The sequence below is a fragment of the Mustelus asterias genome, chromosome 10, assembly GCF_964213995.1.
Source record: "Mustelus asterias chromosome 10, sMusAst1.hap1.1, whole genome shotgun sequence".
Lineage (NCBI taxonomy): Eukaryota > Metazoa > Chordata > Chondrichthyes > Carcharhiniformes > Triakidae > Mustelus > Mustelus asterias.
In genome coordinates, this window is record NC_135810.1 from 78,004,801 (window position 1) to 78,076,889 (window position 72,089).

Consider the following 72,089-nt stretch of genomic DNA (forward strand, 5'->3'; position numbering starts at 1 on the left):
CAATTTTAATTGTGGCCTGAGTGAATGAAACATTGAAATTTTGACATAAATCACGCAAGGAGAAATTAGGGTCTACCTAAAGCTGCTGCCATGACACCGCAGCCCAAAATTCAAATTGTCACCACTAGTTAGTCACTTGGGGACACCCAGTTGGTATCTGAAGGGATCTTCTTTGATGTTTAAGATATCTAGCGTCCAATATGGTTGTTGGGCTCTGTTCTGATACACGTCTCAATCTCTGTGCCCAGTTCCAGCTGGCAGCCGCATGAAACCAATTTATCTGTCATTGATTTTTTTAACAGTCCTGTGACCTATGAATATTGTAAACTGCTCTAGCTGGAATGCTATTCAGGAACTAAGATACTTCATTGCAATGTGTGAGCTTTGGAGAAGGTTGGGAATCAAAGGTTTGTCACCAACTTCATTCCCAGTTGTAGCAGCCTGTGTGAAATTTGAACAATGAGAATCCAAACTGAGAAACCAGGCTCAATAGTTTAAAAAAACAGGGGTTCATCCATTGATTACATTCACCCATCAGCTCACCACTTTCTCAAGGGCGATAAGGGATGGGGAATAACCACAACCCACGAACAAATAAAGAAAAATCTAAGCCGAGTCTGCCTTCCTCCAATGTTGCCTTCATCCCTGTATAGTTACTAATAGTTTTGAATCATGATCACATAACTTATGCTGCACCACAAAAAGTATACCCCATGCCCATGGGTGGCACGGTGGCACAGTGGTTAGCATTGCTGCCTCACAGCGCCAGAGACCCGGGTTCAATTCCAAGCTTGGGTCACTGTCTGTGTGGAGTCTGCATGTTCTCCCCGTGGGTTTCCTCTGGGTGCTCCGGTTTCTTCCCACAGTCCAGAGATGTGCAGGTTAGGTGGATTGGAATTGCTAAATTGACCCTTAGTGTCAGGGGGACTAGCTAGGGTAAATACATAGAGTTATGGGGATAAGGCCTGGGTGGGATTGTGGTGGGTGCAGACCCGATGGGCCAAATAGCCTCCTTCTGCACTGTATGATTCTATGAAACTGTCTGGGATACTACCCATTGATGGGATCAAGCAAGACAAATATATCATTATCATTGTATCTCTGACCTATCTTCATTGCCCACATCAGAATGAACATGCATCTGGCCGAAAGAAATGTGTTGAATGTGATGCTGGAAATTTGAATTTTATTCTGTCATTTTCCAATACAGCTATTACAAATATCACACCAAAAGCAGAAAGCATGCTTCACCTGTACATGAGACACATCACACTGACCTGCAGGACACTGCTTCTCATTTTCCATCCACATCTCTGGTGAGTGGCAATGCAAAAAGGACTGCAAGATTTGTCAGTCTCTCCCTGTCAGTTCATAGCCCCTCCATCAGAAAATCTTCAGCTGTGCCTCCTCATGGCGACAAAAATAAACTGGGTTCCTCCTGCCTCCAGACTAAAGCTTCAGAGGAACTCTGAGGACGTTTATTCCCCAGGCATGCAGTGTGCAGGCCCATTGCAATGTAGACACACCCTGGCACTATCAACCAAACTCCCAACTAAGGACAAGTAGCTCCACTGCCTTGCTCATACATCCGGAGAGTTGAAGGTTCAGGGAGTAAACACTGACCAAAAGTCTACAGTGGAGACCAAATTTGGAATTATGTCTACATATATCATCTTTCCAACAACACCTGCAACCAAGCCAATGCCAAACATTGTGTTTTGTTTTCCTTTAAACTCAACACCCATCCGGGGCCCCTGCCCACTGATCACACCCATACGGGGACCCTCCCACTTTTCACACTCTTCCGGGGACCCTGCCCACTGTTCACACCCATCCGGGGCCCCTGCCCACTGATCACACCCATCTCGGGCCCCTCCCGCTGTTCACACTCTCCCGGGGTCCCTGCCCACTGTTCACACCCATCTGGGGACCCTGCCCACTGTTCACACTCTTCCAGGAACCCTGCCCATTGTTCACACTCATCCATCAAGGACGGTCACCTCACCACTTCACTGTACCGCAAGCCCACGGATAACCTCACAATGCTCCACTTCTCCAGCTTCCACCTTAAACACGTTAAAGAAGACATCCCCTACGGACAAGCCCTCCGTATACACAGGATCTGCTCAGATGAGGAGGATCGCAACAGACACCTACAGACATTGAAAGAGGCCCTCATAAGAACAGGATATGGCGCTCGAATCATCGATCAACAGTTCCGATGTGCCACAGCAGAAAACCGCACCGACCTCCTCAGAAGACAAACACGGGACACGGCGGACAGATTAGCATCCGGAGGGATCTGGGCATGCAGATCCACAGTTCCCTGAAAGTGGCAACTCAGGTGGACAAGGTGGTCAAGAAGGCGTATGGCATGCTGGCCTTCATCGGTCAGGGTGTTGAATATGGGAATTGGAAAATCATGTTGCAGCTGTATAAGACTTTGGTTAGGCCGCATTTGGAGTATTGTGTATAGTTCTAGTCACCTCACTACCGGAAGGATGTTGATGCATTGAAAAGGGTGCAGAAGAGATTTACCAGGATGTTGCCTTTGGAGGATATAGACGATGAAGAAAGGTTGAACAAACTTGGATTGTTTTCATCGGAGCGTCGGAGGATGAGGGGGGACCTGATAGAGGTTTACAAGGTTATGACAGGCTTGAATAGAGTGGATAGTCAGAGTCTTTTTCCCAGGATCAAAGGGTTAATTACTCGGGGGCATAGGTTAAAAGTGAGATGGGGAAAGGGGCAAGTTTTTCACACAGAGGGTGTGGTGAATGATGGAACGTACTGCTGGAGGAGGTGGTGGAAGCAGATTCTAGAACAATGTTCAAGAGGCATCTGGATAGATACATGAATAGGCAGGGAATAGAGGAATATGGACCACGTAGAGGCAATAAATTATTAGATTAGATTAGAGAGGCATCTGTGTTGGCACAGACTTGGTGGGCTGGAGGGCCTGTTCCTGTGCTGTACTGTTTCTTGTTCTCTTAGTGTGTGCTCCATTCTGAAACATGATGCATCTACTCATAAAATATGCACACATCGGAGCGTTGTGCAGGTTCCCCAGGTAGTGCGGCCCAAGGGCAGAGTCCTGGGTGGGTGCGAGTCGAGTGGCAGGGTCAGGTCCCAGGGTTGGTGTGAAAGAGGACAGGGTCCTGGATGGGTGCAAGAGGAGGGCAGTGTTCCTGGGTGGGTATGAGCAGAGGGCAAGGTCCCTGGGTGGATGCAGGCAGAGTAGCTGGGTCAGGTCGAGAGTCGATACAAAAGAGGGCAGTGTCCTGGGTGGGTGTGGGCGGAATGGCAGGGTCAGGTCCCAGGGTCATTTCAAAAGAGGGCAGGGTGCTGGGTGTGTGCGAATGGAGGGCAGGGTCCCCATGTGGCGCACGGTGGCACAGTGGTTAGCACTGCTGCCTCACAGCGCCAGGGGTCCAAATTCAATTTCCGGCTTGGGTCACTGTCTGTGTGGAGCTTGCACGTTCTCCCTGTGTCTGCATGGGTTTCCTCCGGGTGCTCCGGTTTCCTCCCACACTCCAAAGATGTGTGGGTTGAGTTTATTGGCCATGCTAACTTAGTATCCCAGGTAAGAGGGATTAGCAGGGTAAATGCGTGGGGTTGTGGGGATAGGGCCTGGAGTGGGATTGTTGTTGGTGCAGACTCGATGGGCCGAATGGCCTCCTTCTGCACTGTTCGGATTCTATGATTCTATGATTCTATAAAGGTGTCCTGGAGACATCCAAGATCAAAGTATTAGCACCAGCTGGATCTGAGAATCACTAAATGTGACTCTCTAAATAGTATTCTCATCATAAGCAGCTACCATGGTGCTCTTGCTTCTTATTCATGTGTTCTTGTGTATGAGATGTAATTGCCTTAATGGGGCACTGTTTGTCCAGAATAAACATGCTCATTAGAGCTGGAATTCCCATTCTTGGAATTTTCATGTACAAGATTGTGCTTATTTTTTAATAACTCAGGTTATGAACCACCTTTTGTTGGAGTACAGTTCCACCAGGCACCCTTCCACACCTTGTCCAGGCATGATTTCTCAGTAGGCTTTGGCAGACTATTCCACAATAGGAGTTATCACAGGAATACCAATCCTGTTCTCATTCAATGTTTGTAGATGTCCATTTTCCAACTCAGGGTGCCAGGCAGCTATAGGAGGACCACCTGATTTTCTTCTTCCTGTAGTGCCAGCCCACCATTCCAGTTGAGATTACTTAATCCAGCTCAAAACAGGGGTACAGACCTGTGACTTTATAGTTCAACTGCTCCTGGGATAAATTTGCCGAACCTCTAATGAGCTTCAACTAGTTTCATTGAAACATTCTTCAGTGCCTTATTTACATTCTCAGTCCTCTGTTTAACATGTCAACATTTCATAGATTAGATTATTAAAGATTCCTTACAGTGCAGGAGGAGGCCATTTGGCCCATCGAGCCTGCACCGACAACAATCCCACCCAGGCCCTATCCCCATAACCCCATGTATTTATCCTGCTAATCCCCTGACACTAAGGGACAGCAGTGCTAACCACTGTGCCGCCCTTGGTGTGCCACCTTGCCACTCAAAGAACAAAGAATAAAGAACAGTACAGCACAGGAAACAGGCCCTTCAGCCCTCCAAGCCTGTGCTGCTCCTTGGTCCAACTAGACCAATCGTTTGTATCCCTCCATTCCCAGGTTGCTCATGTGACTATCCAGGTAAGTCATAAATGATGTCAGCGTGTCTGCCTCCACAACCCTACTTGGCAGCACATTCCAGGCCCCCATCACCCTCTGAGTAAAAAACATCCCACTAATATCTGAGTTATACTTCGCCCCTCTCACCTTGAGCCCATGACCCCTCGTGATCGTCACTTCTGATCTGGGAAAAAGCTTCCCACCGTTCACCCTATCTATCCCCTTCATAATCTTGTACACCTCTATTAGATCTCCCCTCATTCTCCGTCTTTCCAGGGAGAACAACCCCGGTTTACCCAATCTCTCCTCATAGCTAAGACCCTCCATACCAGGCAACATCCTGGTAAACCTTCTCTGCACTCTCGCTAACGCCTCCACGTCCTTCTGGTAGTGCGGCGACCAAAACAGGACGCAGTACTCCAAATGTGGGCTAACCAGCGTTCTATACAGATGCATCATCAGACTCCAGCTTTTATACTCTATACCCCATCCTATAAAGGCAAGCATACCATATGCCTTCTTCACCACCTTCTCCACCTGTGTTGCCACCTTCAAGGATTTGTGGACTTGCCCACCTAGATCCCTCTGTGTTTCTATACTCTTGATGGCTCTGCCATTTATTGTATAACTCCTCCCTACATTATTTCTTCCAAAATGCATCACTTTGCATTTATCTGGATTAAATTCCATCTGCCACCTCTCCGCCCAATTTTCCAGCCTATCTATATCCTGCTGTATTGCCCGACAATGCTCATTGCTATCCGCAAATCCAGCCATCTTCGTGTCATCCGCAAACTTGCTGATAACACCAGTTACACCTTCTTCCAAATCATTTATATATATCACAAATAGAAGAGGTCCCAGGTACAGAGCCCTGCGGAACACCACTGGTCACAGACCTCCAGCTGGAAGAAGACCCTTCGACCGCTACCCTCTGCCTCCTATGGCTAAGCACAGTAAGAAGTCTCACAACACCAGGTTAAAGTCCAACAGGTTTATTTGGTAGCAAATACCATAAGCTTTCGGAGCAATGCTCCTTCGTCAGATGGAGTGGTCTCTGTTCTCAAACAGGGCACAGACACAGAAATCAAATTACAGAATACTGATTAGAATGCAAATCTCAACAGCCAGCCAGGTCTTAAATGCACAGACAATGTGGGTGGAGGGAGCATTCAACACAGGTTAAAGAGATGTGTATTGTCTCCAGACAGTACAGCTAGTGAAATTCTGCAAGTCCAGGAGTCAAGCTGTGGGGGTTACTGATAATGTGACATAAATCCAACATCCCGGTTTAGACCGTCCTCATGTGTGCGAAACTTGGCTATCAGTTTCTGCTCAGTGACTCTGCGCTATCGTGTGTCGTGAAGGCCGCCTTGGAGAACGCTTACCTGAAGATCCAAGGCTGAATGCCCGTGACTGCTGACGTGCTCCCCCACAGGAAGAGAACAGTCTTGCCTGGTGATTGTCGAGCGGTGTTCATTCACCCGTTGTCGTAGCGTCTGCATGGTTTCCCCAATGTACCATGCCTCGGGACATCCTTTCTTGCAGCGTATCAGGTAGACAACGTTGGCCGAGTTGCAAGAGTAGGTACCATGTACCTGGTAGATGGTGTTCTCACGTGAGATGATGGCATCCGTGTTGATGATCCGGCACGTCTTGCAGAGGTTGCTGTGGCAGGGTTGTGTGGTGTCGTGGTCACTGTTCTCCTGAAGGCTGGGTAGTTTGCTGCGGACAATGGTCTGTTTGAGGTTGCGTGGTTGTTTGAAGGCAAGAAGTGGGGGTGTGGGGATGGCCTTGGCGAGATGTTCGTCTTCATCAATGACATGTTGAAGGCTCCGAAGGAGATGCCGTAGCTTCTCCGCTCCGGGGAAGTACTGGATGACGAAGGGTACTCTGTCCACCGTGTCCCGTGTTTGTCTTCTGAGGAGGTCGGTGCGGTTTTTCGCTGTGGCACGTCGGAACTGTTGATCGATGAGTCGAGCGCCATATCCTGTTCTTATGAGGGCATCTTTCAGTGTCTGGAGGTGTCTGTTGCGATCCTCCTCATCCGAGCAGATCCTGTGTATTCGGAGGGCTTGTCCGTAGGGGATGGCTTCTTTTAAGTGTTTAGGGTGGAAGCTGGAGAAGTGGAGCATCATGAGGTTATCCGTGGGCTTGCGGTACAGTGAGGTGCTGAGGTGACCATCCTATGGCTAAGCCAGTTCTCCACCCATCTAGCCACTTCTCCTTGTATCCCATGAGCCTTAACCTTCTTAACCAACCTGCCATGTGGGACTTTGTCAAATGCCTTACTGAAATCCATATAGACGACATCCACGGCCCTTCCTTCGTCAACTGTTTTTGTCACTTCCTCAAAAAAACTCCACCAAATTTGTAAGGCACGACCTTCCTCTTACAAAACCATGCTGTCTGTCACTAATGAGATTGTTCCGTTCTAAGTGCACATACATCCTGTCTCTAAGAATCCTCTCCAACAACTTCCCTACCACGGACGCCAAGCTCACTGGCCTATAATTTCCCGGGTTATCCCTGCTACCCTTCTTAAACACTCGTTCCAAGAGGTAAGCATATTTACAATTCTGTAGTGCTACGCAACAATCTCTCCAGAATGTGTTTCTACACAGTGAAATGATCAGATTTAAGCATGAGAATTTAAATTCTTAATATTTTATATAAAAGCCATCATTAATATACCTCTTTTTATAGGGAGAATCTGCTGTTTTAAAGCCTGAAGTTTCTCATACATGAACAAATAGTTCTGAAACGTGAGAGCCGAACAACAGCTGGGCCTTTGTTGCTCTTATCAGCTCTCCTCCCACAGCACACTACATCAGAGAAAACACACACACACCACACCACACACGGACAATAAACAGTTCATGGCAATGTAGTGAAAAGGTTTTGTGCTTGTACAGTGACAGTAACATACAAACAGCAGCCACAAGGAAGGATGGACATAGCATTATAACTGCATCTTCAGAGCAGAGTAAGAAGTCTCACAACACCAGGTTAAAGTCCAACAGGTTTATTTGGTAGCAAATACCATAAGCTTTCGGAGCACAGCTCCTTCGTCAGATGGAGTGGATATCTGTTCTCAAACAGGGCACAGACACAGAAATCAAGTTGCAGAATACTGATTAGAATGCAAATCTCTACAGCCAGCCAGGTCTTAAATGTACAGACAATGTGGGTGGAGGGAGCATTCAACACAGGTTAAAGAGATGTGTATTGTCTCCAGACAGAACAGCTAGTGAAATTCTGCAAGTCCAGGAGGCAAGCTGTGGGGGTTACTGATAATGTGACATAAATCCAACATCCCGGTTTAGGCCGTCCTCATGTGTGCGGAACTTGGCTATCAGTTTCTGCTCAGCGACTCTGCGCTGTCGTGTGTCATGAAGGCCGCCTTGGAGAACGCTTACCTGTCACATTATCAGTAACCCCCACAGCTTGCTTCCTGGACTTGCACAATTTCACTAGCTGTTCTGTCTGGAGACAATACACATCTCTTTAACCTGTGTTGAATGCTCCTTCCACCCACATTGTCTGTACATTTAAGACCTGGCTGGCTGTAGAGATTTGCATTCTAATCAGTATTCTGTAATTTGATTTCTGTGTCTGTGCCCTGTTTGAGAACAGATATCCACTCCATCTGATGAAGGAGCTGTGCTCCGAAAGCTTATGGTATTTGCTACCAAATAAACCTGTTGGACTTTAACCTGGTGTTGTGAGACTTCTTACTGTGCTTACCCCAGTCCAACGCCGGCATCTCCACATCATGTCTTCAGAGCAGCACATCTTTGTTTCAATTTCTTAATCTTGATCGAGTGAATGTTTATGTTTGGAATTATTTTAAATGTAACTGTTGACAAGAATATTTTGACTAAATTTTGACCAAATTATCAGAGATTATCAAGCACAGACTGAGTAAAATGGTTGTCATTCATAAGAACTTTATATAAGCAAGGTTATAAAAAGCTACAAAACAGCATTCTTTGTAAACTTTGGACAAAATGCACCTCTAGAATACTGCTTGAATGGAGTACTGTTGAAAATGAACTGAGTCTCAGAAACATATATGCACTCATCTTTAATTGTTTCCAAAGCAAGACTTTTAAGACTGATGCGCGATTGCACAAAGACTAAATACACAAGGTTGTTTTGAGGGGCCCAGCAGGAAATCTCACACTTGATAATGAACAGAAAAGCGTTTCCACTGACCTTGACAGCTGAGAAAAGAAGCTGTTCATACCTTTCATCACTCCCTATCCCTGAAGCTTTTCTGCTGAAATTGGCACAGTTCTATGCAATGTATAATAGATAAGGAGGGTAGAATAATGGGAATAAACGGCTACATGATGCAGATTCTGACTGGTCAAAACTCAAACTAAAAATATTCAGAGCAACTCATCTATATCACTCAAAGGGGGCGATTTTACCATTGCGTTGCGCCCATTTTTGGGCGTGATGCGGTGGTAAAGTGGGGCGTAAAGCGATTAGCGCTGGTTTTCACGACTGGCGCCATTTTATGAGCGCCGGATTTTTGGCATGGTCAGCCTCTCGCTGGAAATGAGCAGGGCTAATGGGGGAGGGTCCCACTGCCACTCTGCAGCAATCGGTGGGGGGAAGGCAGTGGGGCCACGACTGGTGAGGGAGGGAGGGGGTCCGCGATCAGGCTGGGCGACGGGGAGTGGGGGGGAAAATCGGCGGTACCTCAGGCCGCAGGCCCCTGCGCTTGCAGGGGGGGAGCTGCTTCAGGCTGACAGCTCTCTCTTCTCTGTCAGACCCCTGCTACTGCTCACGTGCATGTGCAGCATCAGAGGCCTGCACATGAGCACTAGCTCCCCCTGCAGGCATTCGGGCGCATTAAGCCCTGCCCATAGGTTTCTGCAGCAAGCAACAGGCTCTCTCAGAATTTTGCATGCAGAAGGCTTATGCGGGGGGCCTGAAAACACACCCAAAAAGATGGATCTGAAACTCTCCCAGTTTCAAGTCCGCCCAGCACTTAGATAAAAAATGGTAAAATCGCCCCCAAAGGATCAGTAATATATAAAAGAGTGGGCTTCTCTTTCCTGCTCCAAATCAATCTCGAATATGGTTTCTTTGAAATAACTACATATTCACCATGGGCTTAGTGAATATATAAAATGTTTTTGGAAAATGAGGCTTATGTATTGATGGAAATGTCATTGCACTTTGACACAGAAATCATTCATCAGAAAGTAAATTACTAACCTGGTGTTTTCCAAGGAAATTGTTTGTGGTTAAATTACAGGCTTTAATACAATTGCAAACAAAAATAATCTTCTTTTCCACTTTTAATCAATCATTTGGGTTTATTGCTTCAAGTAGCACCACAAATGAAAATAGTCTTTTGTTCTATATTACATTTTGAAAAGGAGAAACCTATGCCATGATTGTATGTAATTATTTACATGCAATCACAGGGCTAATATATAAACAGCCTATTTAATCAACATTCATTAAAACACACATCCATTAGTTGTCTTCCTTTAAGTTCCCACCCCTTCTTTCACCCATACGGTTTCTGTCCTCGAGTTTTTCTTGGTTCTCTATCTAATAACACTCAGCAGAGACTGTCAGATAGATCTATAAAATGTGAGTGAGCCATTGAATTGCAGGTTTGGACTGAGGCTTGGATCATTTGCAGGACTTGTTTTCCTGCAAATGGTTTGTAAGGAACTCTTATTAGTTGTTTTATGGTGTTGTGTCTGCCGCACAGTCTGTTTCAACCCTTATACAGTGGACAAAGAATTGCGAGTAGACTTCTTGTTAGTACAACAATATTATTTACACACAATTAATAATCACCCACCCAATCAACAATAATTTATTGTACAGAATACTAAAAGTTCAAGTCCAATACTAGACCTTGACTTAACTTTTGTGTGACTGGCAGGTACCCAGGCAGATATTGGCCTTTATCTGTGCGCTGGTCTCGGTCGTCCTCTGCGTAGTCTGGTCCTTTGGTCTGGTCTGACACTCTGGCTCTGGTCTTCCTTCCTTCTTGGGTGTGGTGGCTCTCCTCGTGCTGGTCATTGCTGGTGATGGTCACCGTTGTTGTCGCTAGTTCGTGGGGTCAGAGAGAGAGCTTCTTCTGTTGTGCAGCACCTTTTATCTCTCCTTGGTTTCATGTCCTTTTGGGTGGTCTCTTGATTCTTGTCAATCAATCAATCAGGGCTTGATCACCCTGATCGATAAGGTCCAATCAGGTGCTGCCACACCGATCTCTGAGTGTGTAACCAACGATGTGGTGATGCCGGTGTTGGACTGGGGTAAACACAGTAAGAAGTCTCACAACACCAGGTTAAAGTCCAACAGGTTTATTTGGTAGCACAAGCCACTAGCTTTCGGAGCGCTGCCCCTTCATCAGGTGAGTGGGAGTTCTGTTCACAAACAGGGCATATAAAGACACAAACTCAATTTACAAAATAATGGTTGGAATGCGAGTCTTTGCAGGTAATCAAGTCTTAAAGGTACAGACAATGTGAGTGGAGAGAGGGTTAAGCACAGGTTAAAGAGATGTGTATTGTCTCCAGCCAGGACAGTTAGTGAGATTTTGCAAGCCCAAGCAAGTCATGGGTCTTAGGTTCATGTCACACTATCTGTAACCCCCACGACTTGCCTGGGCTTGCAAAATCTCACTAACGTCCTGGCTGGAGACAATACACATCTCTTTAACCTGTGCTTAACCCTCTCTCCACTCACATTGTCTGTACCTTTAAGTCTTGATTACCTATAAAGACTCGCATTCCAACCATTATCTTGGAAATTGAATTTGTGTCTTTATATGCCCTGTTTGTGAACAGAACTCTCACTTACCTGGTGAAGGGGCAGCGCTCCGAAGGCTGGTGGCTTGTGCTACCAAATCTGTTGGACTTTAACCTAGTGTTGTGAGACTTCTTACTGTGTACCCAATGACCATGCCTGCAGGTGCTGGAGGCACGTAGGTCACATACCTCCCTCCCAAATAAGAGGTTAAGGCTCCCCTTTTTCTGGTAAACAAATATGTTTGACCAGAGAATGTCCATTGTCTTTGAGATGGCCTATTTCCTGTGTATTCAGTAGTCTGAGCTGCAGGCTGTTTATCTGTGTCCTTTTTCTTTTGAGACTGCAGCCTGCCTGTTTTAGTGCTTGTTCAATTATCCCAGCGTGCTCTGTAAATCGCCATTTTAAGTGGCCCGTTTGGCCACATTGGTCCCATCTGGCATTGCTACCATTTAAACAGAGCAATTAACTGACTAATTGTGGCACATGGTTTCACATTTTATAAACAAAAACAAACTTTATTGTATATAAAATTTAAACAAATCAAGTACTTTCAACTTAACACGATAGTTTATAAAGTCAATTCTACATTTTACTTCCTCATCTTGAAGGTTCATTCACTTCTCCGAGGACCAACACAAAGGTAAGCTATTGTGCTCCATAATTTACTTTAATTCTACTCAGTATTTCAGCTTTCTCCAAAGTACAAGATTTATTGGGATCCTTCCATTAGCTTTTGGATAAGCAACCCTCTAATTTTCTTTCCAGAACTCGGGACTGTGAACTCTTCAAGTCCTTGTCCTGTCTTTGGACATAGATAGACTGTTTTTTTTCATTCTCTATTCCCAATGTTTTTTCCCTATTAAACCTCACAGGCTCCGAGGCTGTCAAAAATTTTGAATCAATTGTCTTCCAGACAGAGGAGGAAAAAGAAGACCCCAAGATAATCCTGAAACAATTTGAGAACATTTGCCTCCCGGTAAAAAAATCTAACCCTTGATAGACATGTGTTAAATTCAATGAACCAAAGAGGAAATGAGTCAATACAATCTCACGTGGCCAACCTTGCAAGGTTACTGTTGGTGGCATCCTTGTTGGCGGTCATGCTATGCAGGAACATAAAGCACATCTTCACCTTGACAGAATCAGGACCATCCAATTAAGGCTGAACACTGAAAAGTGCAGATTCAGGGTCAACCTGGTTCCCAACATGGGTCATTTATTCACATATAATGGTGTAAAGGCCGATCCAGATCAGACAACGGCTATACAAACGATGACCATTTCCATGGACAAGCACGCTTTACAGCATTTTCTTAGTATGACAAATTATCTTTCTCAGTTCATCCTGTGTTAAAGTGAAGTCACTGGAACTCTTCGTCAACTTCTCCACCAGGATGTTGGTGCTAGAAAGAGCACCTCACCGAGTTCTTCAACAGACACAAACAAGCGCCTGCAGCCCCACTGGTATTACAATACTTTGACTTTCAAGCACTTGTATGTAGGATTCTGAAATTCAGTTTAACTAAGTATGAGACCACTCTGGGTACAAGTGTGTTCAGACAAAATTTACCAATTAAGTTATCAAAACTACAACAGAAATGATACTTAACCAGATAGTAGCCGTAGCCACTCCACAGTGGAATATTGAATCTTGATTGGATGGGAGGGCTTTCTCCCCAAAAGGCTTTTTTTTCCAAAAATATACTCTATTCATAAATCTGTGAGAACATTACAAACATTCCAAAATGGCCTTCACATAAAAAGCAATAATATTCAGATTCTTTACATAAATCAAGTAATATTCTGAGGTGCTCCAGTACAGTAAAGGAAATATTTCGGACATTTTACAGTGGTCTTACAAATGTTCCAGTCGTCTTCTTTCTTCTAACTTCTATCTTCTTTCTCTGTGTGCGGTCTCACTGAAAAGCAGGTGTTATTAACTCTTTTTCCAAATCACAGCCACCGCCTGGCCAGTGGGATCCCTGACCTATGATTCTGGTTGGCTAGGTGAGCTCTGATGAAACGTCATCCAGACTCAAAACGTCTATTCTCTCTCCACAGATGCTGTCAGACCTGCTGAGATTTTCCAGCATTTTCTGTTTTTGATTTAGTCTTAATTGATTTGTATTCTGAGTGGCTTGAACTCAACTGTCTGCCAAACATGACGCATAAAACAGTAATTATAAGCTGAAGAGACACTTTGTCATACACGGCATCCCACACAGACTCATGACAGACAACATTCACCAATCCACCTCCATTCAATTTTGCAACTTTGCACACACATGGGACTTTGAGCAGCCACCTATGTCCACAGTCAAATACAAAAAAAGAACAAAGAACAAAGAACAGTACAGCACAGGAAACAAGCCCTTCGGCCCTCCAAGCCTGTGCCGCTCATTGGTCCAACTAGACCATTCATTTGTATCCCTCCATTCCCAGACTGCTCATGTGACTATCCAGGTAAGTCTTAAACGATGCCAGCGTGTCTGCCTCCACCACCCTACTTGGCAGAGCATTCCAGGCCCCCACCACTCTCTGTGTAAAAAACGTCCCTCTGATATCTGAGTTACACCTCGCCCCTCTCACCTTGAGCCCATGACCCCTCGTGATCGTCACCTCCGACCTGGGAAAAAGCTTCCCACTGTTCACCCTATCCATACCCTTCATAATTTTGTACACCTCTATTAGGTCTCCCCTCAATCTCCGTCTTTCCAGGGAGAACAACCCCAGTTTACCCAATCTCTCCTCATAGCTGAGACCCTCCATACCAGGCAACATCCTGGTAAACCTTCTCTGCACTCTCTCTAAAGCCTCCACGTCCTTCTGGTAGTGCAGCGACCAGAACTGGACGCAGTACTCCAAATGTGGCCGAACCAGCGTTCTATACAGCTGCAACATCAGACTCCAGCTTTTATACTCTATACCCCATCCTACTGGATGCAGTACTCCCAATGTGGCCTAACCAGCGTTCTATACAGCTGCAACATCAGACTCCAGCTTTTATACTCTATACCCCATCCTATAAAGGCAAGCATACCATATGCCTTCTTCACCACCTTCTCCACCAGTGCTGCCACCTTCAAGGATTTGTGGACTTGCACACCTAGGTCCCTCTGTGTTTCTATACTCTTGATGGCTCTGCCATTTATTGTATAACTGCCCCCTACATTAGTTCTTCCAAAATGCATCACTTCGCATTTATCTGGATTAAATTCCATCTGCCATTTCTCCACCCAATTTTCCAGCCTATCTATATCCTGCTGTATTGTCCGACAATGTTCATCGCTATCCGCAAGTCCAGCCATCTTTGTGTCATCCGCAAACTTGCTAATAACACCAGTTACACCTTCTTCCAAATCATTTATATATATATATCACAAATAGCAGAGGTCCCAGAACAGAGCCCTGCGGAACACCACTGGTCACAGACCTCCAGCCGGAAAAAGACCCTTCGACTGCTACCCTCTGTCTCCTGTGGCCAAGCCAGTTTTCTACCCATCTAGCCACCTCTCCTTGTATCCCATGAGCCTTAACCTTCTTAACCAACCTGCCATGAGGGACTTTGTCAAATGCCTTACTGAAATCCATGTAGACGACATCCACGGCCCTTCCTTCGTCAACTGTTTTTGTCACTTCCTCAAAAAACTCCACCAAATTTGTAAGGCACGACCTCCCTCTTACAAAACCATGCTGTCTGTCACTAATGAGATTGTTCCATTCTAAATGCGCATACATCCTGTCTCTAAGAATCCTCTCCAACAACTTCCCTACCACGGACGTCAAGCTCGCCGACCTATAATTTCCCGGGTTATCCCTGCTACCCTTGGTTTGACGGAATAGACGGTTCGCTCAGCCAAGCATCTTCTCAAGAAATGTGCATGGGGTCGCACCGACTGCTATGTGGCACTCCTTGGCGTAGGAACTCTACCAAGACAGGGCCTGCCCTCATCGGCACAATGACATTTTTACAGCTGTACCAGGACCACAATTCCTACTGCTAAAGCTCTGCTGCAGCCTAAATGCGAATCCAATGTGATAAGGCCCTCCTGCAATGCAGATTGAGAAGCAAAATGCATTATGATCGAGATGCTGAAAGACTCTGCCCTCTAACACCAGGTCAAATGGTCAGGATTCAGACTGCATGGCCATGACCTTTTGGCAGTGGTAAACAGTGATGCCCTGCAACCATACAGCTATGTGGTAGCCTCAGACAGTGCTCACTATGTACACAATCTCTGACACCTTCTGCAAGCAGCAGAATCAGCACAGACAGATAACATAGCACTTCACTCACCCGGCCAATGGCAGCAGCCACCTGCACCAGCAGACATGCAATCTCCTACAGAGGCCAATGCAGGAAATCCTGCACCTGACGAACACACAGATGAAACATCCTGTGTTTTGAGGACACTGGTCACAGAAAAACTTCAACACCACCAACTGGTGTAATCACACGCTGGGTGCCAGAGTGGCCGAACACCTAATTCCAGGACTTCATTACCGCTTCGCCTAGAACTGGCTTTTCAAATCCAATTTTCCTTCCAACTTCCAACTGAAAAGGGAGGGGGGGAGAAAAGGAGGAGACGTGATGAGCTATGTACCAGCCTAATCCGTGCCTCAATATATATGTAAATAGTTATGCATTGTCAGTTTGTTTTATTGTGCCACACAATGGTCCGTACATAGTTTCCTATTGTGCACACTGTTACTATTCATGCCTCCAGTTTCCCAAATAAACGGGGAAGGTCACGTGAGAACATGATGACACGGCTACATAAGAAGTCATGTGGTAGGAGCGCGGGAGTTATCCCTGGGATTTTGGGCAGAGCACAAGTACTGTATGTAGCTGTCAACCTTAGGAATAAACTATCTTTGTTGGATGTCCTTGATGTCTGTGATTTGAGGAACTCACAACATTACCCATGTGGAATCTTGATATGGAGTAAATGGTGAGTTGAAATGGTTGCTAAAATACTTGCCATACATGGTTCTACTATCTTTGTCCCCTCAACAAGGTAAACTTGTTTCCTTAAACTTATTGTTATATTAGAAATTCAACGAACAAAATGCTTTAAATATTGAAGGTCTTAGACTGAATCCTCAAATACAAGTCCTTTCTTCAAAGAGGCTCCAATGTGACAAAGTTATCTTCGGACAAAACATAAATGGAGATATGTAATAGCAGAATTAATTATTATAGAATTCTCCACTATCAGCCCTTAGAAGTCTCAACTCAGACCCCTAGAGTAATGTGTTCATGTGAATTGTCAAGCTAACATACATAGTTAAGCGACACCCTCTTATTTGCTTCAAAAATATACATGACAAGAATTTTATGGTCCTTCCCACCTGGTTCCGCTGAATTTGTAAGAGTTTTAACAACACCGGGTTAAAGTCCAACAGGTTTATTTGGTAGCAAATAACATTAGCTGAAATCCTGCTGAATTAAACAGCAATTTAAATGGTCTGGCCCCCACACTGTGGTGAGGCTATAAAACCCTGGCCCATGTCTTTCATTGAAGCCAATTATACATTACACCATACGCACAAGGCTATAGATATTACCTAAAGCTAATCACATCATGTCAATAATGTAGTCTCAATTCATGCAATTTTACTTTCACCTTGTCAGCAAAACTTATTGAAAAATACTCAAACAAATATATGAAAGAAAATGATCCTTCAATTTGGTTTGATTAGTGTTTCTGTCTTAGCTCAAAAATCTGACAGAGTCCAACTCAATCTAATGTTCTAAAGTTGACTGAATCATGGCTGACTAAAATGTGTCCTCAAACATGAACCTTTTTACAGAAGTTTGAGACCAAAAGGCCTTCTATTGTTTATTGTGTTGGTGAGAGACAACTTATCTCTAAAAGTGACCTTGGTTCAAAACAGTTTCATTCATAGAGTTTTAAAATCCAGACATATAGCTGTCTACTCAGGCTGCATCCAAGATTTCATAGTCTCAAGGGTATGGTGTTAACACGAGGCATATTGGCACCAATTCAAGCCTGCAGTTATTTTATATTGCTAACCTGGGATTAACCCCTTAAAATCTTAGGTTCTCCATCAGATTTGTGAGTTTTTTCACGTGTACATAAAGACGTGACCCAACTTCATTGTGAGTAATGTTGAGAAGTTTCTCAAAGTTATGCAAAAGCACCATATAAATGAAAGCCTTTCTTTAACAGCAACAAAATCAAGGGAAGGGAATGAACAGCAAGGGCACAGGGCCAGGAGAAAGGAATAGGGTCAACAATCTGGTCTTAGGCTGGACTGGGAATTGGTAGTGACACTAAGAGATAGCAAGGACAGCAGGATGGCAGGGGCAGCATACATGCTACAGTCCATCTGTAGGAAGTTTATTTTGAGGAAGAACAATATTATCAAGTCTAACATAAGGAGTGAGATTCAATTAAGAAAGGCTTGTGAATTGAAAGAAATAGCCTTGACATGAGAAGGCTGAAGCTGAGGCTAAGATACATCAAGATAATATGAGGCTTGGGGGTTACTGGGGGTCAGAGATTTCCAGGGGCAGGAGCTACACACCTTTTTGGATTTTTAAATCATGTTTTCACATAAAATATTATTGTAAAGGAATTAGCTTTCAGCTGTGCTTTGTAATGAAATGATTCCAACCAATTTTAAAATTCTCTGTCTGGTCATATATTGCAGCCAACAAAACTAAAAGGGAATTTTATTTGTGGCTAGATATTGAAAAAGTATATTAAAGTTAGGCAGACCAGTTTGTGAAATTTCATTGTTCAAAAACCGCTTGGAATTGAGTCAGTGAGAATCATTTGACTTATCTCAGACTCATTGGGTTGATTTTATGCTACCCAGCTGGGTTTTGGATACTGTTGGGGGGGGGCGGGGGGTGGCTGGCCTATCAGGGGATAACAGCAGCAGCAGCCAGAGCAGTGGCATCACGGCTGGCTCTGTTATTAAGCAGGGAGGGACAAAGAGGACGAGAGCAATAGTTATAGGGGACTCTATAGTTAGGGGTGCAGATCGGCGTTTCTGTGGATGCAAAAGAGACTCCAGGATGGTATGTTGCCTCCCTGGTGCCAGGGTCCAGGATGTCTCTGAACGGGCAGAAAGCATTCTGAAGGGAGAAGGTGAACAGACAGAGGTTGTGGTACATATTGGTACTAATGACATAGGCAGGAAGAGTGATGAGGTCCTGCAGCAGCAGTTTAGGGAGTTAGGTGGAAAGTTAAAAAGCAGAACCTCTAGGGTTGTAATCTCAGGATTACTCATTACTCCCTGTGCCACGTTTTAGTGAGGCTAGAAATAGGAAGATAGTACAGCTCAACATGTGGCAAAACAGCTGGTGTAGGAGGGAGGGTTTCAGATATCTGTCCCGTTGGGGTCTCTTCTGGGGCAGGTGGGACCTGTACAAGAAGGACGGGTTGCATCTAAACTGGAAAGGCATAAATATTCTAGCCGGGAGGTTTGCTAGTGTCACAAGGGAGGATTTAAATTAGTTTGGCAGGTGGGTGGGAACCAAAGGAAAGGTGAATTAACTGAAGGAGAACCTGAGAGTAGGGCCAGTAAGACTCAGAGGAAGAGCAGACAGGGTGTAGTTGCTAATCAAAGAGGGTCTGGTGGACTGAAGTGCACTTGTTTCAATACGAGAAGTGTAACAGGTAAGGCAGATGGGCTTAGAGCTTGGGTTAGTACTTGGAACTACGATGTTGTTGCTATAACAGAGACTTGGTTAAGGGAAGGACAGGGTTGGCAGCTTAACATCCCAGGATACAGATGTTTCAGGTGGGATAGAGGAGAATGTAAAAGGGGTGGGGGAGTTGCACTACTGGTTAAGGAGAATATCACAGCTGTACTGTGGGGAGGGCACCTCGGAGGGCTCATATAGCGAGGCAATATGGATAGAGCTCAGGAATAGGAAGGGTGTAGTCACAATGTTGGAGGTTTACTATAGGCCACCAAACTGCCAGCGGGAGATAGAGGAACAAATATGTAGGCAGATTTTGGCAAGGTGTAAAAGTAACCGAGTTGTTGTGGTGAGAAATTTTAATTTCCCCTATATTGGCTGGGATTCACTTAGTGCTAGGGGTGTGGATGAGGCAGAGTTTTAAGGAGCATACAGGAGGGCTTCTTGAAACAGTATGTAGATAGTCCAACTAGGGAAGGGGCCAAATTGGACCTGGTATTGACGAATGAACCTGGCCAGATGGTCGACGTTTCAATGGGGGAGCAGTTCAGGAACAGTGACCACAATTCAGTAAGCTTTAAGGTACTGATGGATAAAGATAAGTGTAGACCTCAAGTTAAGGTGCTAAATTGGAGGAAGGCTAATTACAACAATATTAGGCAGGAACTGGAGAATGTAGATTGGGGGCAGATGTTTGAGGGCAAATCAACTTCTGGGAGGCTTTCAAGTGTAAGTTGATAGGAATTCAGGACCGGCACATTCCTGTAAGGGTGAAGGATAAATATGGCAAGTTTTGGGAACCATGGATAACGAGTGATATTGTGAGCCTAGTCAAAGAGAAAAAGGAAATATTTGTCAAGGCTAGGAGGCTGGGAACACATGAAGCAAGTGTGGAATACAAGGAAAGTAGAAAGAAACTTAAGCAAGGAGTAAGGAGGGCTAAAAGGGATCACGAAAAAGCATTGGCCAGCAGGATTAAGGAAAATCCCAAGGCTTTTTATACATATATAAAGAGCAAGAGGGTAGCCAAGGAGCAGGTTGGCCCACTCAAGGATGAGGGAATCTATGCGTAGAGCCAGAGGAAATGAGTGAGGTATTAAATGAATACTTTGCGTCAGTATTCACCAAAGAGAAGGACTTGGTGGATGATGAACCTGGGAAAGGATGCGTAGATAGTTTGAGTCATATTGAGATCAAAAAGGAGGAGGTATTGGGGTTCTTGAGAAACATTAAGATAGACAAGTCCCCAAGGCCTGATGGGATATACCCCAGAATACTGAGAGAGCCAAGGGAGGAAATTGCTGGGGCCTTGAGAGAAATTTTTGTATCCTCACTGGCTACAGGGGAGGTCATGATGTGGAGATGCCGGTGTTGGACTGGGGTGAACACAGTAAGAAGTCTCACAACACCAGGTTAAAGTCCAACAGGTTTATTTGGTAGCAAATACCATAAGCTTTCGGAGCACTGCTCCTTCGTCAGATGGAGTGGAAATGTGCTCTCAAACAGTGCAAACAGACAAAAGTTGCAGAATACTGATTAGAATGCGAATCCTACAGGATCCTGTAGGATTCGCATTCTAATCAGTATTCTGCAACTTGATTTTGTCTGTTTGCACTGTTTGAGAGCACATTTCCACTCCATCTGACGAAGGAGCACTGCTCCGAAAGCTTATGGTATTTGCCACCAAATAAACCTGTTGGACTTTAACCTGGTGTTGTGAGACTTCTTACAGGGGAGGTCCCAGAGGATTGGAGAATAGCCAATGTTGTTCCTTTGTTTAAGAAGGGTAGCAAGAATAATCCAGGTAATTACAGGCAGGTGAGCCTTACATCAGTGGTAGGGAAATTATTGGAGAGGATTCTTCGAGACAGGATTTACTCCGACTTGGAAATAAATGGACGTATTAGTGAGAGGGAACATGGTTTTGTGAAGGGGAGGTCGTGTCTCTAAATTGATCGAGTTTTTCGAGGAAGTGACAAAGATGATTGATGAGGGTAGGGCAGTGGATGTTGTCTACATGGGCTTCAGTAAGGCCTGTGACAAGGTCCCTCAAGGCAGACTGGTGCAGAAGGTGAAGTTGCATGGGATCAGAGGTGAGCTGGCAAGGTGGATACAGAACTAGCTCGGTCAAAGAAGACAGAGGGTAGCAGTGGAAGGGTATGCTTCTGAATGGAGGGCTGTGACAAATGGCGTTCCTCAGGGATCAGTGCTGGGACCTTTGCTGTTTGTAATATATATAAATGATTTGGAGGAAAATGTAACTGGATTGATTAGTAAGTTTGTGGATGACACAAAGGTTGGTGGATTTGCAGATAGCGATGAGGACCATCAGAGGATATAGATCGGTTGGAGACTTGGGTGGAGAGATGACAGATGGAGTTTAATTGGGACAAATGTGAGATCATGCATTTTGGAAGGTCTAATACAGATAGGAAATATACAGTAAATGGCAGAGCCCTTCAGAGTATTGATAGGCAGATGGATCTGGATGTACAGGTACACAGGTCACTGAAAGTGGCAACGCAGGTGGAGAAGGTAGTCAAGAAGGCATACGATATGCTTGCCTTCATCGGCTGGGGCATTGAGTTTAAAAATTGGCATGTCATGTTACAGCTTTATAGGACCTTAGTTAGGCTGCACTTGGGAAATAGTGTTCAATTCTGGTTGCCACACTACCAGAAGCATGTGGAGGCTTTGGAGAGGGTACAGAAAAGATTTACCAGGAGGTTGCCTGGTATGGAGGGCATTAGCCATGAGGAGAGGTTGGAGAAACTTGGTTTGTTCTCACTGGAACGATAGAGGTTGAGAGGCAATTCGATAGAAGTGTACAAGATTATGAGGGGCATGAACAGAGTGGCTAGTCAGAGGCTTTTTCCCAGGGTGGAAGAGTCAATTACTAGAGGGCATAGGTTTAAGGTATGAGGAGCAAGGTTTAAAGGAGATGTACGAGGCAAGTTTTTTTTAAACAGAGGATGGTGGGTGCCTAGAACTTGCTGCCGGGGGAGGTAGTGGAAGCAGATACGATAGTGACTTTTAAGGGGCATCTTGACAAATACATGAATAGGATGGGAATAGAGGGATACGGTCCCCGGAAGGGTAGGGGGTTTTAGTTCAGTCGGGCAGCATGGCCGGTGCAGGCTTGGAGAGCCAAAGGGCCTGTTCCTGTGCTGTAATTTTCTTTGTTCTTTGGGTGAAGGGTTGGACTGGGAAGTGTGTGGTCTGCTCAATTCCATCCCTGTAAGAAGTTTAACAACACCAGGTTAAAGTTGGACTTTAACCTGGTGTTGTTAAACTTCTTACTGTGTTTACCCCAGTCCAACGCCGGCATCTCCACATCAATTCCATCCCTGCCATCTCAACACACTGAATGAAGCATGTTGGGGTGGGAATGTGGCCAACTAGCTGAGAGAAGGGGGGCTCCGCACCCAATTGGGTGTTTAGGGTGGGATGTCCGGAAGGCCATGAACTGCAAGTTGGTCACGGCCACCCATTTAAAGGCACTCTGGCACGGATTGGTGGTAGCTGCTGATCATGAAATTCACCAACATAAGAGGAAGATGTTGTCCAAACCTATGTGTTTTAACCAAATAAATAGCGAATAAATAGTAGAGAATAAATATACAAGTCAACTTTAAATACTTAAACACAATTTTCTTTATTCTGTAGCTACTTAAACAACAGTAAATACTTGCAATGCATAAACCAAATACTCACTATCTGTTACTTTACTTAACTTAAGGTTGATTTCCACTTGCAATTAAAACCTGGCCAGGATTTTGTTGTCACATGGAATCAGTTCTTTGTCCTCTTTTTCTTCCACTCTGACACTCTTCTTGTGAGCTTGGTTCTCAGGTTCTACACACTGCCTTTCTGAACAAGCTCTTTGTGTTAGCAGAGTTAAAACTCCAAAAGTTCCTTGGTAATCAGCCAATGAATTGTTCAGGACCACAATTGCATCGTTCGATTAGGCCAATCAAATCCAACCATAGTATCATTGGTCACATCAGGCCTCATCATCTAAGTGCATATTGTTTAAATTCCAATGCCCAGCTCAGGAACACTGGCTCTAAGAGTCTGTTCACAACTCATCCTTGCCAAAGACAAGCTGTTGAATCTGACACTTTCTGTCCTTTGACAAATTCCAGGCCACTGGCCACAAGGAAAATCCAGCATAGTGAAAAAACAATTTTAACCAAAAAATCAGGTTTGCTTGATTGAAGATCTTTCAGCATATTAAAAGTTAAAACTCCATTCAGCCACAAAGGGAATTGGAAGAAGACCTTTATCTTATTGGAGCTGCAACATACAAGAGCATGTTTTCCAGCTTTGGTGACTATTGTGCCTTCAGTTTCTCATTGTCAGGGAGGAAAGAATATCTGTCCCATTCGCCTTCTGAAAAAGGGATCCATCCGACTATTGGAGACTGAGATGGTGCATCTGGCACTCAGAGGGTTGCTGGAGGCAAAGTAGATGTTGAGTACCAGGCTGATGGTGAGCTTCTGGAATTGTCTATCAGGCAGATATGTTGGTCCTGCACTGCAAGGTATATGGAGATGTGGCAGGTTGCGTGCACTGGCACAGACAGTGGAGGAGTCTATGCAGACAACGAGTGCTGCCATCATCCGCCCTTTAGAATACATGGCTTTCTCCATTGAGAGGCTGCTAATTGTCATGGAGGGCCAAACGCAGCAGCTTGTTAATGGAATACATTCTGATTGACACTCTGAGATCAGTGCCCAGTGCAAATGCAGGAAGGAGAATGAGGCACCTGGAGTCACAGCCAGGTCCTGGTTCTTTTAAGGAAAGCAGGGCGGGCCGAATGGGTCTCAGGATGGCAGATGAGCAGGTGCTACCAACATTGGGGGGTAGCTCTCAGGGTTCCTGATAAGGACAGCCTCTCCTCTACCCCTCTGCCTCTCTACCATTGACATCAATGTCTCAGCATGCCATGGTAACAGATGAGACTCCTGCCACCATGCAGGAGACCACACCTGAGCTCATGGGTTCAGGTGACTAGAGGACACTCACCAAAGTCATCCCAGGCAGTGGAACTTAAGGGTCAGCAGCCTGCCTCCAGCAAGGCTGGCCATGTGGAGGGAGCACCATGCAGTAGCATCTGAAAAATAATTAAGAAAATACATTAGTGGTACATGGGTTCACAAGGATAGTAGTCTAGACAGTTTTGTTTGGATAAATATTACTTCTGTTATGTATTAAATGAGGTGTTGTTTGTTCCTGCTGTTCGAGCTTCATTTGGGTTTCATATATGTGGTGTCTTGGTTTGGATTTTCATTGACTAACTGCTCGTAATGGAGTTTGTGCTCGTGTGGGTCCCTCTGAATATTGTGTCTCACTGACATGCACATCCGACTCTTGTTTTAGCGCTTAGGAGGTGTCAAGAGAGGTTGAGTGATGCAAAGATGTTACTGTTTATCAAATTCCATATTTCTAGTTGAAATGTCACATTATAAGAGCTTCCAGCATTGCCCTGCTATCCAAAGCCTGTTGTAAACTAGCTCCTGCTGCTGGCTGGCCTGGTTCCCCCTCCTCATCCTCAGATTCTTCCTGAGACTCATCATCAGAGGTTGCAGCTTGCTCCAATAGATTACTCTCAGCTAGGACCTCCCTCTCTGGAGTGCCAGGCTGTGTGCGGTGCAGTAGACCACACTATTTAGTGAGACAATACGGAATCACAGAATCTTTACAATACAAACGAGGCTATTTGGCCCATCGAGTCATCACTGGCAAAGAAAATTCCACCTAGTCCCATCCCCTTACCTTATCCCCTTAACCTTGCACATTCTTTCTTTTCAGATAACTATCCAACTACCTTTTAGATGTCTTGATCGAACCTGTATTCATCACCTTTTTAGGAAGCTCATTCAGATCATCCTCTGGGTGAAAAGGATTTCCCTCACTTCACTTTTACTCCTTTTGTCAATCATTTTGTATCTAGTTCTTGGTGCTCCCTTGAGTGAGAACAATTTCTCACTAGCTTCCTGTCCATTCCCCTCAAGATCTTGAATATCTCTATCAAGTCTCCTTTCAGCCTTCTTTCTCCAGAGGAAGCAGTCTCAAGCTCTATCCTCATTGCTACAATTCTTTATCTCTGGAATCATTCTTATGAACCTCTTCCATACTCTCTCCAACGCCTTCATATTCTTCCTTAAGTCTGGTTCCCAGAACTGGACATAGTACTCCAGATGTGGCCTTACTCTTGTACTCAATGCCCTTGTTAATAAAGCAGAAGATATTGGGGGCGATCCTCCCAAAAAAATTCTAAGTACTGAATTTGTGTAAAAACTGGAGTAACTTCCGCTGGTTTCTTTAGCGGGATTTTCAAAATGAATCTCCCACACTCTGAGCACTGCAGAGTGCCCTAGCATGATTCAATTTGAAAATCAGGGGGTGGAGCCTATTCCCACTGAAGAGGCCAGCAGCATAGCACTGAGTGGGCTACTGTGCATGCGCCGATCAGTCAGAGTGGAGATCACCACATGCGCAGTGGCCCTGCCCTGCCGTTCTCCCAATCACTGGCCAGCCCCACAAACCTCTGTCACTGCCCCTCCGAAACTCCCTCCCCCGATCGCTGGCCTCCCGGACCTCTCCAGGCAAGCCCCAATGTCTCCCCCCCACCACACCGTCAGCCCCAATCTCCCTGACCCCCAGCAGTCTAGAACAATGCAGCGGGCTGGGCGAATCACCCCACTCTCTGCTTTATTAACTGCTTTGTCAACTTGCCCTACCATATTTAATGACTAATGTACAGATATTCTGAGGTCCTGCTGTTCCTACACCTCTTTTTGAGTTTTTGCCTTTATTTGATACTATCTCTCCATATTATTCCTTCCAAAATGAATCACTTCACACTTCTCTGCATTGAACTTCATCTGTCACATGTTTGCCCAATCCACCAACCTATGTACCCTTTTGAAGTTCAAGATGATCATAATTAGAGTTGACAGTGCTTCCAATCTTAATATAATCTGCACATTCTGAAATCATGCCCTGCACACGATAGTCTAAGTCATTACTATACATCCAGAAGAGCAAAGCTCCCAGCACTAACCTCTTGGAACTACACTACAAACCTTCCTCCAATCTGAGAAATGACCATTTATCACTCTGATTCCTGTCGCTCAGCCAATTTCTTTTCCAATTGCCTATTTTCCCTTTTATTTCATGAGCTAAAATTCTGCTCACAAGTCTGTTGTGTGGCACTGAGTCAAATACCTTTTGAAAATACATGTACACCATATCAACATTGCCCTTATCAACCTCCTCCATTACTTCCTCAAAAAAAAACTCCTGAAAGTTGGTGAAACCTGATTTTCCCTTCATGACTCCATGTTGGCTTTCCTTAATTACCCAGCACTTGTCTAAGTGACTATGATTTTGTCCTGAACAATAGTTTCCAGAACTTTCCCTACCACTGAAGTCTTACTGACTGGTCTGTGGCTGATAGCTTTATCCTTGCACCCTATTCTGAGCAAGGTGTCTCATTTGCAATTCTTCAGTGCTCTGGCACCATCCCTATATCTAAGGAAGACTGGAAGATTATGAGCCAGAGAATTACAGAGATGCATCTACATGGTCCAAACAATGAAATCTCATTTTAAGCAGGTCAATGCTGGCTGTGGTGGCAGTGTGACTCTTTTTATGCCGCATCTCAGCCTATGTCCATTTGTTTTCTCACTGGGGTCATGAGCCATATCCTCAATGGATATTCATTGTCTCCAAGAAGCCAAGCATCCAAAAGTTCTGGTGAGCAGAACATACCTTGGAGGCTCTACTCACCTGATGAAGGAGCAGCGCTCTGAAAGCTCGTGATTCCAAATAAACCTGTTGGACTTTAACCTGATGTTCTGAGACTTCTTACTTTGAGGAATCTAGCTGTACTTGCAAAGTCTCTGGCTCTCCAGGCATGGTGAGTGCGACCTCTACTGAATATAATGAATTCAGCTGAATTTTGCATCTGTCACCATCTTGGTGCAATGATATGCTGCTGATTGCAAGATGCTGCAAAGATCTCTGTCCCTAGCCTCGAATGACCCCATTGCAATTAAATTCATGGCTACTGTGAGCTTCAATGTGACAAGCATAGAGGCCACCAGTGCAAATGGAACTAATCTCCCCAGCTGATAAGTCACAGAGGGATGTCACTGCCTCCCTGGAGAGACACAATCTGTGAAGGAACTGGCATTCTGACCTCTGCCTGATTACTGTCGCTGTTTCCTTTCTGCAGGCCCTTGCACACCAGCCTGGACCACAGGGCACACCTGCCTTTGCCCTCCTCACTCTCCTCCTTTCTTCCTCACTGGAAGATGAAGCTGCAGTGCGCCACTGCCTGCGATCTCGACTCAGCAATCCCTGAAATGATCTGGTGCTTTACTGTTTGTGATGGAATACACATGCTGTACTTCACTCTCAGGAAGAGACTCCTCCATGTGTCAAAGCAATGAAGTCACAGAAACCCTACAGTGCAGAAAGAGGCCATTTGGCCCATCGAGTCTGCACCGACCACAATCCCACCCAGGCCCTACCCCCATATCCCTACCTCCATATCCCTACATATTTTACCCACTAATCCCCCCTACCTACGCATCTCAGGACACTAAGGGGCAATTTTTAGCATGGCCAATCAACCTAACCCGCACATCTTTGGACTGTGGGAGGAAACCGGAGCACCCGGAGGAAACCCACGCAGACACGAGGAGAATGTGCAAACTCCACACAGACAGTGACCCAAGCCGGGAATCGAACCCAGGCCCCTGGAGCTGTGAAGCAGCAGTGCTAACCACTGTGCTACCGTGCCGTCCTCTTCTTCAATGACCTGCACACCATTGCAAAATGGTTCCGCTTTAAGCACGAGTTCCATTTTCTCCTCAAGCTAGACATGGTGTTGTGAATTGATAGTTTTGAAGGTATCTGACCATGATGGGATGTGTAGGAAATGCACAAATAAATAGGTAGGATTCATATGTATTTAGGATATTCTACTTTGGAACTGAAAAAGTGGACATATATTCATATCTTGCCATTTTTACCCCGAAGCCTAAAAGCATATACAGGGACAGCACTAGCTAACAGCTTTGTTTTCAATAGGTGTTAAACAAACATATTCTATACCAAGCATAAATTAACACAAGGGATGTTCAAGTTCTCTTCACACGAAGGAAAGATAAAAAAACCCTAAAGTCATTTTGAAAAGGAACTTTAACAGTTTTTATGATGGTATTATCTCATTTTCTATTCAAAAAACATTCTTTGATCTTACCTTAGCAAATTAGCAAATCTGACTTTAAAACATATATTCCTTGGTTCAAAGTTTAAAATCACTTCTATAAAGAATAGAAACAATTGGAGGTAAACAGGAAAGATATTAAGGACACATTTAAGAACAAGGTGACCATATGTCAGTCTCTCAGTGTAGATAATAAAAACATCTTAACAATTAAATCATTGTGAATGATAAAGTTCACATCTAAGAGGGGGAGTTAATCAAAAAGGCAACACCCATTGCTGCTAAAGAATGACATTATTTGGTTTAGAAGGGTATAATTGATCTCATTTTCTTTCAAAAAATCAGGAATATTGGAGAAGTGCACTGGAAACACTCGCTCAATGTTTCTCTGGTTGTTGAGGAATTGAATATTGTAAAGCAGACAACTTTTTTACCCAACTGCCCAGCAACTGACACATTCAGGGATTCAGGTAAGACAATATTTTGAACATGTTAGCTGTGGCATTGTATTGTTAAAAGTGTTTTGGATTCTGTATTCTGTATTAGAACTAAGACTATGGTTTTTATCTTTTATAGTCATTAATGTCGGCACGTATTTATTTACTTTAAAGTTTATTGCGTGTTAAATAGTTCTGTGATAAACTTGTAAACTTATAAACTTGTAAATAAATTGGTAAAGTATAGCATCTCTTGTAGCCTTCTGCATGCAGTAAAACAGCACACCTCTCTAGCATTTTCTGAAAGTGGGAAGATACAATTATTGAAGAGAGAGACCCCAAGACCTTTATAACATCGAGGTAGTTATAACTTGGCCAGTAAAGTATTTAACAGGTTATCTGGCAAAAGGTCATATCTCTTAATAGCCTCTTTCCTTGGGTGAGATGTTGTTCACTTTCTCAGACCCAAAGCTTGTGTGAAGCTTCTGACTTGAACTCAGGTGAGGATGATTGTTGCGAGAGTGCTCCTGATCAAGGGTAGTCTATCTTTGGGGCTAGAGTCATAATCCATTTCAAGGGCACATGTTAATGAGACTGCCGAGGTTGCTTTGTCTATAACCCTTTCACGTGAACTGGTTGGGAATGATTTGTCTTCAACCCTGAGTCTGAAGGAAGCATATCTGTTTATCTCCCTTGAATTAAACATGGTAGATTCGATTTGAACTACCAAGGTTATGGATTGGGCGGCATGGTGGCACAGTGCTTAACACTGCTATCTCACAGTGCCATGGACCCAGGTTCCATTCCCTTGGGTCATTGTCTGTGTGGAGTCTGTACGTTCTCCCTGTGTCTGCGTGGGTTTCCTCTGGGTGCTTTGGTTTCCTCCCACAGTCTGAAAGACATGCTGGTTACGTGAATTGGCCATGCTAAATTCTCTCTCAGCGTCCCGAAAAGGTGCCGGAGTGTGGCGACTAGGGGATTTTCACAGTAACTTCATTGCACTGTTAATGTAAGCCTACTTGTGATTAATAAATAAACTTTAGCTTTTTTCCAAGTTAAGTCATCATTCTCTATGAAAAGACATTTCCCAGGTCATCGAATTGAAATCTTTTCAATTAATAGGTCATGAATTAGTTGTTGTCTAGCGTGTCATATTTGCCTGTAAAAGCCAATTGCCACATCAGTGCCATGTATTATTTTATGAGCTCACCATTTCTCTGGCATCTCTGGCAGAATGTATGTTGCATGATCATCACAATTTTCTTTGGCCTGTGGTATACTTCAAGGGTATTTACCACCATATCAAATATAAACAAGTCTTCTGTGAGCTGCATGAATATTCACTTACCTTTTACACTGAGACAACGTAAGACTATTGCCTTCTAGTGGATCACTGCTACATCCAGACTGCCCATCCCAGTAGTGAGCAAGAAGGTCTTCAATCTCAAAATCCATTAATCCCATGAAATGGGTGGATCTTCTGATGATGAAATAAACACTGCTGGAATTGGAAAAGTTAAACTTTTCTCAACTATTTGCTATACCAGTTTAGTTCCCTATTTTATATATCTCAGAGCAATGCAGAGATGACACTTGTTTCTAAATGTGCAACAGATTTGTTTACATGAGTTTTAAAATATCTCTGAGAGCACAAAATGTCTGCATTCATGCCTACAGCTCAGCTCTGAGTAGCTTTTGTAGTTATTCAAGCTCTGAGTCCAATCTTGGGCTTAACTAATCAGGGACAGTGAGCATAGATCAACTACCAGACTCACATACTCAAACACAGAACAATTGAACCATTGAACACTACAACCTCCATTTATATAGTAGGAAATGGTTTCTAGAAACTTCCCATCCTAACAGTGATGATGGTGGGGAGAGCAGGTGGGGGTTGGTGGTGCAGGGAGGTAGCAGATGGAGTTAATTCTGAGGTTTACGCGTGATTTCTTAGGAAATAAGCTTTGCAGTATAAGGGCATATAGTATACAGAAAATATTTAACATAATACATAAGGTATATACAATATTATGGTAGACAAAATGGTTTCTAGTTAAATTCAAAGGGGCAGCATGGTGGCACAGTAGTCAGCACTGCTGCCTCACAGCGCCAGGGACCCGAGTTCAATTCCGGCCTTGGGCCACTGTCTGTGTGGAGTTTGCACGTTCTCCCCATGTCTGCATGAGTTTCCTCCAAGTGCTCCGGTTTCCTCCCACCCTCCAAAGATATGCAGCTTAGGTGGATTGACCAGGCTAAATTGCCCCTTAATGTCAGGGGAGCCAACAGGGTAAAATGCATGGGGTTATGGGGATAGGGCCTGGGTGGAAATGTGGTTGGTGCAGACTCGATGGGACAAATGGCCGCCTTCTGCACTGTAGGATTATGATTCTAATAAAAATAATTTAAAATATGACGTTTGTAGAAGGTAAATAGAAGGGAGTTCTGATTTCCAGAGAGCATGGCCCCTCATCAAGGGGTCCTTGTGCATGAGACGCAAAAACCCAGTCTGCAGGTGCAACAGGTGATCAAGAAGGCAAATGGGATGTTGGCCTATATCGCAAGGGGATAGAATATAAAAGCAGAGGTGTCTTGCTGCATCTGTACAGGGCATTGGTGAGGCCGCAGCTGGAATACTGTGTGCAGTATTGGTCCCCCTATTTGCGGAAGGATATATTGGCCTTGGAGGGAGTGCAGAGGAGGTTCACCAGGTTGATACCAGAGATGAGGGGTGTTGATTATGAGGAGAGACTGAGCAGATTGGGTTTGTATTCATTGGAATTTAGAAGGCTGAGGGGGTTCTTATAGAGACCTATAAGATAATGAAGGGGCTGGATAGGGTAGAGATGGAGAGATTCTTTCCACTTAGAAAGGAAACTAGAACTAGAGGGCACAGCCTCAAAATAAAGGGGGGTCGGTTTAGGACAGAGTTGAGGAGGAACTTCTTCTCTCAGAGGGTGGTGAATCTCTGGAATTCTCTGCCCACTGAAGTGGTGGAGGCTACCTCGTTGAATATGTTTAAATCACGGATAGATGGATTCCTGATCGGTAAGGGAATTAGGGGTTATAGGGATCAGGCGGGTAAGTGGAACTGATCCACTTCAGATCAGCCATGATCTTATTGAATGGTGGAGCAGGCTCGAAGGGCTAGATGGCCTACTCCAGATCCTATTTCTTATGTTCTTATGTTCATCCAAGTAGTTATTATTCATATGTGAAAGTGAAGGTTGGCGGGATGATTTGACTTGGGTTAAAACCACCAAATCTGATCTGATGTCCACACATGGCACATTTTTCAGAAGTAATATTCAGTTTGGATTTTGTTTTCCTGCAATAGCCCAGAGATACTGAAGCCAATTGTAAAACTGCCACCAAGCCCCAGAATAGAAATGAAAGCTGAGACATGCCTGGCTTGAATGACTCAGTGACACAATGAGCCATTGGGAAGCTGATTAGCTAAGTTGGTGCCTTCAACATTATTAAACATATGTTAGAAAATAAAAACAAGTGCCTTCCTACTCCTAAACTTAGAATAGCCATTAACTACATGGCAGAAAGTCAGTGTACAAGTCATTTAATATTTTTAGTCAATCAGAATTGGGAAATCAGATTTGAAATATGATTCTTATTTTGTTCGAAGTCAGCAAAGTCATTGGCAGTACAGAAGTGATTTAAGAGTAATTTGAAGGTACAGAAGTGCCAATGAGATTTTGTTTCTCAGCTGATCTCGATGCAAAAAAATGAATTAAATGGGACTCCTTCTGTCACATCATTTGTTCCAGTAATGTGTTCAGCTTAAATCTATCTGGAGCTGTTTGTACTGTCAGCTGAAACATCACATTGATTGCAGATTGTCAGTCCCTGAAAACACTGGTGCAGCAAAATCTGCATCTGCGTTGTATCACAGGGTCCAAGAGTGGATGAGTTTACTAAGCAGAGACACAGACATCAACCAGGCATCCAGTCTGTGTGTAAAATGGCTCATTCCGTTTAAAAAGGAATTAGATGGTTATTTGAAAAAGGAACAATGTAGAGGGTTATGGGGTGAAGTAAGGAGAATGGCCCTAAGTGAAATGTTCATTCAGAGAGCTGGTATAGACACGATGGGCCAAATAGCCTCCTTCTGTAACAATTCTGTGATTCAGTGAAATTCCACTCATGAGGGATCTTCCTACACCCATATAAAGACTGCCAGCTGCAACTCTTAGGCTTATCTCCAGTTAAACCAGGAAGTGAAAAGTCCCAGCAGAAAGAGTGAGTCTCTGCCCCTGTCGCTATCCACCTCCAGTTAGTGGCCTTTCTCAGGGACAGGCAGTGGTTCTGCTTCTCACAAGATTGTTCAGAAAATCACAAAACTGGCAGTAACCCGTGTTCCAAATTCTGTCCTCTGGTATTCACAAACATACACTTTCGAGTTGCAATCATTGGAATATTATCCTGGTTGATTATCCTCCTTATTCCTGTCTCCAGTTCCGAGACAATGCACTCTTGTGAATGTCACTCTCGTGGGAAGCAGAGGGAAGAAAGGGTGGAAAATTACTTTAATGAGTCCATCATTAAAGTTTATACAGCATCTCTATTATCTTTAAAACTGTATAGGGCTATTTAGTTTGCTCTTCCACAGAAAAGAGCCTCACCGTGCCCAGCCTTTCCTAAGAGGTATTTCTTAATTTTCTTCATATCTTTGTAAATATTTACTGCATTATTTCCAGGATTTCAATATCCTTTATGTAGTATGAACACTGGGACTACACAGAGTACTTCAAGTGATCGTAATCGGATAATGTATGTTTGTATGTAACTAAACCTAGTTTGTAAGTACATTTAACGTTGTACATTTAACGTTGTATATTTAACACCAACGTCTCTACTTTCTCAGAAGACGAAGGAAATTTGGCATGTCAACTACAACTCTCACCAATTTTTACAGATGCACCATAGAAAGCATTCTTTCTGGTTGTAACACAGCTTGGGATGGCTCCTGCTCTGCCCAAGACCGCAAGGAACTACAAAAGGTTGTGAATGTAGCCCAATCCATCACGGCCTCCCATTCATTGACTCTGTCTGCACTTCCTGCTGCTTCAGCAAAACAGCCAGCATAATTAAGGACCCCACGCACCCTGTACATTCTCTTTTCCACCTTCTTCCTTCGGGAAAAAGATACAAAAGTCTGAGGCCACATACCAACTGACTCAAGAACAGCTTCTTCCCTGCTGCTGTCAGACTTTTGAATGGACTTACCTTGCATTAAGTTGATCTTTCTCTACATCCTAGCTATGACTGTAACACTACATTCTGCACTCTCTCGTTTCCTTCTCTATGTATGGTATGTTTTGTCTGTATAGCGCGCAAGTAACAATACTTTTCACAGTATGTTAATACATGTGGCGGCACAGTAGCACAGTGGTTAGCACTGCTGCTTCACAGCTCCAGGGACCTGGGTTCGATTCCCGGCTCGGGTCACTGTCTGTGTGGAGTTTGCACATTCTCCTCGTGTCTGCGTGGGTTTTCTCCGGGTGCTCCGGTTTCCTCCCACAGTCCAAAGATGTGCGGGTTAGGTTGATTGGCTATGCTAAAATTGCCCTTAGTTTCCTGAGATGCGTAGGTTAGAGGGATTAGTGGATGGATATGGGGGTAGGGCCTGGGTGGGATTGTGGTCGGTGCAGACTCGATGGGCCGAATGGCCTCTTTCTGCACTGTAGGGTTTCTATGATTCTATGTGACAATAATAAATCAAATCATTGCCTCTATGCTTTTGTATTCTATTCCAACAGAAATAAATCCCAGTACTTTGTTCTTTTCTCTTTTTTGCCAATTTTACTGATTTACAAGGCCGAAATCTTTCAATTAGCATCAGAGCCGCTAAACAACTGGCCACTCAGCTGAATGTGTTTTTCTGGCCAAACTTCCGATGTGCAATGCAGAAGAATTACTTCAGCACAGGAGTCCATGGATGCTACCCATTTTTGTGTTTAAAATTCCCTGTAAGGTCAGAAGTCTTGTAAAGATTGTGATAATTCCATTTCCTTCGTCAATTTTATTTGTCTCTTCCTTTCTAGCTATGTAAAGTTGAAATCACCCCAAAATTATGGGAAGATGATGGCCTGGTGGTATTATTGCTAGACTATTAACCTAGAAACTCAACTAATGTTCTGGGGACCCGGTTTCAAATCCCACCACAGCAGTTGGTTGAATTTGAATGCAATAAATAATATCTGGAATTAAGAATCGACTGATGACCATGAAAACACATCTGATTCACTAATGTCCTTTTAAGGAAGGACATCCTTACCTGATCTGGCCTCCATTTGACTCCAGAGCCACAGCAATGTAGTTAATTCTGAACAGCCCTCTGAAAGCTCATCACTGCCTTTTCAAGGGCAACTAGGATGGGCAATAAATGCTGTAAGGAGTCTAACAACACCAGGTTAAAGTCCAACAGGTTTATTTGGTAGCAAACACCACTTTATAACAACATAAATGCTGGCCAACCAGCAACGTCTGTGTCCACAAATGAATAAAAAGAAAGATTCTGTGTTTTTATTCATTACATGATTGCTAACATATTTCTACCTTCAATTCCTTCCCAATATTGATGGTTTGTGGCGTACCCCTGATAGTGTGACCGATCTCTAGCTATCCTTTCTCTCAATCTGGTTCTATTGATTTTAGATGACATGCTTTGAAGTTTCAATGAGGGAAATCTTTGATCAATTTAGAGTAACTACAATAACCAGAAACAAAAACATAAGACAAACTAAAATCCTACACCAGAAAACAAAAAATGCACTGCATATTTGGCTTAAATCCTTCAGAAGTTACAGATTTCAATTTCCATTAGCTTGAACGTACAAGCACAATGGACAGAGTTGCTGCTGACAGCAGTTGTGTGCTAACCTTATTACTGTAGCCTTTCAGCAGAAAGAATTCTTCATCCCTGTAGAAAACAACACAATAATCCAGGAAAGTTTATGATAAATAATTAAAGCATTCATGGTTTGTGCATTTTTCAGAAGCTCAAATGAATTATTGCACACATAGACTGGACATAATGAGCTGATGCTAGACCTTCCTGTATAAATACTGAATTATTTTTAGTCTTTAAATAATTTAGGTCCAGTCAATGAATGGCACTGCTTTTTATTGCATTAAGAACAGCACGGTAGCACAGTGGTTAACACTGCTGCCTCCCAGCACCAGGGACCCAGGTTCAATTCCAGCCTTGGGTGACTGACTGTCTGTGTGGAGTTTGCACGTTCTCCCCAAGTCTGTGTGGGTTTCCTCTGGGTGCTCTGGTTTCCTCCCGCAGTCTAAAGATGTGCAGGTTAGGTGGATTGATCATCCTAAATTGCCACTTATTGTCCCAAGATATATAGGTTAGCATAGATGGCATAGAATCCCTACAGTGCAGAAGGAGGCCATTCGGCCCATCGAGCCTGCACTGACCACAGTCTCACCCAAGCCCTATTCCCGTAACCCCACATATTTACCCTCCTAATCCCCTGACACTAAGGGGCAATTTAGCATGGCCAAACAACCTAACCAGCACATCTTTGGACTGTGGGAGGAAACCGGAGCACCCGGAGGAAACCCACACAGACACAGGGAAAGCGTGCAAACTCCACACAGCCAGTGACCCGAGACTGGAATTGAACCCGGGTCCCTGGTGCTGTGAGGCAGCAGTGCTTGCCACCGTGCCGCAGTTAGGGGGATTAGTGGGGTGAATATGTTGGGTTACGAGTAAGCCTGGGTAAGAATCGGTGCAGACTCGATGGACCGAATGACCTCCTTCTACACTGCAGGGATTCTTTGATGACCAAGAATTCAGAGCACACGCTGGAGGCAGATTTCAACGGAAGCAAAACAGCCCCCATTAAGTAGAAAAATGGGAATGGGAAAAGTTTAGGATGCCAAATGGCACTTGGGGAATCAAATATTTGTGATTGACCTTGACACTCACACATACTTACTATCTCCCTCACTCCTCTCTTTCAATATAAATACATTAAATAGCTACTTAACTCTCTTTATGTGATTTATTTTAATGAATTTAGTAACTTATTCCAAGGGAGATTTTTTTTATTGTGGTAAAATTCATACAGAGACTGCAATTAATTCTTATCCCAACATATCAATTACGCTTTGTATAAAATAGTTCTGAATTACCGGCTTGCTCCTAATCACCAATCTTTAAATTATGTCCACTAATTTAGAAGTCTATGAACATTTTATCTAAATCAAGTTGATAAATGACCCTTCAGTTTTAAAAATAGTGCAATTAGGTCTTACATTTTTATTGGTGATAAACTCAACTTCCTGAATCATTCCTTATGAATTTGATTCCGAGTAGCAGACATCATTCTGTTTTGCACCATCTTCATCACTAATCACTAGGTACACTTTGCATGATTTGTTCATTCTTAATTAAATATTCATTGAGAACATAATTTATTCCAGTCACTGATGTGCAATGGAATCTGCTTGCAGAAATCATTGGAATGAAAATTCATTTGCACTGCTAGGTAGGACAAACTTAATGCAAGGAATCATGCCATAGGATCCGTACAGTGCACAGAGAGGCCATCCGGTCCATCGGGTCTGCACCACTCGCTGAAGAAGCACCCCACCCAGGTCCTTCCCTCGGCCCAACCCCGCAATCCTGTGCATTTACCATGGCTAATCCACCTAACCAACACAGCTTTGGACTCTAGAGGCAATTCAGCACAGCCAATCCACCTAACCCCCACATATTTGGACTATTGGGAGGAAATCAGAACACCCAGAGGAAACCCACGCAGACATGGGGAAAACATGCCCACTCCACACGGACAGTTTACCAAGGCTAGAATCAAACACAGGTCCCTGGTACTGTGAAACGATGGTGCTAACCACTGTGCCATTAAGCTGCCCAAGAAATTTTAATGAATGAACACAGCACAGGAGGACACACAGTTCATTCTTTAAGAGCCAAACCAAAAGTTAAGGCATTAGAACCTGATAATCTTGCAAGTAAGGATAAAAATGTCTTTGTGGGTTTAAGCACAGGAGTTCAACAGCTCATTTGCACTATATTAGGGCAATCTTACAAAAAAATTCAAAGTGCTGAACGAGCATGAAAATGGGAGAGAATAACACTTTTTTTTGGCTGAGTTAACAATTAAATCTTAACCCACTCTTTGAAAAAATATGCTGGGGGCAGGGGGCGGGACTTAAGCTCACCAAAAGCCAGCAGGTTGCAGCAGAGGGTGCAAATGTGCATGCTCAGATCTCTGTGTTCTGTGCAATAGCATACAGCATAGAGATCTCTTTGTGACTTTCCCCCCAGCTACCACTGGCCTCCGTGGCCGATCGCCCCCACCCACATTGGCCGTCTGATCCCTCCACCCCCAGACAGGCTGATCAACCGCCCAAAACCACTCCCCCCCCCCCCCCCCCCCCACCCCGCATGGACTGACCAATTGCTGGTTGCAGAGTTTGCAGATTTCCCCCACTCCGATCATGGTTGCAGAGAATGCAGCATATCCCCCGATTGCATCTGCAGAGTGCGCAGTGTCCCCCTCGAATGGTCCCCCACTTCAGGCCCTGCTACTTAGCACTGCCTGATGCCCAATGGGCACTGCCAGTATGCCAGGCTGGCAGTGTCAGGGTGTCCAGTGGGCAGTACCAGATGCCAGGCTGGCACTGCCCGTTTTCCCAGGGGGCCTCAATGGCCTCCGGTGAGGCCATCACAACAGGTGCCCGTTGATGGGGACCATATATGATCCTCACCGGTAGGAACCTTCACCGCTGAGGCCGCAGAGGCAAATGAGCCCGGACGATTGCGTTTCGGGCACACTTGTAATATTTAAATTCTATTTTAAATAGAATTTCAATATTGAGATCAGCCTCACACCCTTTTTGAGTGTAAGGCTGATCTCATTGGATATCTGGTGCCAGTAAGATTGCGAGAGGTGAGAAATCGGGTGGGGACACGATTTTTTGGCTTTCTTGCGACCTTACTAGCTTGCCCCACTCATCAGCCTGCAGGGCGATACGGTAATATCACCACCCATATCTTTTTTGAGCACTCAATTAAATGTCTTCATAATTTGTCTGAATTTGTCCTTAAACATAAAAGTTTAAGGACGTTTAAACATAAACTACATCAGATGAAAATCACATTTCCGTACTGGTCCCATTCAGAATGTAACCATGTCCTGGATTGATATCTTGCAAATGGTGAGCTTCCTCTGAATCCAAACATTGGTAACTGAGGAGGTTCTTGAAATCTAAGATTGTTGTTTTAGGTTGCCATAAGTCCTCGGAGGCAAAAGTCCCTTCACCAATCTCCCTTTATTTATAAGTCTGACAATAGCATATAGAGTGCTTTCAGTTATTAGTCTACACTAGGAGTCCCAGAGGAACTGACACTCCTGGTTAAATACAAATCAAGAGGCTCCCAGATTGGCCCATTAAGTTGGCCCTTAATCAGGGAACTCTTTTTGTGAACTTTTTTTGTGGCCCTTCATCAGGGAGTTCATGTTCTAACAGGCCAACCTCAATTGCCTGATTAAAGTCATTACACGGTGCAAGACATTTTTTACAAAAATTAAATATTAAAACATATTTAATTTGCTAATAAATTGGCTCGTCTTCACTGATGAAACTAGTAAATGACTGAGTAAATTTTTTTAAAGGCATTTTTAGCCATTTTAAATCAGGTTACTCACAGGTTAGGGACTGGACAGTCCTATTACAAATGCTTATTTTTAGTGATAACCCAATTTTCAGCTGTATTTATAAATACATCAATGAATAGTTTTAATTGCAAGAGAAAAAAAAATCTATTACACTATTTGATTGCACTGGTTCAGGGAAGATGTTACGTTAGAGATTATGTAAATGAGTTTGTAGTCAAAACTTGAACCATGGCCGGAATGTTCCGGCACTGCCATAGCAGGTTCCCCTGTGGCAGATATGACAAGTCATTCAAATGCGCATTGATTTTGGCAGGACTGGGAAATCTGTGAGGGGCCAGGAAATTCCAGCTCATAACTTCATTTCAGGAAACCAGTGCCACTTTCAATCATAATTTGTGTCCAGGTTGCTGGTTGCACCTGAAGTTAAAAACTTGAGGTATTTTCCGTGGCACTTTCACTGAACGGAAATAGCTTGAAACCTAGATCTTTCACTTTCTTCTGCTTTCTTAGCTCTCAGGCAATTACATTCATTCTTGAGATGATTTGATGAGTTGGTACTTAGGGAGAAATGGCTACACCAGTCATTGATTGTTCTGTCCTTCTATTGATGCCTTGGTCTTTAACTCACTAACTTTCACCTACCTAACTTGGCCATTTTCAAAACTGCTGCCACACAACAGTTTAAATCTATTCTTCATGACTGTCTCCTCAAAATAAGATTATAGCTCATAACAAATGCATCAACATGTAAGCAGCATTAGGATAATTTCAGTACCTTTTTTGTATCTGTTTATTCATGTGGGCATCACTGGCTAGGCCAGCATTTATTGCCCATTCCTAATTGCCCTTGAGAAGATGGTGGTGAGTTGCCTTTGTGAACTTTTGCAGTTTGTATAAGTTGCAGTGGTATAAGTAGACCCCCAGTGATGTTAGGGAGGGTGCTCCAGGATTTTGACCCAGTGACAGTAAAGGAATGGTAATACATTTCCAAGTAAGGATGGTGAGTCATTTGGAGAAGTCAAATTACCATGCATCTGCTGAACTTCTCCACTTAGGTGGTAGAGATTGTGGGTTTGGAAGATGTTGTTGAAAGAGTCTTGGCGAGATGCTGCAGTGCATCTTGTAGATGGCACATGCTGTTGCCACTATGCATCAGTTTCAACATTCTTGGGGTTACCATTGACCAGAAACTCAACTGGACTCGCCAAGAGCAGGTCAGAGGCTCAATGCTGTGGTGAGTAACTCACCTCCTGACTCCCCAAAGCCTATCCACCATCTACAAGGCACAAGTCAGGAGTGTGATGGAATACTCCCCACTTGCCTGGATAGGTGCAGCTCCAACAACACCCAAGAAGCTTGACACCATCCAGGACAAAGCAGCCCACTTGATTGGCACCACATCTACAAACACCCACTCCCTCTGACACCGGCGCTCAGTAGCAGCAGTGTGGATGATCCCTACAACAGTTTCATGTCTGGGTGAATCTGTTGTAAACCATGTCTATGTGATGTCACATCGGCAAGGTTTGAAAATACAGCAGGGGGTTCAATATATGGCGAGTGGGTAAATAATATGTAAATATATTTAAATGTATTAGCATCATGTTCACATCTGTTGCTTTGAATGCCCAAAATTTACTGAACATTCTTTGTTCAAAATACAAATGACTCTTCTTTGCAGAGCAATTTGATTTGCGAAAGGTGAGGGCGATACCATCAGCTCACACTTGACAGCATGTTGCCTTGAGGTGAAGTAAACCTGTCTCCTTTTGAATTTGTACCATTGCTCAGGTTTTTAACAAGAAATATTACATTGGTTCTTTGCAATTTGGCTCCATAAATATGTCTCCTGGATTTCATGTTCAAATTAGAACAAGGGCAACTTGTATTTATATAGTACCTTTACCATAGTAAAACATCCCAATCCTCTTCAGAGGTGCATTGTCAAACAGAATTTGACACTGAAGGAGGCATTAGGGTAGATAGACAAAAGTTTGATCAAAGAGGAAGGTCTTAATGTGTATTTTATAAGAGGAAAGGGAGCTAGTGAAATGGAAAGGTTTAGGGAGGGAATTCCAGCGCTTAGGGCCTAAGTAGCCAAAGGGGAGGTGGTGACGTAGTGATATTGTCACTGGACTAGTTATTCAGACACTTCAGGTAATGTTCTGGAGACCCAGGTCAAATCCCATCATGACAGATGGTGATATTTGAATTCTATAAAAACCTGCAACTAAAAGTTGAATGATGACCATAAAATGATTGTTGTAAAAACCCATCTAGTTCATTAATATCCTTCAGGAAGGAAATCTGCCGTCCTTATCTGGTCTGGTCTACTTGTGACTCCAGATCCACGACACCAAAGCAATGTGGTAGACAACTTAAATGCATGCATTTAAATTGACTTAATGGGCCACACACCCAACTTTACTAACACTTCCTCCTTTACCACCGCGTTCGCTCATCCGGAAGCGGCACAAAACAGACATGATCCATATAAGTCCGATTTGGGCGCTCCATCACCGAGGGTTAGTGAGGAGGAAAGTGCCGAGCATCCGATTGCTCTCTGCTTGAGATTGGTGGGGTGGGGTGGGGGGAGGGGAGGGGCGTGGGAGAGGTGGATCCGACTGCTCTCTGCTTGAGATCGGTGTGGGGGGGAGGGAGATGGGTCCACTGCCACTCTGCCTGTGATCAGTGGGGGGGAAGGTGGGTCCGCTGCCACTCTGCCTGTGATCAGTGGGGGGGAAGGGGGGATCTGCTGCCACTCTGCCTGTGATCAGTGGGGGGGAAGGGGGGTCCGCTGCCATTCTGCCTGAGATCAGTGGGGGGGTAACTGGGGTCCACTACCACTCTGCCTGAGATCAGTGGGGGGGTAATGGGGGTCCACTACTACTCTGCCTGAGATCAGTAGGGGGGAGGGGGGTCCGCTGCGACTCTGCCTGTGATCAGTGGCGGGGGGGAGGGGGTCCCCTGCCACCCTGCCTGAGATCGGTGGGGGGGGAAGGGGAATAAGGGGCCCGCGATTGGTCAGGGTGGCGGGGGGTGGGAAGGGGAATAAGGGGCCCGCGATTGGTCAGGGTGGTGGGGGTGTGGGGGGGATAAGGGGGTCAGTAATGTTGTGGAGGTGGGGCATTGTCTGTGAGGGGCCAGGGGGAGGCATTATCTGGCCTGGGAAGGATGTGGCGGGGGAGCAGCACACTATCATTTTTTTCTCTGCGTATGTGCAGTTGAAGGCGCCGATCGGAGCTGCAGGAATTTGGATGCATTAAGCCCCTCCCACAGGCCTGTGCAGCGCGGTTCGCAATCGCTGATATTTTTTCAGGCAGAGTGCGCATGGGGGCGCCGGAGAACGGGTCTAAAAGTCGGATCTGAAACACTCCCAGTTTCAAGTCAGCCCGGCACTTAGAATCAAAATGGGCCCCAGTATTTATATGGTTAATCCAGTTGAGTTCCTGGTCAAGGGTAACCCCCAGGATGTTGAAAGTGGAGGATTTAGTGATGGTAATTTCATTGACATTCAAAAATGAATAGTTCCTCATATGTTCCTGAAACATTTTATATATTAATATTTAAATGACATCTTCTGGACATCAATCCAGCATCAACTGATTAAAAAGAGAACATAAATATAAAATGTTCATCAGACTCTGCCTGAGGAACATCCACAGAAATATTATAAACGAGCAAATTATTAAACAGAACCAGCAAACCACATTGAAAAATATAGCGAACATAAAAGATCCCCGTGTCAAAGACTATATATATTTCTATTAAAGTAAAAATGTAATCAGACCCAGGTTTGTTTATCTTGTACAGCATGTTGCAGTCCCTATTCTCTCTGATGCTACGTTGATTCAAATTGTTCTTCATTCACTCAGACTGGAAATGGCTGGGATCTTGTGAAGCTCCCAAAGTGGGAGACAAGACCGGCAGGGGGCACCTAACTGCGCAGGAGGCAAGATTTCAGCTGCCTGATGGTAGAATGAAAGTTGGCAGCAGATTAAGGGTGGATAATGCTTCCTGATGGCAAGTGCAGGGAACCTCTTTTTAATACATTAGCATGTCTTGCAGATTAAACTGTATCTTTGGAATTGAGTGTGAGCAAATGAGAATCACATGCCTTCAGATTCATGAATGGTGAAAGGTGGCATGCAGCAGGTGAGTTAGTCTCCCTGAGTAGGAAGACTGAATACGAGTGGTTTCTCTTGTTTGTGGAGCTTTGTTGAATCAAGGGAGAGGAGATATTTGATGCAGATTGAGTGGAGGCTGTGACAGAGGAAGAGGGCATGGCTGACTGAGGGGTGGGGCTGACTGAGGGCTGGGGGGGCATGGCTGACTGAGGGGTGGGGCATGGCTGACTGAAGGGTGGGGCATGGTTGATTGAGGGGTGGGGCATGGCTTTGAGGGATTTGGGGTATGGCTGACTGAGGGGTGGGGTATGACTGACTGAGGGGTGGGGTATGGCTGACTGAGGGGTGGGGTATGGCTGACCTAGGGGTTGTGGGGGGGGGAAGTATGGCTCACTGAGGGTTGGGGTTTATGGTTGATAGAGGGCTGGGGGCTGGGGGAGTGGGGGGGAAACACAAGAAAACTTTAGATCAACATTTCCAAAATTCCCCACCAACAGTGGAAGTTTACACATAACAGCTTATCACAGGAGCACTGCCCATAATATTCTCTCCATAGATGACAGATAATCGCACTTGGGGCCCGATTTTAACATTTTCATTCTAAATGCTGAATCTGGGCGTAATTCAGATCCGACTTGGAAATCTGTTTTCAGGCGCCTCCATACGCACTTAGCCTGAAAAAAAAAACGCAGGTCTGAATCGCGCTGTGGGCGGGGCTTATCTCGCCTGAAACGATCGGAGATCTGAACTGCGTATGCACAGTGAGAAAAAAAAATTGAAAATCACACCACTGTCACATCAGTCCCGTGCCGCAAAAAGCGGATAAAGCGGCCCGGGAGTGAAAAGCGGGAGCCATGGCCCCCACAGACATTGCCCCACCCTGAAAATATAACTGTCCCCCTTATCCACCCACTGCCCCCGCTACCCAGACCGATCATGATCCCCTGCCCCCTTCCCTCCCCACCAATCACCCGCAGCGGACCCCCCTGCACCCCCGCACCCTCCACCAGAGATCCATCTGGCCTACCCCCCCACCACCAGTGAGCGATCGGGCCTCTTCCCCCCCCCCCCCCCCCCCACCACCAGAGATGCATCTTGCCCGCCTCCCTCCCCCCCCCACCCAAACCAGAGAATGATCTGGCCTCATTCCCCCCCTCCCCCGAGAGAATGATCTGGCCTCCCTCCCCCTCCACAGCCCCCCCCCACCCCCCAGAGGTACATGTGACTCACCTCCTCCTCCCTCCCCACCCCCTCATCAGAGAATGATCGGGCCTCCCTCCCTCCCCCCCACCAGATGACGATCTGCCCTCCTCCCTCCCCACCCACCAGACAACGATCTGCTCCACCCTGCCCCCCTCCCCGCACCAGACACCGATCGGACCTCCCTCACTCCCCTCACCAGAGAATGATCAGACCTGCCTCCCCCCCCCCCCCCCCCCCCACCCCACCACCACTGATCTGAGTCTGAAAGCCGTTGGAAACTCTGAACTTACCTCTTCAGCAGCTGGAACGCCCGAAACAGACTTTTATTTAGCATATCCATTTCGGCCCGATTCCAGATTGGCGAAAGCGGTGGTAAAGGGGGAAATGTTGGTAAAGTTGGGCGGACAGTTCATTAATTCAATTGAAATGCATGCAAATGCATTTAAATCGCCGTTGCGCCCATTTCGGGCGCCAATCGGATCACGGCTATTCCCGGGCCTCGGTAACGTGGCCATCTGCGCAGACGTGGGCGCGGATCGCGTTAATGGCCTCACACCCGACTTTACCACATTTTCGCGCCTGAAAACAGGCGTGACGCAATGGTAAAATCGGGCCTTTGGGTGTATGAAAGCATCTTTCTAAAAACACATGCTGATATTGAGTTTCTCTTTCCCATCTCTTTCAGCGGTGCAAGTTCTTGGAAGATTTATCCCTTAACTCAGTGCATTTTCCAATATTTTGAAATCCGTAAGCAGATTTTTTTTTTACCAGAAAGGGAATTTTATTAGTAACTGCTCCTTATTTGTCATTTGGCAACAACCAATTTTTCTTTGTTTTAAAATTTCTTTGTCCAGAAGTGTCAGGTAATCTGCTACTAGGAGAGGAAACACATTGATCGAAAATTAATCTAATACAAAAGTGGGGGTTTGGAGCTGGGCTGATGAACTATGATACAAATAATGCTCATGTGCACCAGGTGCTGAGTGTGAATAATATGCTGTGAAAGCACCTGTGATGCTGAGCCTACAAATCATGTGTGAGCTGGAGCCATTAAGGACTGATGAAGTTGGTTAATGCTGTGTGTATGTAATGCAGTCTCAGTGCCTATATAATCCTGCTGGAACTCTGCATCCACATAAAAAATGTTGTTGCATGATGGATATGTTCAATTATGTTATCCACACCTCCCTAAAATTTGCAACCCACCTGTCATCTATTCACAATGACTGAGGTAACTGTTGCTGACCTTTCCAAAAATAGATACTATGGTCAGCCACAAAGGAAATCCCGTCCTGGAACATCTTAAATCAATAAACACTAACTAATGTGGAAATTCCAGCTTCTGTTCAATGTGAGACTTTTGTACATTAATAAAAAATAATGTTCAGCAGATGGAGTCAGAGGGCCCCATTTTACCATTTTGATTCTAAGTGCTGGGCGGACTTGAAACTGGGAGTGTTTCAGATCCGACTTTTAGACCCGTTCTCTGGTGCCCCCATACGCACTCTGCCTGCAGAAATATCAGCGAGTCCGAATCGCACTGCACAAGCCTGTGGGCGGGGCTTGATGCACTCGAAATCCTGCAGCTCCGTTCAGCGCCTCCTACTGCGCATGTGCAGAAAAAAGAATGATAGAATGCAGCTCCCCTACCACATCGCTCCCAGGCTGGATAATGCCTTCCCCTGACCCCCACAGACATTGCCCCACCCCCACAACATTTACTGACCCCCTTAGCCCGCCACCCAGAATGATCCCTGGCCCCTCCCCCCTTCCCCCAACCGATCTCAGGAGAGTGGCAGTAGACCCCCCCTTCCCCCTCACTGATCACAGGCAGAGTGGCAGCGGACCCTCCTTCCCCCCAATGATCTCAGGCAGAGTGGCAGCGGACACCCCTTCCCCCACACTGATCTCAGGCAGAGAGATCCACCCTCCCCCCCACCCCCTCGCCCCCACCCTACAGGTATCAGGTAGGGTGATCTCCCATCCTACAGATATCTCCCTCACCCCCACCCCGGATCTTCCCGCACTAGGCCCCCATCTCCTCTGGACTCCGATAGCTGTGTGACACCTCCCTCTCTTTCTCCTGTCCCCAATCATTGATGTGGAAATGCCGGCATTGGACTGGGGTAAACGCAGTAAGGAGTCTAACAACACCAGGTTAAAGTCCAACAGGTTTATTTGGTAGCAAACACCACTAGCTTTCGGAGCGCTGCTCCTTCGTCAGATGGAGTGGACATCTGCTCTCAAAACCTGTCATTGACCTGTCATCAAGACCCAATCATTGAGCCACTGATCCACTACCCGCCCCCTCCCCAGCAGCACACCTGCAAGTGCTCGCTTGCCTTCCCCCAATGCTAACAAGCAAACTGCATGGAACTTGCTGGAATGCTCTGTCAAACTGCCTGCAGCTGATCTGCCTTAACGAGGGGCAGCTCCATTAAAAACTCAAGAATGGACAGGCAGGCAGGTATTCCTGCACAAAATGTGCACACGACCAGCCCCCCGATTTTCTGAGGATCACCTCGGGATGCAGCAGAGGTGAGGTGGGACACCCTCTTCCTCCCAGGAGGATGCAGATCCAGGGGCTCTGATGGAAATGCGGCCTGGGAGGAAGTCACCGCCTCGGTCAGTGCCAGGGCACTGGCCTCCCGAACTGCAAAGCAATGTCAGAAAAAAGTCAATGACCTCATCTGTGCAGCAGGGGTGAGTGCTGAACCGCTTCTTGCATCTTCCCCCAAATTTCCCCCGGATCCTCCCAGCCCCAGCACCCTGCATGCTTCTAGCTGCTGGCCCCCAAGCAGTTCCTTCCTATACCCCCAGCTTGCCCTCTCAGGGCCACCAGCTGATACTCTGCAGGAGTCACGCCATCATTTCTTTCAAGACTCCTTCTGTCTCAGTAAGAAGTTTCACAACACCAGGTTCAAATCCAACAGGTTTATTTGGTAGCACAAGCCACAGCTTTCAGAGCACTGCCCCTTCATCAGGTGAGTGGGAGTTGTGTTCACAAACAGGGCATATATAGACACAAACTCAATTTACAAAATAATGGTTGGAATGCAAGTCTTTACAGGTAATCAAATCTTAAAGGTACAGACAATGTGAGAGGAGAGAGGGTTAAACACAGGTTAAAGAGGTGTGTATTGTCTCCAGCCAGGACAGTTAGTGAGATTTTGCAAACCCAGGCAAGTCGTGGGGATTACAGATAGTGTGACATGAATCCAAAATCCCAGTTGAGGCCGTCCTCATGTGTGTGGAACTTGGCAGGAGTGTTCTCTTCCTGTTGGGGAACACTTCAGCAGTCACGGGCATTCGGCCTCTGATCTTCGGATAAGCGTTCTCCAAGGTGGCCTTCACGACACACGACAACGCAGAATCGCTGAGCAGAAACTGATAGCCAAGTTCCGCACACATGTCTGTACCTTTAAGGCTTGATTACCTGTAAAGACTCGCATTCCAACCATTATCTTGTAAATTGAGTTTGTGTCTTTATATGCCCTGTTTGTGAACATGACTCCCACTCACCTGATGAAGGGGCAGTGCTTCGAAAGCTTGTGGCTTGTGCTACCAAATTAACCTGTTGGACGTTAACCTGGTGTTGTGAGACTTCTTACTGTGCTTACCCCAGTCCAACGCCGGCATCTCCACATCCTTCTGTCTCCACAGGAGAAGACCAACCATAACACCCATGACAGGGCGAAGACAGGGCGTGGTGAGCCAGACCTCCGGGTCCTCACCCCCTTTGAGGAGCGAGTGCTGGAGCTATAAAGGGAAGGGGCTGTCAGTGACAGCGTGGTTGGGCTGCCATCAAGACGTGAACACCTGTCATTTCTCCACTCACTTTGAGGCAACTTCTCGGGGGCATGAGTTTCGGGTGCGAGGGGCAAGGTTTAAAGGAGATTACGCAGCATGTTTATTTGCACAGCAAGGGTAGTGGGTGCCTGTAACTCGCTGCCAGGGGGAGTTCGCGGATGCAGATATGATAGTGACTTTTAAGGGGCATGTCTACAGCTATGTGAATGGGTTGCGGATAGAGGCATATGGTCCCCAGAAGGGTAGGAGATAACAAATCAGATGGGCAGCCTGGTCGCTACAGGCTTGGAGGGCCGAATGGCCTGTTCCTGTGATATAGTTTTTTTGGTGCTTTGTTCTATGTTCAATGGAGAAATGTGAATCACGTGTTTGGCATCCTGGATTCCTCTCCCTCCCTTGTACGTAACCTTGAGTCCTGTGTTACCCTGGGGCCTTCTGGACTCCAGGCCCATACTGCAGCTCCCGTCCATCCTGGTCCAGACAGCTCGGATGAATCCTCGGAGGATATTGTATGTCACAATTTTGGCGTCAGCTTCTACCTCACAATTCACCATCACAGACGCTGACACATCAGTGGGTCCAGTTAGTGGTGAGGCTTCTGGGTCACTCTCTGGTGAGCACAACACATCTGATAATGTACATCAGGTGGAGGAGGGAACATCCGAGACCTCTGGCACGCGGGGGCCTGCCGGAGGCGAGGACCCAGCTGGCCCCAGGCTACATGCTGGGCCTCTGAGATGACTTCTCCCTCAGCTGCTGGAGATGCAGCAATAGAGCCAGGGAATGCAGGAGGGGCTGAGGGCCACACTTGATCAACTGTGAGGCTGTTGGTTGGAGTCCCAAAGCTTTCAGGTGGACCAGCTATTGCCTGTCTTGCATGCTTCCCAGGCCAACACTGCAAGGGTGGCGTCTACAGTGGAAAGGGGATCCTCACCATGAATGGCAGGCTTCAAGCGATGGCTGAGTCACAGCAGGCCCACCCTGAGGGACTGAACAGGCTTCTCAAGATTCTGCGGCCCATGACTGAGAGGCTTGAGAGCTTGCAGGAGACCCAGCGGGACAGCGCTGAGACACAGCAGGCCATGGCAGCAGCCCTTGAGAACGTGGCCCAGTCACAGAGGGTCATGACTGAGGGCTTGCAGAGCATGGCCCAGTCCCAGAGGGCACTTGCTGTGGCCATTGAGAGATGGCCCCTGACTCAAATGGCCATCACAGAGGGCTCGACAACCATGGGTAGGACACAGGTGGTCCTCCAGGACTGGCAATGCCAGGTGACACTGGAGCTTCTGGAGCTCAATGCAGAAGCACCACCACCCCAAGGAGTGACCCAGGGGCCCACAGGAACTCCAAGGGAGAAGGGCTCGAGAGCATGCAGGGCCTTCCAGCCAGGAGACGGTGGCAGTGGCTACATCTTCTGACTCCCCCCTTCCTGACATCGGGACATCTCAGGAGCAGCGAGTTGAAGAGGGTTTCATGGAAACATTCCAGACACCTGGAAGCAGTCCAGGGCCCTCAAGGTCCAGGGCCTCCAGAGGATGCCTGCCACGCGCATCACAGGCCACGGGGCATGGTAGGCAGCTGGCCCCCTCCACCTACGATGTAAATTCTGGAGAGTCACTGAGATATAGTGGTAGACCACGTAAGGTTAGGAAGTTGTAGTTGCACTGAGATGGCACGGGCGAAGGGCTATACTAGTTAGAAAGGTATTTAAGCACCTTAGCATTTCTGTTCACAAATTTTTATGTTAGAATGTATTATTTAAATACCTTTATTGCAATTAAATATTTTTTCACCTGTGCTAATTTGTCTCGAATAGGAATCCTCTTCCATTGATGATCGCCGGAGGGATGCTTCATGTTGATGTCAGTTTGGGAGGCCCCTCAATGCTGTGTCACTGAGAAAAGGAAGCCATTGGTTCCCCAGACCCCACGAGCGATTCCCTCCCATCCCCACCCCACCTGCCCCAAGGCTCTGCATGGGGATTTCAGATCCATTACCCACTGCACAGACGTGGGCCCAGATGCCAGCGTGCATGCGGAGCTCAAGTAGGAGTCAGACTAATTTGCACCAGGGCATCATCATAATGGTGCTTAGTGAGTCGTCACTACCCTCCTGCCTGCCAAAAAACTTGCTAACACAGTGTACCCAAGGCCACCATTCTGGTGTGACAATGTTGCAGGATATAGGAGGAATTGGAAAGTGTGGGGGGGCCGGGGACGATGGAACCCACAGCCACATGCTCCCCACAATCACAGCCCTTCAAATTCCCCCAGCCACATGCTCCCCACAATCACAGCCCCCCCAATTCCCACAGCCACATGCTCCCCACAATCACAGCCCCCCCAATTCCCCCAGCCACATGCTCATCGAGTCATAGAATCATACAGCACAGAAACAGGCCCTTTGGCCCACCATGTCTATGCCAGCCATCAAATACCAATCTATACTAATCCCATTTACCTGCACTTGGTCCATAACCTGTTCTGCCTGGCAATTAAAGTGCTCATTCAAATGCTTCTTAAAAGTTATTCTGAATGGAGGGCTGTGACAAGTGGTGTTCCTCAGGGATCAGTGCTGGGACCTTTGCTGTTTATAATATATATAAAAGATTTGGAGGAAAATGTAACTGGATTGATTAGTAAGTTTGCGGACGACACAAAGGTTGGTGGATTTGCGGATAGCGATGAGGACCATCAGAGGATACAGCAGGATATAGATCAGTTGGAGACTTGGGCGGAGAGATGGCAGATGGAGTTTAATCCGGACAAATGTGAGGTAATGCATTTTGGAAGGTCTAATACAGATAGGAAATATACAGTAAATGGCAGAACCCTTAGCAGTATTGATAGGCAAAGGGATCTGGGTGTACAGGTACACAGGTCACTGAAAGTGGCAATGCAGGTGGAGAAGGTAGTCAAGAAGCATACAGCATGCTTGCCTTCATCGGCCGGGTTATTGAGTTTAAAAATTGGCAAGTCATGTTGACGCTTTATAGAACCTTAGTGAGGCCGCACTTGGAATATAGTGTTCAATTCTGGTCGCCACACTACCAGAAGGATGTGGAGGCTTTGGAGAGGGTACAGAAAAGATTTACCAGGATGTTGCCTGGTATGGAGGGCATTAGCTATGAGGAGAGGTTGGAGAAACTTGGTTTGTTCTCACTGGAGCGACGGAGGTTGAGGGGAGACCTGATAGAAGTCTACAAGATTATGAGAGGCATAGACAGAGTGGATAGTCAGAAGCTTTTTCCCAGGGTGGAAGAGTCAATTACTAGGGGGCAAAGGTTTAAGGTGCGAGGGGCAAGTTTTAAAAGAGATGTTCAAGGCAGATTTTTTACACAGAGAGTGATGGGTGCCTGGAACTTATTGCTGGGGGAGGTAGTGGAAGCGGATACGGTAGTGACTTTTAAGGGGTGTCTTGACAAGTACATGAATGAGATGGGAATAGAGGGACATGTCCCCGGAAGCGTAGGGGGTTTTAGTTAAGTCAGGCAGCATGTTCGATGCAGGCTTGGAGGGCCGAAGGGCCTGTTCCTGTGCTGTAATTTTCTTTGTTCTTTGTTCTTTGTTATGAGAATACCTGCCTCGACCACCCTCACAGGCAGCACGTTCCATATTTCTACCAGCTTCTGGGTGACAGGACCTTTCCTCAGATCTCCTCTAAATCTCTTTAAACCTATGCCCTCTGGTTTTGGACACCTCTATTATAGGGAAACGATTCTTACAATCTACTCTCTCATAATTTTGCATACCTCTAACAGATCCCCCTTCAGCCTTATATAAAAGCAAAATACTGCAGATGCTGGAATCTGAAACAAGAACAGAAAATGCGAGAAAATCTCAGCAGGTCTGACAGCATCTGTGAAGAGAGAATCGAGCCAACGTTTCAAGTCTGGATGACCCATCGTCAGAGACCTACAGCCTCTGTGGTGGACCTCAGTTGTGCCTTTGTCCTATATGGACCACCGTTGTGTGTGCTTGTCATACCTGGACACATCCCCTTCCAGTTTGGGTCCTCCCCTCAGCACCTAGTATAAAGGTGGCTGTCTCCTCCCCCTTGTTCAGTCCAGGTCGGTTATTTGTTGGGATCTGCTCCTGATTCTGTTGTGAATAAAAGCCTACACTTATATTGGCATATCGGTAGTCTTTCGCCTTATTGATAGCGCATCAGCCTCCTGTACTCCAGGGAAAACAAACCCTGTCTCTCCTCATAGCTGAAACTTTCCATCCCAGGCAACATCCTGGTGAATCTCTTCTGCACCCTCTCCAGTGCAATCATGTCTTTCTGCTAGTGTGGCACAATATGCAATCTGTGGTCTAAACAATGTCTTCTAAAGTTGTACCAAGACCTCCCAGCTCCAATGTTCTGTGCCCCAGCTAATGCAGGCAAGCATTTCATATCCTTTCTTCACCACCCTATCTACCTATGTTATCAATGTGAGAGATAAATAAATTAATTTGTTCACGATAACTCATTTTGTAAATGGAAGGTCGTTTCAGTTTTTTCTGCGTTCCTGCCATTTTCGAATCCAGTTGGTTTTCTGTCCTGTCAGTGATCACTTCATTAATGTAATTCACCAATGCTTTGGGAGGGAGATTGGGGTCCATTCTTTGGACACCCCGAGGCTTCCAAATATTATGCTGTGAAGTGCACCGTACACTATATTTGTAAAGAGGTTTGCATGAGTCAACGAACCATTTGGTCAGAATCATGCAGAGCAAACAAACCATGATGTTAATCAGTGGGCAATTCTTCTTTGACACCAACTCTCTCACCGTTTTTTAACTCACACTTAAAGCCCATGCTTTCTCTTCATTTTGGGCAGCTGAACACAATGTTAAGCAGTATGAAGGACCGCTTGCCAGCATTGTTTAAAGCGTTCAGGAGCTACTTATACATTAGTCATTTCTTCTGGCTGCTGGTTCAATTCTATATGTGTTTTGGGAACTTTTGCGTTCTGGTCTAAAGTTTCAGCAGTACACAGGGAGTGGTCTGGCAGATGCTGAACTACATTTTTGATGACTTGTGCAGAAAGCAGTTAATCACAGGCACGGCTGGAATTGAGCCTAACTGGGAGAAAGAGCTGGTATCACACAAAGCATGCAAGCTGCTAGAAGAGGGAGAAGGAGGAGGAGGAAATTCTGAGAGGTATGCAATTAGCTTTTGAAGCAATTTCATAGGGGGCAGCTTCATTCTCCCGGTGCTTCAATGCTGCGCAGTTAAGCAGCCTTGCATGAGAGCAATCAACACACTGTCACTGCTGTATCCAACAGTCAGAGTTCACAGAGTAGTGGAGTTAAACTTCCTGTCCAGTAATCCCCTCCGGTCTCACACCATTGAATGAGGGTTGTAGTTTTCACTGTATTTGCCCTTTACCAAGTGAGAGGGTCTTTATGCCTCATGAGGCAGGGTAACTTCCCATCAATGATACCCCCACACTGCCCTTGCAGCCTGGCCCCTCCCAAAGCAGGACCCCAGGACCTATTAGTGAACCCAGTACTGCCCCTCTGTTGTGGTCGCCTCCCACCCATTCGCTTGCCCCTGGTAGCCCTGGAGAAGGTGGTAGTGAGCTGCCTTCTTGAACCACTGCAGTCCCTGAGGATAGGTACCGCCATACTGCTGTTAGGGAGGGAGATCCAGGATTTTGACCCAACGACAATGAAGGAACTGTTGTATCTTTCCATGCAGGATGGTGAGAGACTTGGAGGGGAAGTCTGCTGTTCTTGTCTTTCTAGATGGTTTGGAAGGTATTGCCTAAGGAACCTTGGTGAGTTCCTGCAGTGCATCTTGTATATGGTACACACACTGCGACTGTGCATCAATGGTGGAGGGAGTGAATGTTTGTGTAAGGGGTAATTAGTGGACTACTTTGTCTTGGATGGTGCTAACCTGCACATATAATCATAGAATCATAGAATCCTACAGTGCAGAAAGAGGCCATTCACCGGGTTGACACCTCATTTTTAGGTATGCCTGGTGTGGCTTCTGGCACCTGCTCTTGTACTCTACATTGAACCAGGGCTGATCTCCTGGCTTGGTGGTAATGGTAGAGTGGGGGTATGTCAGGCTACGAGGTTACAGATTCTGGTCGAGTACAATTCTGCAGCTGCTCATGATCCACAGTGCCACATTGATTTCATCAGAACAGGGAAAAGTTAGGAGTGTCATGGTTTTTAAGGAAGTGATAGTGAGAGTGTGGGAATGAAATTGAAAGGGAAGCTCTGTAAAATTGTGGAAAACAGGAGAGATTAAATGACAAAAGAGTTGGTGGAGCTGAGCCAAAAGCTGTGGCAATGGGCTAAGTAGAGAAACAAAAGATGTGCCAAGGGAACGTGTGAATGGCAGAGTGATGAACAGCTTCCAGTCCAGCACAAAACTAAGAGAATTAATGTCAGCTGTGGCTTTGTTGTAAGCGTTCAATGATGGAGTATCCACTATCCACTGTGTTAGAGAATTCCATAGATTCACAATTCTTTGAGTGAAGAGGTTTCTCCTCATTACAGTCCTAAATGATCAACACATTATTCTGAGCCTATGCCCCTGTACTCCAGATACCCCAGCCAGATGCTAGCTGGACACATCTGCCCCAAACCCTAGTGTCGTTTCAGAACTGGAAGATCTACAGTTGACATGGGAACAGAGATTTGGCTGAGTGCCAAATTCTCCATTCCTGATGGCAGTGGTGGTTGGGCATGACCAGCCAGAGAATTCCGGCCATGATCTTCTCAATCCAACTGCTGCAGAGTAACTGTTGTGAACAAAGGAGACCACAATATCTTGCCTTCATTGATCCTACTGTTCTCTCTAATGTTAGACACTTTGACCAGTTTATACTAAAACTCATTTACAGGTGCTCTAGCTCATGACACGAACAAAGGACCAGGGTCAATTTGCGGTTCAACCCAATCTTATTAAAGAACCTCTACTATAAAAAACTCTATTATAAAAACAACTCTTAATAGAACTTATTAACACACTACACTGTCTATCTGAAACTCTGTTACTACCCATGTAGTTGAACTTGGCCAGGCTGCTCCATCAGATTTGTCTTCTGCTGAGCTCTGCTGATTCTGATGATCTTCCCTTTGAACTCAAGGTCTTCTTCACAAAGGTTGGTCTCGTCCCCCCTCTTCCATCATTACCATGTCTTTGCTAGATGGTCACGTCATTACAGGTGGTTGCCTATAGGTATCTTTTCTTATCCTCCTCCTCGAACCCTTCTGGAAGGTTCTCTGGTTTCCAGCCAATGAGGTTACCGGGCGGGGGTCACAGCACCCAATGGGTTTGCTTATCCCATATATGGAAGATGTCAGGAGCACCCATGGTGGCCATCCTCAGGTGCACAGAGTGCACATAATCCTTTCCATATATGATAACTGAGCTGCCAGTGAATCTGGCAGATACTAGCAAATATGCAAAGCAATGTCCTTACTTGGTCAAGGTCGCACACCTCCGGTCCCAGCTTTCAGTACAAGTCCAGGGTTTCCCCTGCTCACCTTGGACCAGTGTCTGTGTTTAAACTTGGCCTGTCTGAATTCCCATCAGCCATGGCTGCTCAAGCTGTTAGCTGCTGTTTAATTTAGATTGTCCAATTCTGTATCTGGCTTGGCTGTTCAGGCCCTTCATCCAAGTCATTGAGATAGATTAAATAGTTGGGGCCCCAACAGTTATCCCTGTGGCATTCCAGTAGTTACAGCCTGTCAACTCAATACTTATTGCCAAAGTGAATAACCTCTTACTTTTCTACATTGTACTCCATCTGCCATCTTGTTGTTCATTTATTTAAACTGTCTATAACTCCAGCTGCTTTGTGTATTTCTCCCAGCTAATCACCAAGGCCTGGGTGAAGGTATCCCAAGTGCTCAATGCCTAAGGGATGCTTGGAAGGACCATTCTGAAGTGCAGGAAAAGAGTCAATAATTTAATCCGTGCCACTAGGGTAAGTGAATCTTCTACTCTTTGAGCATACCTCGCTTATTGGTGTTTGTCTCATGGGACCTGGACGTTACTGGCAAGGCCAACATTTCTCTTGCCCATCCCAAAATGGCCTTGACAAGATGGTAAGCTGCTGCATTATTGAACCCCTGCTGTGCTATTAGGGAAGGAACTGCAGGGCTTTCACCCAGCCACAGTGAAGGCACAGCAGGTAACGATTGAGTCAGATGATGCGCTTCCAAAAGTGGGCATGGAGAAGATGCTGCAGCATCAGAGAGACACAGAGGAACATCAGGCAGACATATCGGAGGCCATCAATGGAGGAGTCCATATGCATGCTCTCCAATGTAGTGGCTCCGACATGTGATCGTAATGTAGTCTCCATGGGGGAGATGGTGGATGCCATGGAGAGCCTAGTCCAGCAGAATGTCCAGTTTATGCTAGTGATGTGCTCAGATCTGCACTCCATCTCTGTAGTCATGGGTGAGCTTTCACAGTGGCTACATGAGAGCATGGGGTGCCTCAACCTTACTCCAGGTGCTCCTTCTCCTGAAGGAATCAGGGAAGGCTTTTGGGCACCCCAAATGGAGGAAGAGCATCAAGCCTCCACCCAGGATCCTTCAAGGGTGCCAAGGCATTCCTGATACCATCTGCCTGTGGCCCTATCAGGTCCAGTTGCACAGGCTGAGGAGGATGCACCCACCTCTCAACAGGAGATCCAAAATAGCTGCGACCCTCCAGGCTTCGAACCCCCAGAGGATGCCCGCCAAAATCATCACCGACAACAGAGCATGGCGGTTAGCAGGCTGTGAATGTTGGGAATGCACCTAGACATAGATATAGAGTAAGGAAAAATTTAAAGTGTTTGGAAGTTTCCTGGATTAATTTTGTTGCTAGTGGTTTTAATGGTCATGCACACCCCATCCCTTCATTTATTCATCTTGCGAGATGCAGTTAAATCCTGAAAGGTGTGCAATTAGCTTTTGAAGGGGTGCGGGGCACCAGCTATACATGGCTGCCATGGAGACATTGCTCTTGGACAAGGGTGCTGACTGCCACATGCGAGAAGCCTCCCACTCTCAATATTCCATTTGCCTCCATTGCCCTTTAGATCCTATGGGGAGACCTGGCCACAATGGAAAGATTAACCACATGAACCTTTGTCAGGCAACTCCATTCCCCCGGAGCATGGAGGTTTGCAGTTGTGATTTAGCCCCCATTCACCTGTATGCCCCTTGAAGACTTAAGTTCCTGATGTTGGGAAACTGATTTTTTGATCCCCGCCATATCTTCCCCCGACCACGAATACCACCAATAGAAGAAAGAGAAGATTCCAGCCAGAAAAGATCAAGCAACGGGAAGACAGCAGATTAAGGGAAATTGCTCACAGAAGTTTTACTCAATCCACAGAAACCGTAAGTTCAGATGCCTCTACCTCACTCTGTAATCCATCAAGACTGTTACAGAGTGATGGTAGCATGGTGCTCATGGCACAAGACCAGTAAACCAAGTCGAATGCTCTGGAAAAATTGTTTAAATCTCATTGTTATACAAGCTGACTTGAGACTCAGGAAATAGATCATGAGCGGGGCTAAAAAATGGGCATTCAGGAAAATGCATTTTGGAAGAAGTACCCCATAGCAATGGTTTTCTGCCTTATTCGGCCACCAGAAATTGTTCCTTAGCCTGATGATGGGCTGAAATTAGAATGGAAATTCTAGGGGACGGGCGATTTTACCAAAAACATTTTAAGTGCATGAAAATGGGACAGTTTCAGATCCGGTTTTTCGGCAAGGCCACAAATGAAATCTGATTCCAACCAGTATGGGAGGGGGCAGGGCCTAAGCTCACCGGAAAGCTGGCTGCTCACACTGGAGAGTGCTATCATGCATGTGCAGATCTCTCTGTTCAATGCACACCCTGATATCACCCGTTCCCCCCCAACTCTGATCGTTGGCTTCCCCAGCCGATTGCACCCCCCCCCCCCCCCCCCCGCCACCCTTCCCCATTCTGATCACTGGCCACCCTGACCAATTGTACCCCCCCCCCCACCGACTCCTCTGGATATAGCCTCCCTCCCCTCCCCCCCCCCCCCACCGACTCCTCTGGATATAGCCTCCCTCCCCTCCCCCCCCCCCCCCCCCCCCCACCGCCGGTCGCTGGCCTCCCCTGCCAATCGTGCCCCCCACCTCCCTGGATATGGATATCACACCTCCCCCATCCCCACTCCCAGCTATTCTACCCCCCACCCCCGGCCCACTCATAGAGTCATCGAGGTTTACAGCATGGAAACAGGCCCTTCGGCCCAACTTGTCCATGCCGCCCATTTTTTTTAAAACCCCTAAGCTAATCCCAATTGCCCACATTTGGCCCATATCCCTCTATACCCATCGTACCCATGTAACTATCTAAATGCTTTTTAAAAGACAAAATTGTACCCGCCTCCACTACTACCTCTGGCAGCTTGTTCCAGACACTCACCACCCTCTGTGTGAAAAAATTGCCCCTCTGGACGCTTTTGTATCTCTCCCCTCTCACCTTAACCTATGCCCTCTAGTTTTAGGCTCCCCTACCTTTGGGAAAAGATATTGACTATCTAGCTGCTCTGTGCCCCTCATTATTTTATAGACCTCTATAAGATCACCCCTCAGCCTCCTACGCTCCAGAGAAAACAGTCCCAGTCTATTCAGCCTCTCCTTATAACTCAATCCATCAAGTTCCAGTAGCATCCTAGTAAATCTTTTCTGCACTCTTTCTAGTTTAATAATATCCTTGCTATAATAGGGTGACCAGAATTGCACAGTATTCCAAGTGTGGCCTTACCAATCATAGAATCATCATAGAAACCCTACAGTACAGAAAGAGGCCATTCGGCCCATCGAGTCTGCACCGACCACAATCCCACCCAGGCCCTACCCCCATATCCCTACATATTTTATCCACTAATCCCTCAAACCTACACATCCCAGGACACTAAGGGGCAATTTTAGCATGGCCAATCAACCTAACCCGCACATCTATGGGTATAGAGGGATATGGACCAATGTCTTGTACAACTTCAACAAGACATTCCAACTCCTGTATTCAATGTTCTGACCGATGAAACCAAGCATGCCAAATGCCTTCTTCACCACTCTGTCCATCTGTGACTCCACTTTCAAGGAGCTACGAACATGTATCCCTCGATCTCTTTGTTCTGTAACTCTCCCCAACGCCCTACCATCAACTGAGTAAGTCCTGGTCTGGTTCAATCTACCAAAATGCATCACCTCACATTTGTCTAAATTAAACTCCATCTGCCATTCATCAGCCCACTGGCCCAATTGATCAAGATCCCGTTGCAATTGGAGATAACTCTTTTTTAAATGTATTTTAAATATGTTTATTAGTTCACAGTCAATCACCGCCCTGGACGATCACCGCCCCAGTCAATCGCCAGTTGCAGTTCCCCCACACACCTGCCTCCCCTTAGTCCCTGCCCCATCATGGGGAACTGCCTCCCCCGCCCCCAACCACCCAGGGGTCTCAAGGGCCTCCAGTCCTACTGGTAAAGCCACCACGTCAAGTACCCATTGATGGGGACCATGCGTGATTCTCACCAGTGAGTACCTTCAGCGGCAAAGCCATAAGGCCAGTGAGCCCAGGCGACTGCATCCTAGGCTCACTAATTATATTTAAATTGGAATTTAATGTTAAAATCAGCCTTTCCTGGGGCGCAGCTGATCACACCAAAACTCTAGGGCCGGTGACATCATGAGAAGCGAGAAACCGGGCACGAACCAAATTTTTTACCTCTTGGGCGATATTACCGGCTCACCCCGCCCATCGACCGAAGTGACGAGCCGGTAAGATCTCTTCCAGGTCTATATTTGAGAAAATTACAGATAATTTGTAAATCTTCAGTCAGGTACTATTATCTTAAAGAAGTCTATCGAACTGAAGGAAGAGAGCATTATTTCACACTCATGTTCCATTTATTACCCACGAGGCAGTCGCTTACTCTGTAGCTGTCAATACTGTTTATTGCATCTTTTGAACTAATAGTTCTTTAAGAGTGAGATACATTGAGCTCATCCATTAATTGGGAGTGGTCTGTTTACAAGCTGCAAGTCTCATGTGCTTTGGGCAAGTTAGTTAATTCAACTGCTCAGTTCAAAGCCACAATATACATGACTGATGGCAGTTTGAAATTCCCAGGTCAGCAAATACCTCACCACCTCATTAAATATAGTGCTATCTGATTTTAGGATGCATTTAGCTGTCTAATCTGAACATCTGAATATTGGCAAACATTGAGGAGGACAGCAAAGACAGAAGACAGACAGGTCAGCAGAAAAAGCTGTAAACTGAGCGTTCGGGTAAATAATGGAAGGAATCATACCGTCAGGGTCTGACTGAAAACCAGTCTGTTTCTATCCCGGCTTTCTCTCCAGAGCTTATGGCACTTTGTCAAAAAAATCATGGGGGTGTGTTTCACGTCATCATGTAGAGGGGCATGGCCTAAACATACCAGTAAGATTGGCTGCACTGACATCAGGGCACCATGTTTAAAAGATGCCCCGATCAGAGGAAAACAGTAAGCTAACTCCAGCCACTACAGAGGTCTCAGGGGCACTAACCCCCTCCTGCCATTCCCTCCCACCCCCCCAACCACCCACTCACCCACCCAAACAGTCAATGCAACAAGCAGGTTAGCCCACTCAAGGACAAGGGAGGGAATCTATGCGTGGAGCCAGAGGAAATGGGCGAGGTATTAAATGAGTACTTTGCGTCAGTATTCACCAAAGAGAAGGACTTGTTAGATGATGAGTCTGGGAAAAGATGTGTAGATAGTTTGAGTCCAAGTTGAGATTTGGGGTTCTTGAGAAACATTAAGGTAGACAAGTCCCCAGTGCCTGATGGGATATACCCCAGAATACTGAGAGAGGCAAGGGAGGAAATTGCTGGGGCCTTGAGAGAAACCTTTGTATCCTCACTGGCTACAGGGGAGGTCCCAGAGGATTGGAGAATAGGCAATGTTGTTCCTTTGTTTAAGAACGGTCGCAAGAATAATCCAGGTAATTACAGGCTGGTGAGCCTTACATCAGTGGTAGGGAAATTATTGGAGATGATTCTTCGAGACATTCCCACTTGGAAATAAGTGGACGTATGAGTGAGAGGCAACATGGTTTTGTGAAGGGGAGGTCGTGTCTCACGAACTTGATCGAGTTTTTCGAGGAAGTGATGAAGATGATTGATAAGGCTAGGGCAGTGGATGTTGTCTACATGGACTTCAGTAAGGCCTTTGACAAGGTCCCTCATGGCAGACTGGTGCAGAAGGTGAAGCCGCATGGGATCAGAGGTGAGCTGGCAAGATGGATATAAAACTGGCTCGGTCAAAGAAGACAGAGGTAGCAGTGGAAGGGTGGGTTTCTGAATGGAGGGCTGTGACAAGTGGTGTTCCTCAGGGATCAGTGCTGGGACCTTTGCTGTTTATAATATATATAAATGATTTGGAGGAAAATGTAACTAGATTGATTAGTAAGTTTGCGGACGACACAAAGGTTGGTGGATTTGCGGATAACGATGAGGACCATCAGAGGATACAGCAGGATATAGATCAGTTGGAGACTTGGGTGGAGAGATGGCAGATGGAGTTTAATCCGGACAAATGTGAGGTAATGCATTTTGGAAGGCCTAATACAGGTAGGAAATATACAGTAAATGGCAGAACCCTTAAGAGTATTGATAGGCAAAGGGATCTGGATGTACAGGTACATAGGTCACTGAAAGTGGCAATGCAAGTGGAGAAGGTAGTCAAGAAGGCATACGGCATGACTTGCCTTCATTGGCTGGGGCATTGAGTTTAAAAATTGGCAAGTCATGTTGCAGCTTTATAGAACCTTAGTTAGGCTGCACTTGGAATATAGTGTTCAATTCTGGTCGCCACGCTACCAGAAGGATGTGGAGGCTTTGGAGAGGGTACAGAAAAGATTTATCAGGATGTTGCCTGGTATGGAGGGCATTAGCTATGAGGAGAGGTTGGAGAAACTTGGTTTGTTCTCACTGGAGCGACGGAGGTTGAGGGGTGACCTGATAGAAGTCTACAAGATTATGAGAGGCATGGACAGAGTGGATAGTCAGAAGCTTTTTCCCAGGGTGGAAGAGTCAATCACTAGGATGCATAGGTTTAAGGTGCGAGGGGCAAGGTTTAAAGGAGATGTACGAGGCAGATTTTTTACACAGAGTATTGGGTGCCTGGAACTCATTGCTGGGAGAGGTAGCGGAAGCAGATACGGTCGTGACTTTTAAGGGGCATCTTGACAAGTACATGAATAAGAAGGGAATAGAGGGATATGGTCCCCGGAAGGGTAGGGGGTTTTAGTTAAGTCGGGCAGCATGGTTGGAGCAGGCTTGAAGGGCCGAAGGGCCTGTTCCTGTGCTGTAATTTTCTTTGTTCTTTGTTCTTTGTTCAGTCAACTATGTCAATCACAAGGACTTCCACTTGCTGAATGTTCAGTTGGTCTGCAACCATAGTGAATACATCCTGCAGGTGTGTGCTCGATTCCCAGGGAGTGTGAACAATTCTACATGCTCAGTCACTCTCAGATTTCTGATATCGATCAGGGTTCACAGAGGCTGCAAGGTTGGCTCCTTGGGGTCAAGGGCTACCCACTGAGGATGCGGCTGATGACGCCTGTGTGGAAGCCTCAGAGTGTAGCAGAGGGAAGGTATAATGAAGTTCATGCTGCAGCTCACACATTGGTGGAGCAAACCATTGGAAATTGAAAATGAGGTTCTGATGCCAGGATGGTCAGGTGGAAACCTGCAATATAATCCCCAGATGGTGTCACGTATCTTCATCACCTGCTGCGCATTCACAACCTGGCATAGTAACAGGAAGAGGAACTGTTTCAGGAGGAGATGGAGGAATCGCTCAACTCCTCCAATGAGGAGGATGTCGACAGGGATGAGGGTGATGAGGTCTTCAAAGGTGAGAATGCCAGCCATGAGGCCATTGTGATGTCCAGACAAGGCAGACACACTCGGAACATACTTGTAGTCTCTAGATTCATGGAGGAAGATGACAACATGCAGTGAGGATACTCCATATACACTCACATTGCACCTGTGAGCATTTGACTCACATCTAGCTGCTGGAAGTGCACATACCCTCTGTGATAAAGCTCCTGTTGTGGAGATGCAGCGGATCCCCATAGTCCCTACATTCCTAGAGGATGATGATAACTTGCAGTGGGGACACTCCATAGATCCTCACAGAGTTTATGTGAATGTCTGACTCCTGTCTCACTGATGGTAGCTCACTTGCACTCAGTGAAGAGGGTGATTTCATGGAGATGCAGCAGGAAAACTTTAACTTTTGATCCTATGGCATCCCTCATGAGCGGAACGCCTCAGAACCATTGTGTTACCGGACACAAGGTGCTTATGAGATGTCCAGACACACCTCAAAGGTGCCGAGAGCACACAGAGAGAATGACACCAGCCCAGAACATTCCAGCAGACATTATAATTCCCATCAATATGTAGGCATGACTGATGTGTGCAGTCACTGTGAAGGCACACTATCAATGTGCTGGGAAGGTTGCATACAGCAGAGGGAGGAGACCCTGGACTGAGATACCTGCCTTTATCATGTGCAGGAACCAAGTTTTCACTTCAGACTGACAAAAATACAATTCATTATAACAAGGAGCTATAGACTGACTGACGTTGATGGGAGTTTATTTACAGTTATTCACAACACCAGGTTAAAGTCCAACAGGTTTATTTAGTATCACGAGCTTTTGGAGCACTGTTCCTTCATCAGGTGAGTGGAGAGTTGAGTTCACAAACAGGGCATATATAGACACAGACGCAATTGCAAGATAATGGTTGGAATTACAGTAGTTAAATTATGTACAAGTGATTAACACCTCCTGTGCCTGTGCTGTGGAACTAAACCTTCCTGACCTTTATAACCCTGCTGCTACACCTTGGTGCATCCTCAATATCCACAGTGGAAGTGGAGGCAGATGCTGAATGCTATGCCCTGTTGCCCATGATGACCTTGGCAGGCGTCCTCTGGAGGGTCAGGACCTGGAGGACCATCGCCTGCTTTTGGGGTCCAGCTGTGTGGCAGTGCCATGCTCCTCAGAATGTGGAGGTGGACCGGAAAGGGTCACAGGAAGAGGGGATTCAGATGGATTGGACACTCCCAGAGTCACCTGGGTGGATTACCCTAGGGTGTGCACCTGCTGACCCTCTGTGTCTGAGGACCCCTCGCTGTCCCCTGGAGAGGGAGGGGCAGCTGGAATGAGTTTGAGATGCTCTGCCCCCCTCTGGCGTTAACACTATGGATGCCAGCAAGTGCCTCAGCAATGGAGTGCAGCTCCCACAGCAGCGCAGGGCAGATGTCCTGGACAAATGTCTTCACAGTGGCCGTCAACCTACCAGTGTTGACATCAGCGCATGGCATGACTGTACTATCACCTCGGACTGCTCCATCATGCCTTGTGATCTGAGGAGTGCAGCAGACTCCCCCCTCCCAATGCTCCCAAGCTTGTCTTTGGAGATCCAGCAACTGAGGTATGACTGAGTCCAGAGGCATATCATCTGACTGGGACCCAGCAAATTCCTGGCCTCCAGCAATTCTCTGAATGCTGGCATGGGATGTTCTTGCATCTGCCAGCTATGGATTAGACAGTGTGATGTGCTCACCAAATTATGACCCTAAGGCTACTCTAGGTCCCACCGAGGTGTGTGTCTCTGCACTGGTGGGGGGTGTGGGTGAATGCTGTGTCAGGTCAACATTATGGGATCTGTGGATTCCTCCTCTGTTCTGTTCTCAGGGCTGCAGTCCATACTCATGGGCCTCCTCAGCTGCTTCCAAGATGTGCCTGTGAAAGAAAGGAGTGATTATTTGTGCAAGGCAGTTGCCTGTGAAACAGTAGACATCACTCTCTGTATTGTTGTCTGATGGATGTTGCAATGCAGGATCCTCGCTTGGTTAAGTGCCACAGACCTCAGCGTCGGCACATGAATGGTCCACATCCTCGCTGGCCAGCTGGATCACTCTATCCTCAATGTCTGTCAAGATTTTGAGTTCAACTATTTGTCCACCAGTCTGGGCTCTCTCCCTTTTGTTGTGTGCCAACTTGTCCTGCATCAAGGCCTATGGAGAGAGGGTAAACAGGGTGTATGCCATGTCAAAGCAAATGATAAGTGTAGATCAAGCCATCATGTGACTATTCTGCGATGCAGTGCATTCTGACCAGCCAAGAAAAGTACAGGCATATACTTCACTGAATTTATTGGATACCAAAGTGATGACAAAATTTTGATCATTTTTGTTTCAATCCAATGACAGGAAAGAAGACCCTGAGATAATTTTGAACAAATCCAAAGCCATATGCTTTTCTCATTAAGAACTGCTTTCTCAATCATCATATTTTTAATTCTACCAACCAAAAAACACATGAGTCTATCCAACCCAATGTTACCACTTTGAAAATTTTAACAAGGCAATGTGCGTTTGGAAACTTCACAGATGATTTTGTTAGGGACCGGTTAGTTTGTGGAATAAACAGTGGTGTGATCTGAAAACAATTACTGTGACAAAATGATCTAACGTTACTATTGACAGTGGAAGTGTGTATGCTCAATGAACAGTTTGAGTTATCAAAGAGAGAATTTAGGCAGGAAGTGGCACAGTTTGGGACAATGAAGTATTTGCAGTGCAGGGAGCACCTTGCACCATCTGCAGTGATCAGCACCCTCCAATGGAGCACAACGCTTTGCATTTGGAAAGAAATGCAATTATTGCAGCAAGTTTACCTACTTTGCCAAATACTGTAGGTCTCAGCAATAACAGCCCCTTTCTGTTAACAACAGCACGGCTGCTCTTCAATCTCCAAGGGCTGGGTGCGTTAGCAAGATCAATGAATTACAAGCCAACCCAAATAGTACAGTCATGGAACCAGCAGCAACAGCATCAACATTGGTATTCTATTGCAAGGGTGTGGAATCTGCTACTGAAAAGGGCAAGGTATTCACTACACTACATATACTGTCTAGTAATGCTAGAGTTAGAGTGAAGATCGATAATGGGACAACGTGTAATGTGCTATCTTACAAAAAACTATGGGAAATGGACTCAGATGTGTTTGTGGATTCCAACCAGCAACCGGACCTCATGGCGTCTGGGGGACAGACAATCACTACCGAGGGTAAAGCTACCCTTCATTTTGCGCAAGGAAACTTTAGTTTCTACGTTGTGAATCAGAATGTTTTCAGAAATATTCTAAAGAGGCGGGAATTGATGTTTTACATTGCTGCTAATATTAGACTGGTGATGCTGGTCACGATATGATGTCGATTGTTTTATCAAACTGCAAATGGCGGGGACCCGGTTCGATTACCAGCTTGGGTCACTGTCTGTGCAGTGCCTGCACATTCTCCCTGTGTCTGTGTGGGTTTCCTCTGGGTGCTCCAGTTTCCACCCACAGTCTGAAAGACATGCTGGTTAGGTCTATTGGCCATGCTAAATTCTCTCAGCATACCCAAACAGGTGCTGGAGTGCCGACGAGGAGATTTTCACAGTAACTTCATTGCAGTGTTAATGTAAGCCTACTTGTGACACTAATAAATAAACTTAAATATAATTCTTTCTTAATTTATTGTTGAACATTCTTCTTATAATTAATATGAACAAAATTGTCCTTCCCTCAAGCCTTTCTATTTAAAAAAGTCACTTTCCTGATCATGACAATGGGGTAATCTCATTAACCAGTGGCCTCTTCAAGGTGGAATTTCTTACTCAAGTGAAGAATGTGAAATAATAAAACCAATGATCCAGATTCCCCAGTGAATGTGATGATATAATGAGCTGGACTTCTATTTTTAGAGTGTGAAATCAGACAAAGATACTGTCTAAGCCAGATGATTGTTGAATTATACCTTAAGGAATATTACAATTTCTTTAAGGCAGTCACCATTATTTTAGAAAAATGGGGTAATTTTAACAAAGCTGATGAAAGGCAGGAACTTCCAGCCCCCACCTCCTGAAAATCCTGCTGGCGGGAAGGGCTGTTGCGACTGACATTATGGAGGAAATTGAAGAAGGTTTCTGACAAAATTTCACACGGGAAATTACAAACTTATGTAAGGTATTATTAAAATGGGCGCATGATGCAGACACAAAATCAGCATAGTTGTAAAAAGACAGTGGTTAGTCATAACACTGTGGTGTGCTCAGATGTTAAACTTTGAGATTGTCATAATGGATACAGCTCAGAATCACCAGAGTAATATCTGAGCTTGAAGAGATCAATTATGAGCTCATGTTTTGTAAGTTTGGTTTTTATTCCTTTGAGTTTAGAATTTAGATAATCTAATTGAGGTCTTTATAGTGATTAAAATGTTCAGTAGCGGTGGATACAGAGGAAAAAAGTACTGAGCAAACTATTGGGATTAAAGGCAGACAAGTCCCCAGGGCCTGATGGCCGACTTTCAGATTGTTAAAGGAAGTGGCAACAGAGATAGTGGAGGCATTGGTTATAATATTCCAAAACTCCCTGGATTCTCAAAAGGTTCCAGTGGATTGGAAAAAGACTAATGTAGCGGCCCTGTTCAAAAGGCAGAAAATAGGAAACTATAGACCAGTTAGTTTAATGTCTGTCATTGGGAAATTGCTGGAATCCATTATTAAGGAAGGAAAGCATGTGGAAAGTCAAAACACAATCCAGCAGAGTCAGCATGGTTTAATATAGGGCAAATTGCATTTGACTAATTTGCTAGAATTCTTCAAAGACATAACAAGCAAAGTGATAATGGGTGTCCTGTAGATGTAGTGTATCTGGACTTCCAGAAAGCATTTGATAAGGTACTGCACAAAAGGATATACACAAGGTAAGATCCCATAGGTTGGAGGTAATATATTAGCTTGGATAGAAGATTGGCTAACCAACAGAAAGTAAAGAGTGGAGAAAAATGGGTCCTTTTCTGGTTGGCAAGCTGTAACTAGTGGTGTGCCACAGGGTTCGATCCTCAGATTCCAACGATTTCCAATCTATATTAAATGACATGGATGTAGGGATAGAATATACCATAACCAAATTTGCAGTTGACACTAAAATAGGTGGGAAAACAAGTTGCAACGAGGAAATAAAAAATTTACTCATGGATATGGATAGGGTAGGTGAGAGGGCCAAAATTTGGCAGATGCAATTTAATGTGGATAAGTGTGAGGTTAACCATTTTGGTTGGAGGAATGATAAGGCAATTTATTATCTAAGTGGAGGGAAACTTCAAAATGTTTTGGATGCAGAGGGATCTGGGTGTCCTCATGCATGAATCACAGAAAGTTAGTTTGCAGGTACAGCAGGTAATAAGAATGGCAAATGGAATTTTGGCATTCATTGCTAATAGAGCATAAAAGTAGGATAGTGCTGTTGCAACTGTATAGGACATTGGTAAGACTACATCTGTAGTACTGCACACAGTTTTCGTCCCCTTACTTGAGGAAGAATGTAAATGCATTAGAGGCAGTTCAGAGAAGGTTTACTAGATTGATTCCAAGGATGAAGGACTTATCTTATAAAGTAGAGATTGAGCAATTTGGGCTAACTGAAATTTAGAAGAATGAGATCTAATTGGGGTATATAAAATGCCAAAGGGGATTGACAGAGTAGAGTGGATGTTTCCCCTTGTTGGACATTCTAGAATAAGAGGCCATAGTTTTAGGCTAAGGGTTACAGACTTACTATAAAAATGAGTGGAACTCTCATCCTCAGAATGCAGTGGATGCTGAAACACTAAACAAATTTAAGGCTGAAACAGGTAGGTTTTTAATTAGTAGAGGGATGAACGGTTATGGGGAATGAGCAGGAAGTTGGAGATGAGGCTGAGATGAATGGTGGAGACTCAAAGTGCTGAATTGCTTACTCCTGCTCCTAGTTCTTATGTGCTTTTGTCTTCAGCCAGTTCAATTTACCCCATGTGGTATCAACAAATGGCTGAAGGTATTGGATACTTGTGGTGAACCATCGTTGGTTACCACTGTGGGGTTATTCCAATGTTACTGTTGGGTTAGGGTGTTGCCACTGTGGGGGTTGTTATAATGTTGTTGGGTTAGGGTGTTTACACTGTGGGATTAATATACCTGTGGTGGATGTTGTTATGGCACATCCCGGTCGGGCCCCGCCTCCTGGGGAGAGGTATAAGACCCTCTGCTCAGGCGGGACCCCTCCAGTCTGGATTGGTGTACTCGTGTTAGATAGTTCCATTGTTTGTCATTGTGTATTGTCTCCAGACAAGACAGCCAGTGAATCTGGAGACAATGCATATCTTTTTAGCCTGTCTTGATGCTCTCTCCACTCACATTGTTTCGTCTCTTAAAGACTTGATTAGTTGTAAGTATTTGCATTCCAACCATTATTCATGTAAATTGAGTCTGTGTCTTTATAAGCTCTGTTTGTGAACAGAATTCCCACTCACCTGAAGAAGGGGCTAAGAGCTCCGAAAGCTTGTGTGGCTTTTGCTACCAAATAAACCTGTTGGACTTTAACCTGGTGTTGTTAAACTTCTTACTGTGTTTACCCCAGTCCAACGCCGGCATCTCCACTTCTATAACCAAGCCAGTTCTGTATCAATCTAGCCAGTCCACCCAGAATGCCATGTGATTTTAGTTTTTGTACCAGTCTGCCATGTGGACCTTGTCAAATGCCTTACTAAAGTCCATATAAACTGCATCCACAGCCTTTCCCTCATCACTTATCTTTGTCACCTCTTCAAGAAACCTTTTCAAGTTGGTGAGACATGATCTTTCCCGTACAAAACCATGCTGCCTCTCACTAACTAGTCCCATTTTCCTCCAGATGAACACATATCCTGTCCCTCATTATCTTCTCCAAAAGCTTCCCCACCACTGACGTCAGGCTCACCGGCCTATAATTTCCTGGATTATCCCTGCTTCCTTTCTTAAACAAGGGAACAACATTGGCTATTCTCCAGTCCTCTGGAACCTCGTCGGTGGTCAAAGAGGATATGAAGATTTCTGTTAACGCCCCAGCTATTTCTACATTTGCCTTCCACAGTAACTTGGGATAGATCCCTCTGGCCCCGGGGACTTGTCTACCTTAATGGAATTTAGGATATTCAACTCTTCCTCCTTCGATATACTTACATTCACTAGGGCGTTCACACACCTATCCCTGACCTCAACGTCCATCATGTCCTTGGTGAATACTGATACAAAGTACTCTTTAAGGATCTCACCCACTACCTGTGGCTCCACATATAACTTCCCTCCATTGTCCTTGAGTGGGCCCACTCTTTCTCTTGCTATCCTCTTGCTCCTAATATATACATAAAAAGCCTTGGGATTCTCCTTGACTCTGTTTGCGAAAGACATTTCACGGTCCCTTTTAGACCTCCTAATTCCGCATTTAAGTTCCTTCCTCCTTTCACGATACTCCTCAAGGGCTTCATCAGTTTTTAGATGCCTAGAGCTTTCTCATATGCTTCCTTTTCCTTTTTGACTAAGCTTACAGTTCCCCTTGTCATCCCTGGTTCCCGAATCCTGCCATTTTTATCCTTCATTTTTGCAGAGACATTCCTGTCCTGCACTTCAATCAACTGGCCTTTAAGAGCCTCCCATACGCCAGACATGGATTTTGCCCTCAAATAGCCGCTCCCAATCCACTTTCCCCAGGTCCTATCTAATTTGGATGTAATTGGCCCTCACCCAATTAAGCACTCTCACCTGAGGTCCACTCTTGTCCTTATCCTTGACTATCCAAACTCTTATGGAATTATGGTGTCAGAGCACAAAATGCTCCTCCACTGAAACATCAAGCACCTGGCCTGGCTCATTCCCCAATACCAAGTCTAGTATGGTGTCCTCCCTGGTTGGATTGTCAACATATTGTATCAAAAAGCCCTCCTGGACACATCTAACAAATTGCTCTCCATCTGAACCCCATCTGAGTCCCAGTCACTACTGGGGAAGTTCAAGTCACCCCCATAACTACCCTGCTTTTTTCACACCTTTTCAGTATCTGACTGCACAACTGCTCCTCTGTCTCCTGCAGGCTATTGGGAGGTCCATAGTACATTCCCAACATTGTGATTTCACCCTTCATATTCCTGAACTCCACACACAATGCCTCACTACAAGATCCCTCCAATGTCTCCTCCCTCAACACAGCTGTGATGTGCTCCCTAATTAGCAATGCAACACCCCCATCCCTTTTGTTTCCCCCTCTGTCCCGTCTAAAACAACGTTATCCCGGAACATTAAGTTGCCAGTCCTGTCCCTCCTTTAATCATGTCTCTGTAATTATAATTGCATCATAATTCCATGCAGTAATCGAGGTTTTCAGTTCATCTGTCTTAACTGTTATACTTCTTGCATTGAAGCAAATGCACTCCAGTCTCACTGAACCCCGTGGCTTCCCTCTGCCTGCTCTTACTCTGTACTATGTTTATCTTAGTATCGCTTTTTTTCCCAGTCCCTACACTTACT